This window comes from Impatiens glandulifera, chromosome 7 (assembly GCF_907164915.1).
Source record: "Impatiens glandulifera chromosome 7, dImpGla2.1, whole genome shotgun sequence".
Classification (NCBI taxonomy): Eukaryota; Viridiplantae; Streptophyta; class Magnoliopsida; order Ericales; family Balsaminaceae; genus Impatiens; species Impatiens glandulifera.
This window is the reverse complement of record NC_061868.1, coordinates 14,008,031-14,080,119: the sequence shown is the minus strand read 5'-3', so window position 1 is coordinate 14,080,119 and position 72,089 is coordinate 14,008,031. Positions and strand designations below refer to the sequence as shown.

The 72,089-nt window shown below is 31.5% G+C and overlaps 4 protein-coding genes across 4 annotated transcripts; all 4 read left to right on the top strand.

Moving 5' to 3' along the window:
* Positions 1-14,699: 14,699 nt before the first annotated feature.
* On the top strand, positions 14,700-22,549 carry LOC124909544 (glycine-rich cell wall structural protein 1.0-like). Its single transcript, XM_047450214.1, has 4 exons — positions 14,700-14,787; positions 14,886-14,986; positions 21,641-21,736; positions 21,818-22,549. The coding sequence occupies exons 1-4, from the start codon at positions 14,700-14,702 to the stop codon at positions 22,547-22,549; spliced, it is 1,017 nt and encodes a 338-aa protein (XP_047306170.1).
* Positions 22,550-36,936: 14,387 nt separating this feature from the next.
* On the top strand, positions 36,937-37,567 carry LOC124944404 (glycine-rich cell wall structural protein-like). The gene is made up of 2 exons (XM_047484652.1): positions 36,937-37,300; positions 37,380-37,567. The coding sequence occupies exons 1-2, from the start codon at positions 37,216-37,218 to the stop codon at positions 37,550-37,552; spliced, it is 258 nt and encodes an 85-aa protein (XP_047340608.1). The 5' UTR covers positions 36,937-37,215; the 3' UTR covers positions 37,553-37,567.
* Positions 37,568-45,094: 7,527 nt separating this feature from the next.
* Positions 45,095-45,913, top strand: LOC124909543 (acanthoscurrin-1-like). The gene is made up of 3 exons (XM_047450213.1): positions 45,095-45,179; positions 45,259-45,462; positions 45,603-45,913. The coding sequence occupies exons 1-3, from the start codon at positions 45,095-45,097 to the stop codon at positions 45,911-45,913; spliced, it is 600 nt and encodes a 199-aa protein (XP_047306169.1).
* A 6,328-nt stretch (positions 45,914-52,241) lies between these two features.
* LOC124909541 (glycine-rich cell wall structural protein 2-like) lies at positions 52,242-53,380 on the top strand. The gene is made up of 4 exons (XM_047450212.1): positions 52,242-52,329; positions 52,407-52,589; positions 52,722-52,946; positions 53,043-53,380. The coding sequence occupies exons 1-4, from the start codon at positions 52,242-52,244 to the stop codon at positions 53,378-53,380; spliced, it is 834 nt and encodes a 277-aa protein (XP_047306168.1).
* The last annotated feature ends 18,709 nt before the right edge of the window (positions 53,381-72,089 follow it).

Sequence of the window (72,089 nt, the reverse complement as noted above, 5' to 3'; positions counted from 1 at the left end):
AAATATCGATAAAACTTATTATTGTGAAACCTAGTGCCGATCAAATGTCATATTTAAATATTTTTCAATTCTCTAGTAAAAATCCTCTATTTGAGAGTGCAATAAGTTTTGGACTAATCCTTGTTCATCAACAAATTATTTTAATGTTTGCAATATCGATAATACGTATTATTGCGAAAACTAGTGTCGATGAAATGACATTTTTAGTAAATATTTTTCAACTCTCGAGTAGAAATCTCATATTTGATAGTGCAATGAGTTTTACACTAACCCGTTTTTATTGCTATATTGCTTTAATGTTTGCAATATCAAAAATACATATTATTGCGAAGACTAGTGCAGATCGAATGACATTTTTAGTAAATATTTTTCAACTCTTGCGTAAAAATCCCCTATTTGAGAGTGCAATAAGTTTTGCACTAATCTGTGTTCTTCGCCAAATTTCTTTAATGTTTGCAATATTGATAATATTTATTATTGAAAAACCTAGTGCATATCGAATGATATATTTATTAAATATTTTTCAACTCTCTAATAGAATTTCCCTATATGAGAGTGCAATAACCTTTGCACTAATCCGTGTTCAACGCTAAGTTGTTTTAATATTTATAATATCAATAATACATATTATTGCAAAAACTAGTGCAAATATAATAACCTTTTTAGTTAATATTTTTCAACTCTCTAGTAGAATTCCCCTATTTGAGAGTGCAATGACCTTTGCACTAATCCGTGTTCATCGCCAAATTGTTGTAATCTTTACAACATTAATAATACGTATCATTGCAAAACCTATTGCGGATCTCCATTTCACGTTAAAACTAATTACACTAGTAACAATTTTAGCGTTAACAAAGTATTTAATATTTAATACTTCTTTCACTTCATCTTCTACATTTTATACACTTTAATATCTCTATCTTTCTATTTTTTATCTTCATCATTTGATTAAGAACATCATGTTTTTCAATATATTTCATTTAACATCAAGGTAAATATATGTCTCTATCTTCTATCTTCATTATTTATATATATATATATATATATATATATATATATATATATATAAGTAGATAATATTCTTATTTTCATGTATGTCTCCATGTTGTATCATTTGTTTAGAGAATCTTCACACTTTAAATAACAAAGACCAAGATCTTGAATACATTTTATATATTTAACATATTATTCTTATATTTTCTTTGATTATATATATTATATATAATTCTTATATAAGATTTTTTATTCCCCTCTTTAGCCTAATGGTAATAAGAGGTGGATATCCCCAGCCACCTGGAGAAGTCCCGGGTTCGAGCCCGTCAAATGACAAGTTATGCTCCTAGTTAAATTGTTAAGTGTGTTTTCGACACATTTTTTTAAAAATGATTTTATATACACCATTATTTATATATTTGGATAAATATATATTATTCTTATATTTGATAATATATATATATATATATATATATATATATATATATATATATACAAAATGAGGGAGGATCAGATTTGGATGTACAATAATAAATTTGAATGCATTGAATTTTTTTTAAAAGGTTTAGAAGAGTTCATTTCATTTGTCACAACTCAACTATGGTCCCCTTTCCAAAAATGTTGTATTCAAAAGTTCATTAGGTCTGAATTATGCCATAATCATTTACTAAGAAATGAATTCATGAAAAACTATTATACGTGTGTTACTCATAGGGAACCAGTTGAAAACTCAATGGTATACAACTATCCACGCAAACAACATTTGTTAGGTTACAATGAAAAATCAAATGCATATGAGTCAATGATATATGGCATGACATCAAGTTACCAACCAAATATGAGGAATGAAGATTCTACCACTTTAAACACACAAGTTTTATCTCAAAGGTTCTGGAAAGCATTGAATGCAGCACATCAACCAATCTGACCTGGTCATCATAGCAAGAATAAACTATCAGCTACGGTAAAAAAACTTAATATGAAATCCAAGAACAATTCATCTGAGTGTACTATAAATAAAAAATCTAGACTACTTTATGTCAATATTACTAGAAAATAATTGTATACCGGATAATTTTATAGCAGGCAGAAATTGATTGAAGATTTGAGTTTGCTCGTGATTATAATTGATGTATGTAGAGATGGGTACATGTTTTATTGGGAGCTTAAATATTAATAAACAATCATGCACGTTACGTAATCTTTTCAGATTCAAAGAAAATGTAGTTAAGACGAAGCCCCAGAAATAACTATTTTATTAACATTTGTGTAAGCAATGAAAATCGATACTCAAATTTATAATATTAAAATAATTATTTTTAAATAAATAAGATCAAAATAATTAACTTCATGGCCAAAAACCTATTTAAAATAATTAATTATGATTAATTATTTTACTAATTAATTAAATTAATTAAGTGTTGAGTCCAAAATAAAAAAAATATTATATGGGATAAATTTTGTACCCATATATCTCAAAGTAATTTTAGAAAAATTAAAAGACAAAAATATATAATTTTGATGAATTGTTGTATCTATTTCATCCAAAAGAATTATTTATTTATATCCTAAAAATATAATAAACAAATTAATAAATTTGGTAAAATATTTGCCATATTTATTTTAATATTTTGTGTATTTACAAAGATCAAAATTAAAACCAAAAGGGTGAAAGAAAAATTAATTTCAAACAAAGGCTTAAGGTTTAAAAATAAAATAAATCGCAATCAGGTGTAGCGAAATCCAAGGGAAACGATATAACCTCAATCGTGCATGTTGGATCATCGCTTAATTTTCATCTAACGCTCCAGACGCTTCCACACATCCCGTTGCAGCCGAAGACGAGCGCATTTGGGACATAGATAATATTGAAATCGTTGCACTTACTTATAATGTTCTTCAGCTTCGCAACAATTTTTTAAGATGGACCAATGAGCATGCTCATGATCCTCGGGTTGGTATGTGTAGGTTGTGCCATTAGATAGCTCTTCCATAGCAAGGAATATGAACAATGTTATACTAGTTTGTATCTAGGCATCTCATGACTCTTGATCCTCCAAATATCGGCACACATGCTCATACTCTCATTCACAAGGTAACTCTCGTTAATTGAACATTTATGAAAGTTCTTGTTCCTAAGGTATTTTTTTAGTGTGCTCGTATATTGTATAACTTGTATCCCTTTTCTAGCCCAGTGGCAATAAGAGGTGGATACTAACCATAAGTTCTTGGGTTCGAGCCCGTCAGGCGGCAAGTTCTGCACCTAATTAAATGGTTAATTGTGTTTGATGGCTACATACTTAATCCGTTGTCACATTTTTATCCCACCAACGTAGCCTAGTGGTAAGAGTCAGCTTAAGAGACCAACATGTCACGGGTTTGATTCCATCTGGAAGCGCTTTGAGTTGAAGTGGGGGTCATAACTGTGGGGGTGTCATGCTAGCTCTTCTTTATTCCAAAAAAAATTATTGTTCAACTGGATACATCCATCGATATTAGACAAACCCTCCAAGGCAAGCCTCAAAAGCTAAATGAACTGGAAAGTGCACCATTACATCAAAAAAAGAAGGTGGAAAGATCTTCTTCACTTTACAAAGTGTCAAAACAATGTCGTCCTATAGTTTTTCCAATTTCTCGCGCTGTAAACTTTTTCTGGGAAAAAAACCGAAAGAACCTTGACAAATTCACTATTACACCGTGCACATCACCGGAAAGTAGGCCACGTGTGGCTAGTGGAATGAGATACTGTAATAAAATGTGACAATCGTGAATCTCCAATCCTGAAATTTTTTTCTCCTCTATGTTCACACACGCCCCATTATTTGAACAAAAATCGTATGGCATTTTAACACCTTCAAAAACTGACATAATTGTTTCTTGTGTTCCGATGATAGTGTATAGGGGGCTACTGGACATCGAAGAACACCATTAACCTCAATTGGATGTAAGGAATGCTTTATGCTCAATATAACTAAATATTTCCTCGCTTTAATCCCATCTTTGGTCTTTTCTTTAAATTCATTAAAGTTCCCAACAAGCTATCACAGTTATTCTTCTCAATATGCATGACACTCAAATTATATCTCAACATCAACGATTTCTAGTAAGGCGATTAGAAAAATATACTAAGTTTGTCCTAGTTATCACTCTGGGATTCATGAGTAATTTTCGTTTTCTTGGGACCGTACTTTGTCAATCAAATATCCTTTAGTCCATCTACTTGCATATGAATTTCGGATCCCGATAGTTGTATAGGAGGCGCACTATGCTTAGTACACTCGTCAAACATATCACTCTCTTTGTGCCAAGGATGATTAAGCGGGAGGAATCGTCGATGACTCATGTAATACTCCTTCTGGCAATTTGTTAACCTCAATGATGTAGTGTTCCGATTACAAGACGGTCATTCAAGTATTCCTTTTGTACTATATCCAGACAAATTTGAATATGCCGGGAAATCATTAACAGTCCACATAAGAGCTGCCCACAAGTTAAAATATTGTAATCTGCTTGCATCGTATGTCATCACACTAGAATACCACAATTACATCAACTCTTCAATAAGTTGCTCAAGAAACACGTCAATGCAATCTTCAGGACCAAGGTCCTAGAATTAACATGGAAAGAAGAAAATTACTTGTGTCCATACATGTAGCGGGAGAAACATTGTAAGGGATGAAAATTACTGGACAAATATTGTATGATGTTTTTCCGTTAGCAAAGGGTTAGGAACTGTTACTTTCCAAACAAAGTCACACATTTCGAGGTTATAATGCGAAATTTGGGTACAAGTTATCAAAGTTCTTCCACATCATTGAATTATTAGGATTCACTTTATGCTAAGTCATTCTTTGAGCAGTTTTGGAACACATGTACAGTCTTTACAGCCTCGGTTTTAATAGAAAATAGCGTAACACCTTATTGGGAATAATCTTGTCATTCACCTTTTTTCGAATTACACCACTAGATTGATTAATATTCTATCTAGAAAGCCCACATACTTTGAAATTATATAAATCCTTATGTTCTTTATGAAAAAGAATACAATCATTCTTATACCATCAATTTTTACGTACGATAGATCCATGATTGTAATGAATTTCCTACACTCATAATACGAATTTGGATGCTGATTATGAACATATTGTATTTCTTCCTTGAATAATCTTAGTAACAAATCAAATGACGTATTTTTCCACTATCCTATATTCTTATATGAATAAGTTTAAGTAGAGATGAGGCTTTGGAAATTCGATAATCTTCGTTCAAAGGTAGTTTCGAATCATCCAACCACTTGTAAAATACCTTAGAATCATGAATGGGATGATCATTTTCACTAAGATGTTCATTGTCATTGTTCACATTAGGGTACAAATCAGAAATAATATCTTCTATTAAGTGATCATCACAAACGTCAACAGGTTCTTCGATGGTATTACTCTCATTATTCTATTGTACATTGAACGGTTCTTCTACAAGCTCATCATCTGATTCATCTTCCCCACTCTCACTAACAGAAATTACATTCTCATGTACAATTCTCATTTCCCCATTAAAATACCAAAACCATAATTATGTCTTATGCCGAATACAATCAAATGAGTTCTAACAACAATCTTATTCTCATATACTCGATTTGCACACTTTATACAAGGACATGCAATTGAAGATCTACCCGTAGACATTTTAGTAAATTCTATGAAGTTGTCAACTCCCTCGATATATTTTGGATCAGTACAAAGTATAGTCATCCATGTTTTGTCAGGACTTCCATTGGGAATAGACAAAATATTACTATGTAAAATAAAGTATATCCTTCATAAATCATTCATATACCTAGCTAGTCCAATAATCTAACACACAATCCAAAAATTTACAATCAACAAATGTAATTAATCTAATAATCTAACATATTTAACATACAATCCAATAATCTATCATAATCTAATTAAAATACAATCCAATAATCTAACATAATTGAACATGTCTAACCTAATAAAACCTACAATTCAATAATCTATCATAATCTAATTAACATACAATTAAATAATCTAACATTTCTAACATATAATTCAATAATCTATCTTAATATAATTAACATACAATCCAATAATCTAACATAATCGAACTTGTCTAACCCAATCTAACCTACAATCCAATCATCTATCATAATCTAATTAACATACAATTCAATAATCTAACATGTCTAACCTAATCTAACCTACCATCCAATAATCTAACTTAATTTAACATACAAATTCGGATAATCCAATAATCTATCTGTCAAAATCCAATAACCTATCTATCAAAATCCAATAATTTATCTGTCATAGTTCGGATAATCCAATAATCCAAATAAACACTAACATGATGATATAGAGCTTGATCGAAGAACAAAAATAGGAAACTCTAATCTGCCAAATTTAATTGAAGAACGAAATCAGATTACAAATATATAATATATTTAAATCTATTTTTTATATTATTGGAAAGAAAGAGAGGAGTGAAGAGCTTTCCTGATGAATGGTAGCGTCAAACAACAGCGAAGCGCATGAACGGAGCTTGATAGAAGAACCAAATTTGGAAACTGCCTAAAACTTGCAAAATTTGTATATATATAAATCAGTTTCCGATCTTGTTCTAACATAGAAAGAAAGAAGGAAAGAAATAGAGCGAATTTAACTAACGTGATCTTGTTCGGACAGGAACGAAAGGGCGAGAAGGCAATAGAGGAGTAGGAACGACATCGGAGAAAAAGAAAGAAAGAAGAAAGAATAAAAGAAAAGGCGCTATCGGGTTAATTGGTCTAGTATCAGTAACGGCTATGTCGTGAACCATTATAGATGCTCATTTGATGAGAATTAGTAACATTTTTTCAAAGAACCATTAGAGATAATATATTAGTATCTGTAACGACATTCACATAGAACCGTTAAAAATACCCTTTTTTGGAAAATGAAACGACCGATATGGTATACACCACTACTCCAAAGTCGCACTTGAACACGCTTGTTGCAAATCTATTTCCCTTGTCTTTGAGTAATGTTACTTCTTTGATTTCATTCCATTCGCTCGGGAAACTGATCAGCTCCAGGATTTTATAGAATCTGTCCCAAAGCTCTGAAGCAATATAGTAGCTCCTGAATAGGTGATCTATGGTTTCTTCATTTCCTATGCATAGAAGACAACTCGCGTCCGGGATGCTCATATACTTGCTGATACGATCACGAGTGTTGAGTCTTTCCTAGAAGAGGATCCATAGGATGAACTGGTGTCGATGGATAATCTTTGTTGACCATACAAGAGGAGCCCATTCTACTTTCTGCGCTTTTTCCCAGGTTACCTCCAATATTTTTTCGATACCAGCATCACATTCTCCTCATCTTTCCATTCATGAATATCCGGTCTGTCGTGTAGTTGTATTTTACTTATATGATCAAGTATCATCTTTCCTTCTGAAATTCTTCTTAGGAGCGAGTTTCAATTCCCGTCTTTGATGTCTCTGATTTTTGCTTTTGCGTAGTCCCTTCTGATACGGATATTTTGAAACTCCTCCTTGTGGATGATAGGATGGTTTTCGAACCAGGGGTCGTTCTAGAATAGAGTGCCTTTCCCGCCCCCTAGCCGGATGTCATAAAGATCTGCAATATCGCTTCTTAGTTTAAGAATTTTTTTCAGAGACCAGCTCATACTTTCGTGAATTTTGCAGGTCCAGATACTGGTTTCGTGTTTCATAAACCTCGTACGCACCCATTTGATCCATAGTGACTCCTGATTGCGCTCCAAAGCCCATAGATTCTTGAAGGTTAGAGCCTTGTTCTACTTGATACAGTTCTTCAAGTTGATGCCTCCCTCGTCCTTCGGTTTGCAGAGAGCGGTCCATTTGACTTTCTTTCGTCCTCTTCCACTACTGCCCAGATAATTTGTAACGACATTCACATAAAGTCGTTACAGATACCCTTTACAAAACGGCAGACGTGGTATCTATAACGATTATATAAATAATCGTTACTGATATAATAAAAAAATAAAGATAATGGAATATAAATATAATATAATCAGTGTTTAGAAAACAATTAAATAAATAATTATTTATATAATAGTAAAAACTATTAATTTTATGGAATAAAATAAAAGATTGTAGTATAATTTAGTAATAATATATAAATAATTTTATACTAACATTATGAATTTTTTTTTTAAATTGTTGTATAAAATTATTAATAGTATTGTTTTGTTTGAATTAAAAAAATGAATTATATTTTATTAATAATAAACATTAACTACTCATCTCTCATTATAAAGAGAAGTATTAATTAATTGTTAAGCAATACCAAAGTTTAGGTAATTGTGAATTACTCGTGTTCAAAACGTAACACATGAAAAAAATTGTTTCATTCAATCTTATATCATATTGTATATATAAAAAATCATTACTAATCATATATAAATATTTCAAATCAAAGTATAAGAGTTTGGTTAATATTATAGATATTTCAAATCAAAATTGAAAGAGTTTTGTTGAATATTTCAAATGTTACTAGTACGTACACCTCACAATCCTCAATTTTTTTTTGAAATCATAACACTTAATGGACGACTTGAATAGACAATAGACAATAGACAATCAGCATCATCTGAGATATCTTCATTTTTAATTTTTTTAAACAACTGAAGATGATCGAAGATATCTCAAATGAGATTATGATCGTTGAGAAAATTCTTCAAGGAGAAGCGAGAGAGAAGCGTGCTAAGTGAGTTCATGATTTGATTTATCCTTGTGATCTTCAACAAATATGTTTCTAACCAATATACAATCGAGTTTTTCTTAGATATCTTCAATTTCCTTTAAAGGATTGAAGATAGAAATCTCTCAGAAGAACCTAGATTGCATATTGGTTAGAAGGACATCAGTAGTATAGGATAATCTATATCAAATTCCTTATGGAGAGAAACGAAAACGCTCTATTTATAAGCCTTGAAAATTATTTGGCAAAAATTATCAGTGACGGAATTTGTCGGTGGGTTGTTGATAGTCTAAATATAGAACTATCTATAACGACATTCAAAAAGAGCCGTTACATATACCATGTTTTTTATTCCAAAAAAAAGGTATCTATAACGGTTATACAAAGAACCATTACTAAAGTTTAGAGAAAACATTCGTTGTTCGACAGCAAATTCTCTCATCATGAATACACGAATAACACGATCGGCACGAACGACATGATCAGCAAAAACAAAACGATTGGCACGATTTGCACGGTATCAAGGTCACGGTTGGCTTATTGTGATCACGTTGTTAGTTGCTTAGTGTTGCTTGTTAAACGTGTGCACGATCGGCACAATCAGCACAATCGGCATGAACGACACGGTATCGACTCTAATTTCTATGTCATTCATTCATCTACAAAGCTTGGTTAGAAGGTTAGAGTTTCAAGTTTACCCTTTTTTGTATAGCTAGGTTTTTGGTGTACCCTATTTTGTAATTTCTCTTCTTTGCTACTTTGTTGCTTTGTTTTATTTTTCATTAAAATGGGAAGAAAGAAAAGCAATAAGTATAAGGAAGTCAAAGAATTTTTTATGGAAGGTTTAAGGGAGGTAGCTGAAATGAAAATTGATAGAATTGCTAAAAAAATTATCTAGGAAAAAAACAGGAATGCAACAAAGGTAAGAATCCAATTGCTGTTAAAAATTCTTAAGAAAATGCAGCAGAAAAACAGGGGAAGAAAGAAAGAATTTGGAAGGTTGGTTATAATGAAAGAGCCAAAACATGTTTGGTCTTAAAAACCAAATTATCAAACTCCTTATGCATGCTAAGAAGAGAAAAATCACAATTAGTAAAGAGAAAGCTCAGTAAATAACAGTCCAACTGAATATTCATTATCTTCAGAATTAAAAATTACTAAAGAAAATATAATATGAGAAAATAATTAAATGGTCAGTTGATGCAATGAAGGAGCTTATGAAGGCTCCCAAATCTAATACATACACTATCAGGAGTAATTCAACATGGAAATTCAACGAGGTATGGAAGAATAAAGCAGAAAAGAAATCTAAAGACCATGAATATAAAGGAAAAAGCTACTTGGGGGATATCCAAACAAAGGTAGAGATACTCAACTTTCCTTTTGAATTCAAACAACCTTATAAAGTAGAGAAGAAATGTATTAAAGACTGAGAATTTGTGGTAGTTGGAAACTTCATTGGGAAAAATAGAGTATCATTTCCAACTACCAAAGATGCTCTAATTAAACAGTATGAAGCAAAGGGGCTTGAAAAGGTTTCTACAAATATACATGACCCTACAGTTCAAAAAGGGCTCAATTCTGAAAGAAATCTTGGAGATTGGGCATACTTTCGTATTATCAAATTGCATGAAGCTGGAAAAGTGGTTAGAAGAGATGAATCTATAGAGCAGGTCAAAGGAAACTGCCCAGATTTGGTTCAAACTCTAGAACATTCCAGCCCACACGTACAATGCTGAAGCAATTAGTCACTTTACAGGTACAATTGGGAAACTATTATATATGGATTCAAACTGCCTTCTAATGTAGAGGAGAAATGTATTGAAAACTTGAATTCAAAATGCCTTTTAAAGTAGAGGAGAAATGTATTGAAGAGTGAGAGTTTGTGGTGGTTGGAAACTTCATTGAGAAAAACAGAGTATCATTTCTAACAATCAAAGATGCTCTAATTAAATAGTGGGGAGAAAAGGGGCTTGAAAAGGTTTCTATAAACATACATGACCCTACAGTTCAAAAAGGACTCAATTCTAAAAGAAATCTTGGATAAATAAGATACTGACATAGGAATAAAGTGTATGAAGCTAGAAAAGTGGTTAGAATAGATAAATCTATAGAGCAGACCAAAGGAAACTGCCCAGATTTTGTTCAAGCTCTAGAACATTCTAACCCACATGTAAAATGCTGAAGCAATTAGTCACTTTATAAGTTCAATTGGGAAACTATTATATATAGACCCAATATCTGAAGGAGGAGAGCACGTGTCCTTTGCTAGAATTAGCATTGAAGTGCATCATAGATGTGTCCTGCCAATGAAAATGGTAGTTGTTGACAAAGAAGGAATACACAATGCCATGGAGGTCTCTTATGAATGGAAACCAAAAAGGTGTGCTTTCTATAACAATTTTATGCATAATAAATGTGATAAAGCTAAAAAAGAATAGTAGAAAAGCCTAGAAGCAGAAAAGAAAAAAAGGAAACAAAAGAGGCTAAAATCAAAGATCAAACATTTGTAGAAGAAAGCAAGAAAAATTATGAGAAAAAGGAAAGTAGCGAAAGAAAGAAAGTAAAGGAATCAAGGTGAAGAGGAAAAGAAAATTTTCTATAATACAAAGGATTAGGATAAAAATGGAAGATTAACTCAAGTTATTGTTGAGGAAAACACCCATAATTTCAAAGAGGAAATAGAGAATTCTAAAGACGATAAAGAAGATTCCAAAACCGTTGTGGAGTCTAAAACTGAAGCTGGAGATAAAGAAGACAATAATACAAAAATTCAAGTTGAAGATAACAAAGGTAAAAGCCCTGAAATTCTCAAAAATAATTTTTTCTATGAAATTAGAACGAGCTCGTACAAAAAGAGAAATCAAAATGAGAAACAACAATACTCATCATCTTCTTCAATACAATCTCATTTTATCTTTAAAGGAAGATGAAGAGGAAGGGGAAGAAAGCCTCTCAATGAAAATAGATGGCATGCGAAAATCTCAAGATGGGATGGTTAGGTTTGAATGTAGTCTTTTCTATTTGTAATCTCTGTTTTTCTAGAATGTTATTAATCAGTTTTTTTAGGATCTTTTTATTTTTCATCCTTAATCATAGCTAATGTTTGTCTAGCTTTGATTTCTAACCCTTCCACTTTTGGGATTTTAATGAAATGATTTTACACGTTTTCTAAAAAAAAAAGAACCGTTACTAATTATTTATAAGTTTCTGTAACGATTCTTTATATAACTGTTACAAATACCATGATTTTCTCTTTGTTTTTCTAAATAAGGGTATCTAGAAAGGTTATACAAGGAACCGTTACTGATTGTTTATAAGTTTCTATAACGGTTCATTGTATAACAGTTACAAATACAGTGATTTTCTCTTTATTTTCAAAATAAGGATATATGTAACGGTTCTTTGTATAACTGTTACAGATACCATAATTTTCTCTCTCTTTTTTCGAAATTAGGGTATCTATAACGGTTATACAAAGAACCGTTATTGATTGTTTATAAGTTTCTGTAACGGTTCTTTGTATAATCGTTACAGATACCCTTATTTCGAAAAACGGAGAGAATATCTTGATATCTGTAACGACTTTCCTTATAGTTGTTACTGATATAATATTAGTAATGGTTAGCGGTTACTGATATGAGATATTAGTAACGTCGCTATAGAACCGTTGCTGATAAAAAAAATTCAGTAACGACTCTATAACGTCGTTAATAACATTTTTTTTACAGAATACCCTTTTTCTACCTGTGTAAATAGAGCAAATGTTTTCAAATCATATATCTTAATCAATCAAAAACATTCTCTTCTACATTTCATTTAACAAAACAAATAATCAAAATACAAGATAGGAAGAAAGATCACTTGAATGAGAATGACAACACTAAGAGTTTCGTATCGGCGACAACAAAAGAAATCTTGGAAACCTAAACCTAAACGAAGAAGATATTACATATTTATAAGTTGAATCTTGGAAACCTAACCTAGACGAAGAAGATCTTACCAATCGGAATCTTTGGGAGGCGTGAGAAAGGGACGGACAGTGCGCAGGCAGAGCGACGATCGGCAGAGAGAAACGGTGGGGGAAAATGAAGAGGAAAGTGAAAATGGGAGCATGGGAAGCTCTCAGTTTGTTTTTGATAATTTATAGGCAATACCGAATGATTTATCTTCCAATCAATACTATGTATTAAGGCTTCACCGATTGGTAGCTCAACTAATCAGTATTTATGGGGGCTTTCACCGATGGTTTTCAAACCAATCGGTACCAATGCTTCATAAAGGCGACAAAATATGCCGCCCTTTTTTCGTGTGGTTTTATAGGGGGTATACCAATTAGTTTTGAGACCAATCAGTGCTATAGAGGGTCTTTCACCGACTGTTTTAAACACCAATCGGTATCATGAACATAATATTGATTGGTTTTGAACTCAATCGACAATATGTTCTTAATTCCTGGTGTTTAAACCAATCGATGGAAATGGTTGTCATATACTATTTTTTACTAGTGATGCATTGTATGTATCTCTATAAAGTCAGCGTCACTTGTACAAAGAGAAAAAATTCAACAAATAAGGAGAGTGATATTTCAATTGTGTGTATGTGTGTCACCTTATGAGTGAGATACATGTACTGCCTATACCGGAAGTATCGAAATAACCCTATTATATGGACATTACATTATATTTATAAAGGAAACTACTATAATAATATAATATAATATTGTGATAATATTTTAACTATATATTATTATATAATATAAAAAATTTGTTGTTCGCTTGACAATATATCGATCCCGATAATAGTAGATTTACTCCGCTATTACATTTTTCATGTGACAATCTAATTTTTTGAAACTTTATAAAATAAGTTCCAACTCGTTTATCCCAATATCATTTTCTTCCACTTTGCTTAACAAGCTTCAAGTTTTGTTACTATACTTTTATAATATGATGTGACAATATTATTGATATAAATTATCACTGGTTAAGTTTGGTTTTTAATTCACTAGAGAAAATATCTCAATTCTAAATATTGTTTATACAATACATCTTCACAAAATATTAAGTTGCTAATATTAATACAAAACGATTTATATATCTCTTATAGGTTTTCTCCTTTAGTGTGTCAAACTCGTTTGTTTTTTTTTTTTTGGAAGGTGATAAAAACAATTTTACTAAACCCTTCTAAATATGATTTTCCAATGTCTTAGTTTCTTAATTTTAGTTGCATATAAGATAGCGTATTAATTTTAACTAGAATATATAAAATAAATGCTTGTAGAAACAATTCAATACAATAATATATTTTCATTCAATAAGAGTATAATCTTGCAATACTATTTTCTATCTTCAATTTACACATCAAGAATAAGAAATGGAGATAAAACCAAGAAGAACACTACTATTATTAAAGAACTACGACGCCTTGGAGTCAATCGAGCTAGGTACAAATTAAACAACATTCGAAAAATTGGCTTATTAAAAAAAAAATTAAAAATTATTGAAGTAATAGAAGTAGTGTTGACAAGATAAAGACAAATGTTGCCCTAAAATTGAAGTTACATGCATTTGCATAGAAGAATAAGAATAAAGGATCACGTTTCTTCTTAGCCCTCATCCTCAAACATCGGTGCCCTTGTTTTTTTCTTCCCACTCAGACACTATTATTTAAACATAAATTTAATGAAAAAAGGACAAAAGATAATTATGAACCTAGTCATAGAAATCTAGCAATTGCATGTAACAATGTCAAGTTATGTTACACGTGTCTTGTAAAGAATATGCATGGATTGTGATGATAATATGCCTGTCTGTCAATGTTCTAAGCAGATCTTTCCTTATTAAGGTGTCTGTCGGTTAATTAATATGGATTTAAGTCCGGTACTATAAATAGGTATGAAGAACAGTTTTCAATTTCATCCCATTCCAAGTAATATCCTTTTCAAGTGAAGAAAAAATGATTCATAAAAGTGTTGTCTTGGGAGTGTTTCTTCTCTTCCTCTTCTCTGCAATAGCTTGGGCAGATAATTCAAACACTCTTAAAGGTGATCACATATTTATGTCTCCATTACTAATCAATATTTTGCAATAAATGTTATATATTTATATGTTATAGTTGTTTGATTATGATTTGATTATACAGAGGAAGAAACAACGAAGCCAAACCAAGGTCCATACTACTCGATAGATGATCATCATCACAAAGGAGGCGGTAAAGGCGGTGGCAAGGGTAGAGGTGGGAAAGTAGACGATAAAGGTGGCAACTTTTATAATTATAGTTTCAATTTGTGAGATTTTTATGGAAAATTGAAGTGATTTTTGTTTGAATTAATATATGTTTTGAATTTATATGTAGTGGAAGAAGAAAACGCGGTGAAGTTGGGAGCGGAAGTGGAACCTAGTATGTTTCATACTTTCATTTAATGTTTTCTTCTTTGACGATATTAAGGAAACGAAAATGGTGATGATGATAAATATTTGTTAAAAATAATAATTATTATTTGTCATCAAGGTAGACAAGCCTACTCCACAGACCAAGTCGGTGGTGGAGTCGGCATTGGACGCCGGTGTTGCCAATAGTACTATGCACAAATTAATATCTTTGAAATTAAAAAAAATAAACAAATCATGAAAATTTATGTATGATGTTTATTTTTCAATATTATTTTACACTAATAACTTACCTAGTTTATTTACAAAACATAGATAAAATATGTTGTCAAAGGGATCCTAATTGGCGTTGCAAGCGGTGGTGTCTAAACGTGGAAGAGGTAGCAACTCTCAAGGCTAACGAAGAAGCTGGAGAAAGAGGAGAACCGTAAATATGGACCTCACTTAGTATGCATGCGGTGGTGTTGATCGAGTTAGATCTCCGGTGGGGCACATGAAACTGAGTGTGACTTAAGAAATAAAGAGTTGTATAAATATAATAAGAGCTTATAAGTCTTTTATTACATAAGTGAACAAGTTTAATGTATCTCTATCTAGCCATAAAGTTATTATGTAGTGTGTGTGGTTACTCCATCATGTATTATATATGAATAAGTATCAAGGATGGTACACAATGTTTTGATAAACTTATAAAGTTAGTTTTAAAATTTTTGGAGCCCTAAAAAAAATAAAGAATAAAAATAATTGAACATGAAAAAAAAAAAACATGACCAAATTGGTCCTTAATTGAAGAAAAAAATTTAATTCACATAAAAAAATATTACTTCCTTGCTAAATTTATTTTTTCATTTTTCATTATTATTTATTTAATCATTAATGAATATAAGATAATAAAAGAATTAAATAAAATAAACAAGAAATAACCTAATTTCTTAGTCATGGACTTTCGGTCAAATTTGTAAATTGGAGTCGGGGAGTTGAGATTCTTCTTCAACACGGTCTTCTTGAAGACATTGGCCGGGAGACTGGATCCGGTTAAAGATTTGGGTAGATCGTTGTATCAATGATTTGAGGATGATCGTGGAAGAATCGGACAAGTCACGTTTTTCCAGGCAACTACAATTTAATCGAGAAAATCGACAATTTGTGGTTGTTCTTCGCACAACTAGAGAGAACCGTGAGTTTCTCTGGCTTTTCTTGCCCGCATCTTCGACATTCTTTGTCACGCTCTCTTAGTAGACTTATTAATGAGGAATATGGCAAATGAAGGAAGAAAACCCTTGGTCTTCTTATTTAATTTTAGATGTAGAGTACGATTAATGGTAAGTAAGATTGCAAAATAATAATAATAATAATAATAATAATAATAATAATATCAATAATAAATATATTTTATTATTCCTTTTATATATATATATTATATATATTCTAAATTTATATAATTTTAAAATATCTCAAAAAAAAAATAACGATCTTTATATATTATATAATGATGCTTAATTTTGTAAGTGTCCGGATTGCCGGGTCGAGAACTGTGATTAATTTAAATATATATGTGAGAGTAAATGAATATTTTGGTTGACGGATTTTGGGTTGACCAGACCATAAACTTAAAACGGTTAAAAATAAAATAAAAAATGATATAGGTATGTTTCAAAATCGCAACCGAACAAAACATGTATAACTTTTTAACCAATTAGGCTAATAACACAATATATTTTCAATTGAACACCAAATTTGATGAACGCAAGACATTTTTAATTAACTAATATATATATATATATATATATATATATATATATATATATATATATATATATATATATATATATATATATATATAATGATGCTTAATTTTGAAAGTGTCCAGATTGCCGGGTCGAGAGTTGTAATTAATTTGAATATATATGTGAGAGTAAATGAATATTTGGGTTGGATTCTGGGTTGACCGACCCATAAACTTAAAACGGTTAAAAATAAAATTAAAAATGTTATAGGTATGTTTCAAACTCGCAACCTAATAAAAACAAGTACAACTATTTAACCAACTATGCTAATAACACTTTATATTTTAAATTGAACACAAAATTTGATAAATGTGGGGAACGTTATAACAATAAATTTTTATCTATGTGCGTAGCACGAAATCTTCTAGTAACATTAATTAATAATAATAGATATATTAAATTACCCTAATTATCAACTTATTATTTATTATTTGAGATTTTATTTTATTTTTTAATATTCAATGTATTTCTTAAATAAATATTATTCATAATAATTGATCAATTTTGTCCTAACTTAATTATTATTTTATTTATTCTATTATATATTTTTACCAGTTAATTTTTATCATTCCCAAAATACATAATTATATGATAATAATTCTTTAAATCTATTATCCACCCTAATTATTTGATTATAACTTGGATTTTATTCTTTTAAATAGTTTATAATTAATTATTTTTAAATTCAATTATACCAAATAATTCCTTAAAATAATTTTTAATTCCATGAAATTAGTCCGTAGAACAATGATATATTCTAATGCTAGTCATTTAGAAGGTGGTTGGCCTTCCTTGATAACTACGTACACCTTAATTTCTTGGTGTTCATGGCTGATCAGAGTCTTTCTCCTTTAATTGTCTTTATCTTTAATTTAATATAATTTTTTATAATATCATGTTTTATATAATTCTGTTTAAACTATTCTCGTCTTTTAATATTATATAAATCATTAAAAAAAGTTTGGTGAAATTCAATAAGTTTCAACAAGAGTCCTAAATATATTAATTTTTTAAACTAAAAAACAAATATCAAACAATGTTTCAATGATGAACAAAATTAATTGAAAATAAGAATAGAAACTTTAAATTGAAAACAATATTAATATATTCCCAAATAAATACTTAGAATGGGGCTTGGTCGATTTATATAGATTACAAAAAAGAATTCTCAAATAGCTAATAAACATCGATTTACTCGATTAAAACACTTTCCTTGCGACAATTTAATTTTTTGGACATCTATGAAACAAAAAAGGTCTTATTTTCTCATAATATAGTATTCTTCTACGTGCAATGTTGGATACAATTATTTTTATTAGTAAACAATATCTATCTACACCAACTACTTCTACAATTTTGAATAAAAACACTAATATATTTAATGTCTTAAACCATCATAAAGATAAAAGTGTTTATTATGAAATACAATTGTTCATATATAAAATAATATCTTCAATAACTATAATTGTTGTTATCTTTTTAATATGAGAACAATGATATTTTTTAATCTTAGTCATTTAGAAGGAGGTTGGCCTTCCTTGACAACTTCATTTCTTGGTGTCCATGGCTGATCAGAGTGTTTCTCCTTTAATTGTCTTGGTCTTTCATTCATTAATTATAATTTTTATAATATCATGTTTTATATAATTTTGTTTAAACTATTCTCATATTTTAATATTATATAAATAATTAAAAAAAGTTTGGTGAGATTCAATAAGTTTCAACAAGAGTCATACATATATTAATCAAACTAAAAAATAATACAACTATCAATAAATGTTCGAATGATGAACAAAAATAAGAATAGAAACTTTAAATCAAAATTAATATTAATATATTCCCAAATAAATGTTTAAAATGAGGCTTGGTCCATTTCTATAGATTACAAAAAGAATTCTCAAATAGCTAATAACCCTTTGAATCTCACTAAAACTCAATAGAAAAGTTTACAGAATTTAGGAATACAACGGGGGTGTGTTCTTCGCGCTTTCTATATTTTCAGTTTGTTTTTCTATCTCCGGTCCCTTCTCTTTGTGAATCGTCTCTTCTTTTATAGGCGTCGGAGTTGAGAATCTTCTTCAATGCGGTCTTCTTGGCAGACATTGGGGAGACTGAATCTTGTAAAAGACTTGTGTAGATCGTGGTATCATGGATCTGAGGAGGATCGTGGAAGAATCAGATAAGTTACTTTTTTTTGCGAAAACAACAATTTAATTGAGGGAATCGACGATTTGTAGTTGTTCTTCGCTCAACTTCTTAATGAGAAATATGGCAAATGAGCCAAGGAAGGGAAACCCTTGATCTTCTTGTTTAATTTTACATTAATGGTAAGTTGAAGGCTTTTTTTCTATATATAATAGATGAACGAAATCTTTTGGGTATTTTTTTATTGTTTTATGCTGTAAGATAATAATAATAATAATAATAATAATAATAATATCAATAATAAATATATTTTATTCCTTATATATATATATTCTAAATTTCTATAATTTTAAAATATCTCAAAAAAATAATAATAACATTTAATAATTATAGATATATTAAATTACCCTAATTAACAACTTATTATTTATTATTTTGGATTTTATTTTATTTTATTTTTTTAATATCCAATATATTACTTAAATAAATAATATTCATATTGATTTCTCAAAACTTAATTATTATTTTATTTATTCTATTATATATTTTGGCCAGTTAATTCTTATTTTTCCCAAAAATATATAATAAATAATGATAATAATTCCTTTAATCTATTATCCACCTTAATTATTTATTTGTAAATTGGATTTTATTATTTTTTTTAAATAGTTCGTAACTAATTATTTTCGGATTCAATTGATACGACATTATTCTTTAAAATAATTTTTAATTCCATGCAATTAGTCTGTAGATAATTTTAAATAAATATTATTATAGCCTTGAAATAATTATTAAAAATAATAAATTTTGAGGAAAAAAAATAAGTGTCTTACATTAGGAGATGATTATTCTTTTAAACTTCAGTTATACAAATACAATACAATATTACTTCTAATATGCTTTGTACCAACATATGTTTTGTACCAAGATATCCTTGGTACCAAGATATCCTTGGGTCTCTTTTGTCACTTCTATTTAAACATGACAAGGATCTTTACTTAATTATTTCCAAATATCCGAGCATAATTAATTGTAATCCCTTTATTACTTCACTTTAATTTGTCAATATTATCTATCATTAGTCAGTTGTCAAACACTGACAACTCAGTCAACGCACATATTAAACACACTAAGCTAAAACCTTAGGAAGTTATATAGCCTTAAAGGTCCGAATGATCAACTCCGCACTTAGAGATTTGATAAGATGTTCCGATAATAGTAGATTTACTCGGTTATTACACTTTCCTTGCGACAATTCGATTGGTTGGACCTCTATGAAACAAAAAGGTCTTCGTTTATCTGAATACAGTATTCTTTCACCTGTTATGTTGGATACAATTATTCTCACTTAACGAGCTTCAAGTTTTATTATTTTCAACTCTTATACTATTATGTAACAATATTATTGATGTCTATTATGAGCATATTCAGTGTTTTATGTGCACAGAAAACATGTTAAGTTTGGTGTTACTTTGCTAGAGAAAATATCTCTTTGAATTATTGTTCATACGATACATCTTCACACTGCGTGAAAACTCATATTTTTTTGGAAGATGATAAAAATAATTAATTACTAAACCCTTTTAAATATGTTTTAGTTTCTTAATTTTAGTTGCATATTCGATTGCGTATTAATTAGTTGATCAAATAATTTTAGTTAAGTGTATATAAATCAAATGCTTATAGAAACAATTCAATCCAATCATATGATCTTTTCATTCATCAAGAATATAATCTTGCAATACTATCTTCAATTTAGACATGATCAATAACAAGAATCAAAAGGGGATAAAACCAAGAAGAACATTAATTAAGAGACCGGATAACACTACGAGGTCCCGGAGTCAATCGAGCTAGGTGTAGTCGTGTAGACAAAACAAGATTGGAAAAATTGGCTTATTAAAAAATAAAAAAAGGTATGGAAGTAATGAGAAGTGTTTACAAGATAAAGATAAATGTTGCCCTTGCATGCATTTGCAGAGAAGGAGAAGAAGAAAGAATCACGTTTCTTCTTATCCCTCATCCTCAAACATCGGTGCCCTTGTTTTTTTCCTTCCCATTTAGACAAACCACCATTATTTAAACATAAATTTTAACGAAAAAAGGACAAAAGATAATTATGAACCTGGTCATAGAAATCTAGCAATTGCATGTAACAATGTCACGTTAAGTTACACGTGTCTTGTAAAGGATATACATGGATTGTGATGATAATATGCCTTTCTGTCAGTGTTCTAAGCAGATCTTTCCTTATTAAGGTGTCTGTCGGTTAATTAATATGGATTTATGTCCTGTAGTATAAATAGGTATGAAGAACACTTTTCAATTTCATCCCATTTCAATTAATATCCTTTTCAAGTAAAGAAAAAATGATTCATAAAAGTGTTGTCTTTGGAGTGTTTCTTCTCTTCATCTTCTCTGCCATAGCTTGGGCAGATAATTCAAACCCTCTTAAAGGTGATCATATATATATCTATAGTCTCAATTTGTGAGATTTTTATGGAAAATTGAAGTGATTTCTTTTGTTGGATAAATATTTGTTAAAAATAATAATTATTATTATTTGTCATCCAAGGTGGACAAGCCTACTCCACAGATCAAGTTGGTGGTGGAATCGGCATTGGACGCCGGTGTTGCCAATATAGGAATGGCCGCTGCGTTTATTGGTGCCGTACTGCTGAGGAAGAAGCCTCTGTTGCGCCCGAAGACTCAATAGGTAATAACTTCATAAATACATTATTCTTGTTATCAGGCACTTCTTCATTTTGACTATAGAATTGACTTCTTGATTGTTTCGAGTTTAGTTGATGAAGTTGATACGACCGGGTCCGGCGGGTATGGCGGTGGTGGGTCCGGTTCCGGAGGAAAGGGTGGTAGTTCCGGCAGTGGTGGGTCCGGTTCCGGTTCCGGTGGTAAGGGAGGTAGTTCCGGCAGTGGTGGGTCCGGTTCTGGGTCTGGTTCCGGTGGAAAGGGAGGTAGTTCTGGCAGCGGTGGTTCAGGCTCCGGTGGAAAGGGAGGTGGTTCCGGTAGCGGTGGTTCCGGGTCCGGATCCGGTGGAAAAGGAGGTAGTTCCGGAAGTGGTGGTTCCGGGTCCGGTTCCGGGTCTGGTGGGAAGGGAGGAAGTTCCGGCGGCGGTGGAAAGGGAGGTAATTATGGCGGCGGTGGGTCCGGTTCCGGTGGAAAGGGAGGCGGTTCTAGCGGCGGTGGATCCGGTGGAAAAGGTGGCGGTTCCAGCGGTGGTGGGTCGGGATCAGGTGGAAAGGGAGGCGGGTCCGGCGGAGGTGGATCCGGATCAGGTGGAAAGGGTGGAGGCCAGTATGGTGGAGGCGGTGGAAAGGGTGGCGGTGGAAAGGGAGGCGGTGGAAAGGGAGGAGGAGGAGGAGGAGGCGGTGGAGGTGGAGGACCGGAGTATTCAGTGGATCAGGGAGGACGTCACAAGTGTTGCCATTATGGACCTCGTGGTGTTTGCGCGCGGTGGTGTTGAAACCTCTCTAGGGCACATGAAGAAGTTGTGTCTTAGAAATAATAAAGAGAAAAACAAATGAATGAATGAATAAATAAATAAAATGTCCTCTTTTTACAAGAGAAGTGAAGAAGTGTAAGGGAGTTATCTACAAAATAATGTATTAATATAATGTTGTTATTTCATCTTTCTCTATATAAAATGTAAAAAAAAAAAAGTAACATCTTCTAATAATATGAACAACTTTTAATAATATTATATTTGTTTTCATATTCTTGTTTCACAAACTGTTAAACTTTAAATTATTTTATTTTATATTATATGTCTTCATGTTTTTTACAACTTATATCTTTTTCCCATTTAAACTCTATAACTTGTAGAGTAGTTTTCCTTTTACTTGTTTATTTCTCAACCTAGTGGCTTGAACTAGTTAGATAAATGTACCATTATGTTTTACTTGGATCAAAGGATAATACATGTGAAACAATATCTATCTATATCAATTAGTTCTACAATTTTGAATTAAAAACACTCATATATTTAATGTCTTAAACCATTATAAAGATAAACTTAAGAGTTTAATATGGAATACGATTATAATTGTTGTTATTTTTTTTTATGAGAGAGTGATAGGGGACGAAATTTGAAAGAGAGAATAATGTGTCATTATATCACTGATTAAAAAAGATAAAATGTGAGAAAAAAAAAAGAATTTAATTATTTATTTTTTGGTTAATCAGATTATCATTCCTTTTAAAATTACTTTCTCAAATTTCCTTCCCAATTATTTCTCATTTTTTAATGCTAGTAATTTAGATCTTGATAACTTAGTACACTTTGATTTCTTGGTGTCCATGGCCTAGAGTCTTTCTCCTTTGATTGTCTTTGTCTTTCATTCATTATAATTTTTATAATATCATGTTTTATATAATTGCATTTAAACTATTCTTATCTTTTAATATTATATAAATCATTACAAAAAAAAAAAAAAGGTTTGGTGAGATCTTTGATTCATTTAATTTATGGATTCATTAAAATTCAATCAAAACATATTTATATCCATTTTAAAAATTAAAAATTAATTTTAAATATAAATAAATAAATTATCTCGACAAATTATATTATTCTTAGCTATACTAAATCAAGATTCATTTTAAAAAAATCAATCTATTTCTAAAATCAATTCTATTTCTGTAACGAATACAGCATGACTTTTCTAATTACACCACAAAATTAAATATAATTAGTTTTGACCCTGAGAATATTAAATATCAATTATCCAAATATATTCCTGAAAAGCGTTCCTCCAACATGAAATCATCGTTAGCTTAAAACAAAGTCATGTCGTACGTCTTAAATGAAACACAGAATCATGAACAACAATCATGAATATACAAAACAAAAGTTGCTGATCTTTAGTTCAACGAAAACCTTGATAATGATAGAGATACATCAAACTTGTTCACTTGTCTAATAAAAGACTAAGCTCTTATTATATTTATACATCTCTTTATTTCTTAAGTCACACTCGTGTTTCATCATGTGTCCGACCGAAGATCTACCTCGATCGATCAACACCACCTCACGCATCTATTGTGAGGTCCCCAACAACACCGTCGACCAGGATACTGATCCATTGAGTATTGTGTTCCTCCTCCTTCCTCGAGAGCTGCCATCTTTTCATCTTTGATACACCATTGCATACAATTCCCAAAAGCTCCTGGTATACAACAATGAAAACCTCCCGTCTGATCCACCGAGTATCGCAGTCCTCCTCCTATCTCGGGAGGGCCACACCACCGCATACAACTCCTATTACGTCCTGGTACACAACATCGACGACCTCCCACGTTCTGTTCAACCGAGTATTGCGGTTCTCCTCTTTTTCCAGCTTCTTCGTAAGCCTTGAGAGTTGATACCTCTTCCACGTTGTAACACAAACGCAAGCAACGCCCAGCTCCCCATTGACAACAACGGGGTCGTGGTTTTTTAATCTGATCAACCGAGTACTCTTCTTCTGTGCCATATAAAAAGTTATATAATTGAAACATATATATTTAAAACGTCTAGCTAATGTATATTTATGGTTATTTCTTTTGCAAATATATAAAATCAAAATTTTTACATCTGCCAAATAATCATTATAAATTATATATGTTACATAATATATATAAATGATCATTTTTTTAAATCTATTCAACACTCTATCTATCAAGTTATATATTAGTGTAAAATAATATTGAAAAATAAACATCAAACATAAATTTTCATGATTTGTTTTTTAAATTTCAAAAATATTAGTTGGTGCATATATATCACTATTAAAAATAGTGATGATTATATATATTAATAATAGGAAAACTTAAAGAAGTTTAAGAGGGTTTGAACCTGCTTGGGTTATTGCAGAGAAGATAAAGAGAAGAACCACCGCCCAAGCCAAGACAACACCTTTATGGATCATTTTTTCTCACTAGTAAAATGATTTGGAATGGATGAAATTGAGAGATGCCTTCACACCTTTTTATAGAAAGACTCAGCAAACGGTCATATTATCTCCAACATTAATATTTTTAATTTCTTTACAATTGTGATGATAGGTGTCACATTATGTCGGTTTTCTTTGTGGTGTCTTTTTTTTTTTTTTAATAAATTGTTTAATTAAGCTAATTTGGAAAATAATGACTTATTTTTTATAAAATCAAATCATTTTAATATTGTTTGTTTACTCTCTTATTTTCTTTATTCATCTAAAAATAAATATGTAATCAAAAAACTATTATTTAAGAAAACTCAATAGCAATTAAATCATGGTCTAGAACAAACATTCACAATAACAAACAAAAACAATAACAATAATATCTCATACTTATTTTTTCATTACAATCCTTATCCTCTCTTCGTGTTAGTATATTTTAAATAACGTATGCTAACAAAAACAAGTACAACCTTTTAATTTTAAACAACTAGACTAATAATACTTTATATTTTAAATAACACCAAATTTGATAAACGCGGGACATTTTTACAATATAAGTTCAACATTTTAACTACCTAATATATATATATATATAATGATGCTTAACTTTTATATTGTCCGGATTGTAGGGTATAGAGCTGTAGTTAATTTGAATATATATGTGAGAATAAATGGAACTTGGGTTGGATTGTGGGTTGACCCGTCCATATATACTTAAAACGGTTAAAAATAAAATTTAAAATGTTATACGTGTGTTTCAAACTTACAACCTAACAAAAACAAGTACAACATTTTAATCAATTAGGCGAATAATACTTTATATTTTAAATTAAATACCAAATTTGATAAATACAGAAAATTTTAAAAATATAAGTTTAACTTTTTAACTAACTCATGTATAATATGAATCAAATATTTGATTACCAAAGTAAAAGTGTAAGTTCATGAGACGAGAGGTTCATTTAGAAAAAATATGTGAAAAAATAAGTTGTTTTACCGAAATAAATAAAATGTGGAATGAAAGCGTTCTAATTTTATTCGTAATTTATTAAGAATTTTAAACATTAAATAAATATTAGTATAATTTTTATTATTAAATTTATCTTAATCATATTTTTATATTTTCCTAGTAATGAACTAATATGAATGTAAATCAAATGAACCTTATGTAAATTTGTGGAACTTTTAATGTCTGTGTTACAGCTAAACATAGCAGCATTTGTTGACCTCTAACTTGCATATTCCACCGCTAAATTTTTTCCTTACTTGATATATATATATATATATTAACCAATTAATTTGTTGGTTCATTTTATTATAACAAATTAGTACCAATGTATAGTTGTATTTAAAATGTAACCATGTTTAATGTGTTTTTGTAGTGTCAAAGTTCTTTTCAATGGTTGAGCTGATCATTTATATTACATTACAGATGTTCCGGCCTTAAACACTAGTCATCATCGACCTCTTTCCTCTTTCCTCTTTCCTGATGGTGATGATCCAAGAACACTCCAATAATGATTTGTGATCTATTAGGATAACTGCATAAGTATCGGCATACTGTAATCACTCTAATGCAAATTCATGTATTGTAAAGGAAACAAGATTTCTTGATTTAAAAATAATGAAATAGTAAAAAAAAAGGTTAAAGATGATTTTGGGTTGTTCTATTCGAGTTCCTTATAATCATAAGAGAAGTTGAGCACTATTAGAAGTGAATTTTGTGTCCACATAAAGTAAAAAATTCTTGCGGTTTCTTGAATTTATTGGTCATTCTCTCACAATGGTATTGACATGTTACTACTCGTGTGTAGGAGTTCATCTGTTGGTTACGATTATCGGATCTTCTAAAAACAATGATGAAGAATGGAAAATAAGGAAAATTTGGGAAGAAAAATGATATATATGATGAAGATGAAAAGTTTTAATAGTTTTGAGTGTTGTGTTTCAACCTTTGCAAACAATTCTTTTAAAGGAGTAGATTATGTCAGAAACCCTAAACTACTTATATACACAAGCCCAAGCCTATTAATAATTAAATAAGTCATAATTGCATAAAAGACAATAAAGACCAATAACTTTTAAATTTTCAGACAATTAATTCTTAGACTCACAATCTCCCCCGTAAGTTTAATTTGGTTCGAGATTCTTCACGTTGAGCAGCTCTTGCATCTTCGCGAATTTGACTCTTGTTAGCGCCTTGGTGAGAATGTTCGCACATTATTCTCTAGTGCTTACGAACTCTTTGAGGATCTACCGGCTCTCGACGCATTCACGGATGAAGTGGAACCGAGTGTCGATGAAACATTGAGTTCTTCATTAATGCTATTGTGAACTTGTTGTCGACATAGAGGGTTACCGGCCTCAACTCGCATCCGAGCACATTCAACAAGTTTCTCGGCCAAAGTCCTTAACACAACGCTACAGTAGCTAACATAAACTCCGCATCATAAGAAGACAAAACAATAGTTCTCTACTTTTGAGATTGTTAGGTGATCAGATTCCCGTTGAGATAAAACATCATTCCTCTGGTTTTTTTTTTGTCATTTGTGTCACCGGCTAGGTAGCTGTAAGTAAAACCAACAAGTATTTAAACTTATCGTCCTCTTCTTAACTGAATCACATATCTCGTCGTTCCCTTCACTTAACGAAGAATTTGTTTTACTGTATTTTGGTGAAGAGTGGTAGCCTACTCTCGTATCGGCTCATTATGCCAATTGTGTAAGATATATCGAGTTAAGTATGTGTCAAGTACCTGAGACACCCGGTGATACGCCTATACTCCTTCGGATCCACTAAGCTTCCTTCTATATCCATTCTAAGTTGCAACTTTGCTTCCATCGGATACTTGCTCGGGTTGCAATCCTCCATTGCAAACTATTTCAACACCTTCTTCGCATAAGCTCCCTACTACACGTCGATACTATCTTTCTTCTAGTCCACCTCGATACCAAGGTAGTATGAGAGTAGCCCAAGATCACTTATCTTAAACTCCTTCAACAATAGCTTTTTGAAATCCTTAACGCCCTTGATTCTTGATCATGACACGATAAAGTCGTCGACATATACACCAACAATGATTACTTCTTCTCCACGATTTCTCGTGTACACAGCCTACTCTTGAGAACATTTCACGAAGCCAAGACTTATCATTCTCTTGTTGAGAAAAGTGTTACACGCCCTTGGTGCTTGACATAGTCCGTAGAGAGCCTTGTATAGCTAGTATACCTTGTGCACTTTATTCTTGATGATGAAGCCTTCAGGTTGAGTGACGTAGACTTCTTCTTTGATGTCACAATTGAGAAATGCTTATTTGATGTCCAAGTGGTGGATCTTCCATCCATTGTGAGCTGGATGGCAAGAATTAGTCTAGTCTGATTGTGTCAAGTTTCACTACTAGTGCAAAAGTCTCCTCAAGGTCAAAACCTTGCTTTTGTAGGTAGCCTTTCGCTACCAATCTCACTTTTTTCTCAAGGATGTTGCCTTCGCAGTCTTATTTCAAGTTGAAAACCCACTTTAACCTGACGGTCTTGTGATCGGGTGGTAAGTTGGTGAGCTTCAATATCTTGTTCTTCTTGATGAACTCGGTCTCTTTCTTCATGACCTCATTACATGGCTCTTCGATTGACGCCTCGTAATATAATGTTGACTTATCGGTGGTGAGCAATAACAATTCATCGTCACTTCTTTAACAAACATTAATGATGGCTCCTCTTCATGGAAGCTAGTGAGGTTTCACTCATCGTTGGGCCTTTTGTTTGGGCACTCGGTCGCGTAGCTCCTATACATTATACAAGCATAACACTTCATTGTGTTCTTGTCTTTGTGAGGCTTAGTGTTTTTTTGTCGAGGTGAGCTTTCTCTACGACCTTGACCTGGACTTTTCTCTTGTTCCCGTACTTTACCACGACCTCGATTATTTACACTGTTGACGCTACGACTCGACGATTCGGAAGAAAATTTTCCTTCTCCGTTTTTCTTCATTCGTGACATCTATTCACCATGTGTGAGAAAAATGTGTTTCTCTTATTCTTGTTATCTATAACCACAAAGTCTCTCCTCGTGGACTTTGAAATGGCCGACGATCTCCTCGACGATTATATTCTTGAGGTTACCAAATTTCTCAATCGCGGTAACGGTCTACATTTATTTTGTGGTATAACTCTAAGAAATATATTGACGACGGTGATCTACTCCACTTCCTCTCCCAACGAGCGGATACTAGTCATGATGGATGTCAAATTTATGGAAAAATCATCCACCGTCTCCCCATTCTTCATGCGAATCACATCGAAGTGTGTCTTTAAGGTTTGTACACTCCAACATGCGTCGTATTTAGCGTCTCTAACGCTTGCTTGGCGAAATCCTTCACTACCATCATGAGAAGGATATCCTCGGGGAGCGCTTGATAGATGACGGCGAGAGCCATTCTATCCTTCGATTTTGAGACATGTACTAGAAATGAGATTTTATGGTTTCTCCCTAAACAAGCTACTAGATGTTGATGATGAAGGTTTTCGATTTTCTTTGATTCCCGACCAAAAAATGGAGGAGTCCGATTGAGAAATCTATGTTGAATTATGGAGCCTACACTTATAATAAACTCTACATTGTTAATTAGAGTTTATTGGGTTTGTATTTGGTTTTGGGCTTGGGCCTGACCAACAACTATTTAGGTTTATTACCTGAATGTTTACCCTATAAATATGTGATTATTAAGGGTTTACACAAGTTAGATATAGAATTCTAGAGAGATAAAGTGTGAGGCAAAAACTCTACATTCCTTCTTCTTCTTCAAAGTGAAATCTGGTGGCGGATGAAGTGGACGTAGCTCAATTTGAGTGAACCACTATAAATATGTGTCTTCTTGTGTTATTTTTTCTTGCATTTTTTACAGATTGTTTCAAGAAGATTGAATTTTGGAAATACAAATCCTAACAACTGGTATCAGAGCAGTTAGGCTAGATCTGAGCATTAGAAACGATGACAAGTGAGAATAGTATAGAACATTTGATTGGAAGATTCGATGTGACAGATTATGATTTCTGGAGAATGCAGATTGAAGATTATCTCTACGGAAAGAAGCTTCATGTTCCTTTGAGTGAGAAACCAGAGAAGATTGATGAAACTGAATGGAAACTCCTTGATAGACAGGTTTTGGGAGTTTTTTCCGATTGACGCTAGCCAAGACGGTTGCTCATAATGTAATAAAGGAGAAGACCACCATGGATATGATGAAAGCTCTTTCTGATATATATGAGAAACCATTTTCTAACAACAAGCTACATCTAATGAAAAGACTCTTACTTAAGAATGGTTGATGGTATTTCTGTCACTACTCATTTGAACGAATTCAATACAATTGTGAATCAACTGCTATCTGTTGATATTGATTTTGGGGATGAAGTTAATGCCCTGATTTTGTTAGCATCTCTACCAAATAGCTGAGAACCTATGAATGCAGCAATTAGTAAATGCTAAAATGAAATTTGTTGAAGTTAGAGATCATATTCTTGCTAAAGAGGTTCGTAAAATTGATTCTGGTGAAATGTTTAAAGGTTTTGTTCTGAATGTGGAAAACAGGGGCAGAGGTAATGATAAAAATTTCAACCGAGGTGAGCATATCTATGTCGAGGAGCGGGAGGAGTCAGTCCAAGTCTGGGCGGATATTTGAGTGCTGGAATTGTGATAAACAATATAATTTAAAGAAGAACTGCAAAACACCGAAGAAAATCGGTGATGATAAAAATGATGCAACCAACGTTGTTACAGAATTTATCATTGATGCGTTACTTATGTCTGTTAATAGCCCGATAGATTCATGTGTTTTGGAATCGGAAGCGTCTTTCCACACCACTACTCACAAAGAATTAATGGAGAATTATGTGGCTGAAAACTGTGGGAAATTTTATCTCGCAAATGGCGAACCTCTGGATATTGTTGGCATGGGGAACATCAAATTGAAGATGGCAAATGGTTCTATTTGGAAGATTAATAAGGTGAGACACATTCTAGGTTTAATGCGCAATCTGATTTCTGTTTCATAGCTTGATGAAGAAGGTCACGATTTCAGTTGTGGAAATGGTGCATGGAAGGTGACTAATGGAGCAATAGTTGTTGCTCGAGGTCACAAAACTGGAACGTTATACACGACTTCAACTTGTAGAGAAACAGTTACTGCTGTAGTTGATGACTCGAAGAATAGTGAGTTGTGGCATTGCAGTTTGGGCCATATGAGCGAAAAATGGATGAAAATTCTTTTGAATAATTGATAGATTCCAGAACTGAAGTCTGTTGAACATCAGTTATATGAAAATTGCATTCGTGAAAAACAGAAACGGGTGAGTTTCTTAAAGATTGAGAATGAGCTCAAGAAAAAAAAGCTAGAGTTGGTACACACTGATGTGTGGGGACCTACACATATTTCTTCTATTGGCGGATCACAATACTACGTGACGTTTATAGATGATTCAACAAGAAAGGTATGAGTATATTTTATGAAGCACAAGTATGAAGTATTTCCTATTTTCAAGAAATGGGAGGCTTTGGTTGAAAATGAAACAAATAAGAAATTTAAGTGCTTGAGATCCGACAACGGAGGTGAATATATCAATTCAGATTTCAAAGAGTATTGTGTTGTGAATGGGATCAGTATGGTGAAGACTGTTCCCCAAACGCCTCAATAGAATGGAGTAGATGAACGAATGAATCAAACATTGAACGAGCGTACTAGAAGCATGAGATTGCATGCTGGGCTACCTAAAACCTTCTAGGCAGAAACTATCAATACTGCTGTCTATTTGATAAATAGGGGACCCTCTATTCCTCTTGAATTTAGAATTCCTGAAGAAGTCTAAAGCAATATAAAGGTAAAACTTTCTTATTTGAAAGTGTTTGGTTGTTTATCATATGTTCATATTAATGAATGTGATAGGAGTAAGCTAGCTTGATCCAAAGTTTAATAAATGTTTTTTCATTGGTTATGGTGATATCGAGTTTGATTATCGTTTCTGGGATAATCAAAATCAGAAGATCATTCGTAGCAGAAATGTCATCTTCAATGAACATGTTCTCTACAAAGATTGTATTGGGAAAACATAAAATGGTGATTCCAAGTTAGAAGAGACTAGTACAATCGATTTGACTGAATTTTCAGTTAAATATATACCGATTGTCGACGAAGAATAATGTGTTGTTGAAGATGAAATCGTTGAGAACGTAGCCCCATAGGTAAATCAGCAAACACCGGTTATACAGTTGAGAAGATCGTCAAGAAATCGAAAACAAGTTGAGAGATGGTCTCCATCTTTGAACTATATCTTGTTGACAGATAGAGGTGAACCTGAATGCTATAAGGAAGCAATACAATCTGATGAATCGGTTAATTTGGAGTCTGCGATAAAAGATGAGATGGACTCTTTGATGTTGAATCAGACTTAGAAGCTCACTGAGCTGACAAAGGGAAAGAAATCACTTCACAACAAATGGATCTTCAACATTAAAGAAGAACATGATAAAACCATGAGGTACAAGATAAGATTGGTTGTGAAAGGATTTCAACAGAAAGAAGGTATTGACTATAATGAGATATTCTCTCTTGTAGTTAAATTGATGACAATCAGAACTATTTTGAGTTTGGTTGGGAAAGAAGACCTCCATCTTCAACAAATGGATGTCGAAACTGCTTTTCTTCATGGTGATTTAGATGAAGAGATTTACATGCGACAACCAGAAGGATTTGAAATCAATGGAAAAGATGAGCTTGTGTGTAAGCTTCAGAAAAGTATGTATGGTTTGAAAAAGACTCCAAGGCAATGATACAAGAAGTTCGATAGCATCATGAAAAGTAACAATTTTCTGAGGTGTGAAGCTGATCATTGCTGCTATATAAAGAGGTTTAATAAATCGTACATTATTCTGATACTCTACGTTGATGACATGTTGATTGTTGTAACAAGCTTGTATGAGATTAACAAGCACAAGAAAGAGTTGTCTGAAAATTTTGCAATGAAGGATTTAAGTGCTGCAAAACAAATCCTTAGGATGAGAATTTCCAGGGATGAAGAAGTTATCAAGCTTTCACAAGAAGAATATGTGAAGAATGTTCTTAACAGGTTCAACTTGTATGATGCAAAACCAGTTACTACCCCTTAGCTAGTCACTATATAAAGATTAGTCCCTTCAATAGAGGAGGAGGAAATTTACATGGCCACTGTTCCGTATTCCTCTTTCATTGGTTGTATTATGTATGCGATGGTTTGCACAAGACCAGCCATAACACATGTAGTGGGAGTTGTTAGCAAGTTCATGAGCAACCTAGGTAGACAACATTGGGAAGTAATAAAGTGGATACTACGATATTTAAGAGGAAGTACGGGTCTTGCTTTGTGTTTTAGAAAGTCTAATATGGGTTTGGATGGCTTTGTGGATGTTGACAATGGTGGTGATGTTGATAGTAGAAAGAACACAATATGGTACATTTATACTCTAGGAGGTACTGCAATCAGTTGGGTTTCAAAATTGTAGAAGAGTGTTGCTCTTTCTAGTTGTGAGGCAGAGTATGTTGTTGTGATAGAGGCTGCTAAGGAAATGATGTGGTTACAACCGTTTTTGCGAGAATTTGGTCAAGACTACGAGGGAAGTGTGTTGCGATGCGAAAGTCAGTGTGCCATTCATTTGGCAAAAAATCTTGTTTATCATGGAAGAACGAAGCATATACTTGTTCGTTATCATCTTTAGAAGATGAAGTATTAGCTCTTGAGAAGATTCCCGGGAGTGAGAATCCAGTTGATATGTTGACGAAAGCTATGACAAATGAGAAATTGAAGTTGTGTGCAACTTCAGTTGGTCTTCTTCGTTAAGACAACGGATGGAAAACCGCTACCGATCGAGAGATGATGAAGTTAGACTCCAAGTGAGAGATTGTTGAGTTATGAAGCCTACACTTATAATAAACTCTACATTGTTAATTAGAGTTTATTGGGTTTCTTTTTGGTTTTGGGCTTGGCCTGGCCAACAGCTATTTAAGTTTATTACCTGAATATTTACCTTATAAATATGTGATTATTAAGGGTTTACACAAATTAGACAGAATTCTATAGAAATAAAGTGTGAGACAAAAACTCTGTATTCCTTCTTCTTCATAGTGAAATCTAGTGGCGGATGAAGTGGACGTAGCTCAATTTGAGTGAAGCACTATAAATCTGTGTTTTCTTGTGTTCTTCTTTTTTGCGTTTTATAGATTGTTTCAAGAAAGTCGGATTTGGGAAATACAAATCCTAACAATCTAACCATTTGAAGAACTCGACCGAAGAAATTGGAAGTCAACGAGCGAACGATCGAGAAATATAGGTATGCGCGCAGAAGTCAACAAAATAATTAAATGGGCGTTAGAATTTGAATTCAGACTCCTAGACACACCATCCTCGGCTTGTGCTTGGAACTCGAACATGTCATGATTCTCTGCAGCCCGCAGATTGCTCCCGAACCAAGTTTAAAACTTCTGATGCGGAAAACATAGTCCCGAGACCAATTCCTATAGCTCACCTGCTTCTGCCTATTATTATTTTTATCCATTTCTCAATTTAAATGTTTTAAATAATATTCTAAAAATCTAAAATAAAATAAAAAATGTATTAAAATATATTTTTTTAAACAAACAGAAAAGTTTGTCCCAACTTATAGGATAATTTGAAATTTTTTCTCTATTTTTAACCAAACGATAAAATTTGTCCCAATTTTTACTATCATATGAATTTTTTTCTCTATTTTTAAAAAAATTGAAGCTTTTATAACTTAATATTTACAACTTTAATAAATATGAGAAAACATTGTGATTGATTTATATATTTTATTTTGAATTTGGAATATTTTTAAATTTCAAACCCTTTTGCCCTCTTGCATAATATGTATGCAATCTTGGTATTAGTTTTTCTAGATATGTACCATTATCCTAGCTACCTTAGATGCATGCTTATGGACAGATTGTGCATGACCCTTAGACGTAAGCTGAAATTAGGATTGAAAACAACGTAGATTGCGCATGCTTAGACCTTAATTTAAAATTGTAATGTAATTTGTCATGCTTTAAAAAAGCCAATAGTTTCATAATAGAGACAGTCATTTTGGACGGGTGTATTGTTCATAGCGACGATACTCTTTCCCACACGTAACTAAGCACCAAACCGAAAAGAGTTTATAATATATTTCTTTCTTAATTTCTCACCGAGCAAACTTGGTGACGATCTTTTTGAGTCAAAACATTCTTAGAAATAAATTTGAACACACGAAACTTACCATTTTAGTCATAATCCCACTTGAATTCAAGAGGAAGATAAGATATGGGGCTAAAATGTGTCTCGAGTCGATTTCTCATAATGTGATATTTTTAAACACGAATAGGACTAAAATCATGAAATAAGAGATTCGGGCCGAAAAAAATAATGAAACTTGGAGCTTAGTTGAAGTTTCAAAAATAGCAAAAAAATATTTTATTAAAGTGGAGTTTTACAACCAAACTTGATGAATATAACAAAGTTGATTAATATAAGGTAAGGTTAATAGTCAAGGGTTAAGCACAAGAATTTGGAATTGACTATAATGAAGTCTTTGCTCATGTGGCTAGATTTGACACAATTCGAATGATAATAGTAATTGTAGCTCAACAAAGATGGAAAATCTAATAAATGGATGTGAAGAGTGTTTTTTTACATGAAAAACTTCTTTTAGAGGCGTTTGTGGAGCAACTAGAAGGGTTTAAAAGAAATGAAGAATAACACACAATGTACACAAGTTTTTTTTTTTAAAACGTTGTGTTCCGCTTCTTTTTTGGAGTACGACTAATCTTTGTGGATTAAGCACATAACCCACAAACACGTTTAATCATTTAACTAGGTGCATAACTTGTCGCTTGACGAGCTCGAACCCAGGACCTCAGAGAGACTAGAGATATCGACATCTTCTTGCCGCTAGGCTAGAAAAAACCTTGTATCGTATGAAACAAGTACCAAGAGCTTGGTATAGTAGGATTGATTATTACTTTGTACAACAATGATTTCATAAAAGTTTTTCGGAGCCAGATTTTGGTCAAAAAATGAGATTTTAATTGTAAGTATGTATGTGGATGACTTAATTTTGAAAGGGAATAATGAGATGATTATCTCATTCAAACAGGCTATGATATGAGTTTGAAATGACTAATTTAGGATATATGAAATTCTTTGTAATACATAAATTTTTAATTATCAGAGAGAGTATGGTAATGAGATTTAGAAAAGTCTATAAATAAATATTAGAAAATTTGAGATATCTCATAGTTAAAAGTCTATAGACTAGATCTGATGTTTGTAGTTGGAATAGAAGCAGGTTCACTTAGTCTCTTTATCTAACCACCGTGTGAGACCTCAACTATTCTTAGAGCTTGTTTGAAGTTTTTGTTGAGTTTTACCAAAAACTATGTTCGATACAAAAATTAAATTATTTAGGTTTTAATGTTTTGTCACAGCATAACCCACTATTTCCCATATGCAGTACTACTAACTAGTCCACATCAAATACATCAGTGGTATTTAATTGTTTTGTATCGCAATCCTTATAACGTTAGCTGAAGTGCGTGTTGGACTCGGTCAGGTTTAATAATTTATTTATTTTTTTTAAATATATGAATCTTTAAAAAAATAAAAAGAAGTGTTGGCCAAATAAATACATATTTTGGGCCTAGCTAATTGCATGAATTTTCAGAGAAGGAGAAAGGATCACGTTTCTACTTATCCCTCATCCAGAAACTTCGATGACCTTCTTGATTTTTTCCTTCCACCCAAACATACCACTATTATTTAAATTATCCAAGAAGAAAGAATGAAATAGAACAAAAGATCTTGATTTTTTCCTTCCACCCAAACATACCACTATTATTTAAATTATCCAAGAAGAAAGAATGAAATAAAACAAAAGATAATTAATTAGTTAGGAACCGGGTCATATATATTAGAAGGTCATCTGATGATCATGTTCAACGTGGCTTGTTGAGGATATACATGCATGGATTGTGATGAAGCTCTCGAACTGTCTGTTTGTTTATTTTAAGTAAATCTTTCCTTATTTATGTGTCTGTCGGTTATCTTACTATAAATATGTATGAATACACCTTTCAAATTTAACTCCATTCCATTTCCAATTAATTAATATCATTTCTAATAGAAAAAAAAAAAAAATGATCCATAAAGGTGTTGTTTTTGGGGCGGTTCTTCTTTTCATATTTTCAGCAATAGCTTGGGCAGATTCAAACCCTCTTAAAGGTGATCATATATTTATGATAGCATTATTAATTAATATTTAAGAGTATGTTCTATATTTTTATTATAATTGATTATGCAGGGGAAGAAATGGAAAAGAAGCTAGACAAAGTTTTACCAACTGATCATGCCACAACACATGGATTAAGAGGCAGGTTTCGTGGCAGATTTGGAGGCGGCGGAAGAGGCAGGGGTGGTGGTGGCGGCGGCTGGGGAGGTGGCCAAATAGGAGGTAAAGCTAGCAACTTTTTATAATAAAATAAGGGAATGATAATTATAATTTGTTCATTCTTTTCTTTCTTTATAACTAGCATTTTGTCCATTAATATGGCTATAATTTCCTTCCTTGATTTAATTTTCGAATGTGGTAGATGAAGTTAATCCAACAGGAAGCAGTGGGTCCGGGTCAGGCGGGTATGGAGGCGGTGGGTCCGGGTCAGGCGGGTATGGAGGCGGTGGGTCTGGTTCAGGCGGGTATGGAGGCGGTGGATCCGGGGGATCAGGTGGGTATGGAAGCGGTGGGTCCGGGTCAGGTGGGACGGGAGGCGGTGGTTCCGGCGGAGGAGGGTATGGAGGCGGTGAGAAAGGTGGTGGTTCAGGCGGAGGAGGGTATGGAGGTGGTTCCGGCGGTGGAAAGGGAGGAGGGTCCGGAGGAGGAAAGGGAGGACCGTAGTTTTGGGGTGGACTAGTCGGTGTTGCCTATGAGGAAATCGTGGGCTATGCTTGAGGAGGTGGTGTTGAGGCCTCTCTCTATGGTCATGTGTTCCTTAGAAAAATAATAAAGAAAAAAAGAGAATGAATAAATAAATGTCCTCTTTTATAAATATGTATGTAACAAGGATGGTATCTAAGAATAATATTATACAAGTCTAAGATGATGAAATTGTTAATGCCTAACTTTACTCCTTAGAAAATTAATAAAGAAAAAAAGAGAATGAATAAATAAATGTCCTCTTTTATAAATATGTATGTAACAAGGATGGTATCTAAAAATAATATTATACAAGTCTAAGATGATGAAATTGTTAATGTCTAACTTTACTCTATGAGCACTCTTAGAAACCATTTACTTTTAAAAATATCAAATTATATAAGTTGACATTTTAATATATCAAATTCGAAAAATAATTCCTTGAACCATAATATATAGACAAATATAATTGTTGTCTCAAATTGTATTTAACATAAATGGTCCGAGGAGCTTGTTCAATTTCAACCTTTAAATTCATTACAAGAATAATTTATGTACTACAAAAAAAATATATTATAAAAAATGATAAATATTGGTTCACATCATATTAATGTTAGCCTTAATTACAAGGATATTCATTTTTAATTGGTTAATATCTCATTATAATAAAAATTAAAATTTATAAAAAAATATAAATTATGGGTATTTTATGTTTTCATGTTGCCTAAATTCTTTAACTACTAATTAGGATTAAGTGAAGAAGATGATGATGGTTAACTAGATATGTATTTTACTTTGTTTAGCGGCAATTTTGGAATACACGAAAATACTACCTGAATGTTAAACGAAAAGATCGAACTAGGGTTATTTTTTTTTTTTAGTTCGGGTCGAAATTAAGTCGACCCGTTTAATGTGATTAATAAATAAGTCAAAATTGTTTGACCTGAAATGACCCAAAATAAACCCGTAAATCCGTTTATAATATTTTTTTTGAGTTTTGTGTTTTCCTTTCTTACTCTCACTCATTTTTTGTAAGGTTTTTTGTTAAGCAAATTTAATATTTAACTTCATTTTTGTTTTGTGTTAATTTTCATTTTAATCTGAAATAGAAATATGAATTAATTACACCGAGTTGAGTAAGGTAATTAAATCGGGTTCATGTCAATTATAAATAAACAAGTGAAGTTATATTTAGAGATTTTGACCCGAATTACTATATATGTCAGGTTTAGGTTAATATCGTTTAACATGAACATGAACCTCACCCGAATTGTCACCCAAACTTTGTATTACATTAATGCTTTATTTTGGTTAATCGAGTGATCTTACCTTAAATATATTTTAATTATGAATAAAGTGTTGAAAATGAATTTACAATATTATAATTATAGTACGTTAATAGTACACAATCTTAATATAAGAAAATAGTATATTAAATGAAATGAAACTATATTTTTTTTGGTCTATAATCTTGTTACAAGAAAATAATATTAACATAAAAGAAAATTAGATATTTTATTTTGGTAATACACTTAGGAAAATATGGTGACAATATTTTAGAGACTTTTGGAAAGTTTTAGATAAAATATTGATGTTGACTTAGTTATGGCTTATTCAAATGTGCAACCAAACACTTTAGAAGGTCAAGTATTTTTCTTGAGAGTATCGTTTTATTTTGAGTTGTGTGTGAGTTTTAATTGTGAGATAATCATTGTAATACTCCTATAATATTCTTGATAGTAAAAGTTATAAATTTTGTGTGCTTCAAAAATGAATGTAGGTCTGTTTTGGCTAAAACACTATAAATCTTCTTGTATTTCCGTTCTTCAGTTGCTTTCATTCATTTATGCAGTTATTTTGTGTCCTTGTTCTTACATTAAAGGAACTGTATCTTATACTACCCAATATGTGGTATTAGAGTGAGTTTATTCAATAAGAGAACAAGCTTTAGAGCTTGAAGGATCCTTGGAGGGTTCTTTACAAGTTTTATGGAGGTTTCTAAAAATTGGCAAGTTGTAGTTCTTGTTAGTATGAATCACTATCAATTATTAATTTGAATAAGTATGTGGTACTTTGTGTCCATGGAACAATCCAAAATGGTATATTGTAGACAAGAAAACATTAGGAAGACATATTTGTAAGAGGTAAATAATTTCATAAAAAAGAAGATAAAGTACTAAGAGTTATATGTCTATGTTGAAGACTAAGGAAAAGGTGAAGTGATTCCAATGTTAAGAGGAATAACATTTCCTAAGAGAATGCCTAAATTAAAGAAGAAGAATAGAAAATGTGAGGTAGCCTATGTTGAGAAGGAATGTGAATTTGCAAAGGTATTTTCTATCACAACTAATTTGTCCAATGGTGAGTGAATCATGGATTCATGGTGTTCTTTCCACATGACACATTGTAAGGAGTGGCTCAATGGGTACTAGAAGGTGAATGGTGGAACAATGTGAATAGGCAAAAAGCATAATCCAATGTTGATGAAATTGGAGTTGTCCATATCAAGATGGATGATAGTGTTACCATTGTTCTTAATGAGGTAAGATATATCCCTAAACTAAAGAATGATTTGATTTTTCTTGGCATGCTGGATAAAAAAAAGGTTATGCTTTGAAGTCAAGAGATGAAACATTACTACTAAGCAAAGTTAATTTAGTTGTTTTGGAAAGAGTAAAAAAACAATATGCATTCTCTACAATGTAACTCACAAGTATGTTTAGTTATAATCTCCGAGATTATTGAATATACATCAATGTTTTGACATATGAGTCTTGGCCTCAAAAACTTACAAGAATTGGGTAATAAAGGAGTTCTTGGTGCAAGAAATTTAACTAATTGTAATGCAATGTATTTCATTAATAACTACTTGAGGAGGTTATGGGAGATGAAGCACAAAAGTGAGACAGTTAAAAAGTTCAAAGATTTGAAGACTTTGATGGAGAATTAAGTGGGTGAGTGGATTAAGAAAGAGGGGGCTTAAAATGATTTTGAATAAGTGAACTAGGAGTTCAAAGAATTGGACAGGCTCCCGGAATTGCATGGAATTTATTGATTAAGGGGTAGCTTCAACAAAATTATGGGGAGGCATTTTCCAAACTTAGCGACTTGATCAATAGAAGCTTATCAATTTCTATTAACTTTAAGACACCAATTGACGTATGGATTGGTTTACCTAATTCATATTCTCATCCAAAAATCTTTGGTTGTGTTGATATGTGCACGTGAATGAATGGAAGCTTGAACCAATGGAAAATAAATATTTCTTTATTAGATTTTCAGACAATATCAAAGGGTATAGAATTTGGCTAGAAGAGGTGAAGATAATGTTATGCTAGATTGAGATGTAAAGTTTGTGAAAATTAGAGCACACACAATGGAAACATAAATAGTGATTTTAAGATGAATCACAATTTGAGTTGGATATATGTCATAAAAAATGCGCACTGCCAAGGGAGAATAATCATGAGGCTTGTACGGGTTTAAAACGCCCGCCTCAAAAATACGATGTTTTCGAATTTTGATAAAAAAATTTATAAAATATAAATCTCTTCAATTTTTTTTTGAAAAACAAATTAAATTAAATAAAATCGAGGAATTGGTTAAAAAAAATTTGTGACTTAAGAGTCGCCACCTAACTTTTTCTGCTAAATTAGAAAAAGAAATATGTTGTGTAAAACTATAACTCCTTCGAAAAAGAGACTTGTTAGGGGTTTGGTGTTAGGTTACACGTGAAAAAGGGTCTTGGGGTTATGTCTCAAGTTCCCATTTGAAACGGTCCCTACTCTAAATATTTCGGCCTTTTTAAAAAACTATTTTACACTTTTTTTTATCTTTTTATTTTTGTCAAGTCCTAAACCGATCTAAGTCGGTATATATAAAACAGAAAAATCTCTCAAATTGACTTTATCAGTCTCCTCCAGTTTAGAATCACCATCTGATATCTTCCCAACACAATCTTTGTAGAGAACATGTTCATTGAAAATAACGTTTCTGCTACGAATGATCTTCCAATTTTGATTATCACAGAAACGATAACCAAACTCGATATCATCATAACCAAGGAAAAAATATTTATTAGACTTTGGATCAAGCTTGCTCCTATCTCATTCATTATTATGAACATATGATAAACAACCAAACACTTTCAAATAAGAAAGCTTTACCTTTTTATTGCTCCAGACTTCTTCAGAAATTCTGAATTGAAGAGGAATAGAGGGTCCCCCTGTTTATCAAGTAGGAAACAATGTTGATAGCTTCTACCCAGAGGTTTTAGGTAGTCCTACATGAAATCTCATGCTCCTAGCATGCTCGTTTAATGTTCGATTCATTCGTTCAACTAATCCATTCAATTAAGGTGTTCAGGGAACAGTCTTCACCATACTGATCTCATTCACAGCACAATACTCTCTAAAATCCGAATTGATATATTTGCCTCTCTTGCCGGATCTCAAGCATTTAACATTCTAATTTGTTTCATTTTCAACCAAATCCTTTCACTTTTGGAAACTAACAAAAACTTCAGAATTGTGCTTCCTAAAGTAACACATACTTTTCTTGTCGAATCATCTATAAAAGTCACGTAGTAGTATAATTTGCTAATAGAAGAAACATGTGCATGTCCCTACACATCAGTGTGTATCAACTCTAACCTTTTTTTCTTGAGCTCCTACCCAATATGTAAGAAACTCATCCGTTTCTGTTTTTCAAGAATGCAATTTTCACATAACTAATGTTCAACAGACTTCTATTTTACAATTTGTTCATTCTTCAAAAGAACTTTCATCCATTTTTCGCACATATGGCCCAACCTGCAATTCCATAACTCATTATTCTTTGAGTCATCAACTACGGTAGCAACTGTTTTTCTACAAGTTGAAGTTGTGTATAACATTTCATTTTTGTGACCTCGAGCAATAACTATTGTTCATTTAGTCACCTTTCATGCACCATTTCCACAACTAAAAATGTGATCTTTTTCATCAAGTTGTGTAAGAGTAATCAGATTGTGCATTAAACATGTAAAGTTTCTCACCTTATTAATCTTCCAAACATAACCGTTTGCCATCTTCAATTTGATGTCTCCCATGCCAACAATATTTAGTGGCTCACCATCTGCGAGATAAACTTTTCCACTGTTTCCAGCCACATAATTCTCCATTAATATTTTGTGGACAGTGATTTGAAAAGATACTCCTGAATCCGAAACTCATGAATCTATCGGTCTATCAACAGATATAAGCAACACATCAATGACAGTTTCTGTAACTGTGTTGGCTGCATCGTTTTTATCATCATCGTTTCTCTTCGGTACTTTGCAGTTCCTCTTCAAGTGACCTTACTACGACAATTCCAGCAATCAAATGTCCTCCTAGACTTGGACTGACTCCTCCTCGACATAAATATTCTCTTACCTCTGTTGAAATTTCCATCATTACTTCTGCCCCTATTTTCAAAATATGGAGCAGTACCCTTGAACGTTTCACCAGAATCAATTTTATGAACCTCTTCAACAAGAATTAGATCTCTAACTTCAATAAATTTCAATTTAGAATTTCCAACGGAGTTATTAACTATTACCCTCATCTGTTCTCATTTATTTGATAGAGATGCTAAAAAAACCAGGATACTAACTTCATCCCCAAAATCAATCTCAACAGATAGCAGTTGATTCATAATTATATTAAATTCATTCAAATGAGTAGTGACAGAAGTACCATCAACCATTCTTAAATTGAAGAGTCTTTTCATTAAATGTACCTTGTTGTTAGTAGATGATTTCTCATACATATTATAGAGAGCTTTCATCCGACCAATGGTGGTCTACTCCTTTGCTACATTGTGAGCAACCATTTTGGCTAGCGTCAATTGAACAACTCCTAAAACCTGTCTATCAAGTAGTTTTCATTCAGCTTAATCCATATTCTCTGGTTTCTCAGTCAATGGAACATGAAGCTTCTTTCCATAAAGATAATCCTCAATCTGCATTCTCCAGAATGCATAATCTATTCCATCGCATCTTCCAGTGTTGTGTCCTATACTATTCTTGTTTGCTATCGTTTCCAATGCTCTAATCTAGTCTAACAGCTTTGATACCAGTTGTTAGGATTTGGATCCCCAAAATCTGAACTGCTTAAACGATCCGTAAAAATGTAAGAAAATAATAACAAAAGAAGACACAATTTATAGTGGTTCATTCAAATGAGCTACGTTCACTTCAGCCGCCACCAGATTTAACTATGAAGAAGAAGGAATATAGAGTTTTTGTCTCACACTTTATCTCTCTACAACTATGTCTTATTAATGTAAACCCTTAATAATAACATATTTATAGGGTAAATATTTATCTAATAAAACCTAAACAACTCTTGGTCATTCCCAAGCCCAAACTCAAATACAAACCAATAAACTCTAATTAACTATTGCATATTTTATCATAAGTATAGGCTCAATAACTCAATAATCTTTCACTCGGAGACTAACTTCATCATCTCTCGATCAGTAGAGTCTTTCATCTGGTGTCTTAACGGAGAAGACCAACTGAAGTTGCACACAACTTCATTTTTTAGTTTGTCACAACTTTCGTTAGCATATCACCTAAATTCTCACTCCCGGAAATATTCTCAAGAGCTAACCCTCCATCTTTTAAAAATAATCGGATAAAATGATAATCAACTTGACCAAATAAATACATATCTTGGGCCGAGCTAATTGCATGCATTTGCATAGAAGGAGAAAGGATCACGTTTCTACTTATCCATCATCCAGAAACATCGGTGACCTTCTTGATTTATTCCTTCCACTCAAACAGACCACTATTATTTAAATTATCCAATATGAAAGAATGAAATAGAACAAAAGTTAATGAAATAATTAATAGGAACCGGGTCATATATAGAAGGTCAAGTGATCATGTTCAACTTGACTTGTTGAGGATATACATGGATTGTGATGAAGCTCTCGTACTATGTGTTTATTTATTCTAAGTAAATCTTTCCTTATTTATGTGTATGTCGGTTATCTTACTATAAATATGTATGAATACACCTTTCAAATTTAACTCCATTCCATTTCCAATTAATTAATATCATTTCTAATAGAAAAAAATGATCCATAAAAGTGTTGTTTTGGGGGCGGTTCTTCTTTTCATATTTACAGCAATAGCTTGGGCAGATTCAAATCCTCTTAAAGGTGATCATATATTTATGATGGCATTATTAATTAATATATAAGCGTATGTTCTATATTTTTATTAAAATTGATTATGCAGGGGAAGAAACGGATAACAAGCTGAACAAAGTTCTACCAACTGATCATGCCACAACACAGGAAGGTCCACACTACGAGATAGATAGCCACCACAAAGGAAGAGGAGGCAGGTTTGGTGGAAGATTTGGAGGCGGCGGTAGAGGCAGTGGTGGTGGCGGTAGAGGAGGTGGTGGTGGCGGCGGCTGGGGAGGTGGCCAAGTAGGAGGTAAAGCTAGAAACCGTTTATAGTAAAATAAGGAAATGATAATTATAATTTTGTTTATAGCTTTTAATTTATTTTTAACTAGCATTTTGTCCATTAATATGGCTATAATTTTCTTCCTTGATTTTAATTTTCGATTGTAGTAGATGAAGTTGATCCAACAGGCAGCAGTGGGTCCGGTTCAGGCGGGTATGGAGGCGGTGGGTCTGGGTCAGGCTATGGAAGCGGTGGGTCTGGGTCAGGCGGTTTAGGAAGCGGTGGGTCTGGGTCAGGTGGGTATGGAGGCGGTGGATCCGGGGGATCTGGTGGGTATGGAAGCGGTGGATCTGGGTCAGGTGGGAAGGGAGGCAGTGGTTCCGGCGGAGGAGGGTATGGAGGCGGTGGGAAGGGTGGTGGTTCAGGCGGAGGAGGGTATGGAGGTGGTTCCGGCGGTGGTGGAAAGGGAGGACCGTAGTTTTTGGTGTGGACTAGTCGGTGTTGTCTATGAGGAAATCGTGGGCTATGCTTGAGGAGGTGTTGAGGCCTCTCTCTTTGGTCATGTGTTCCTTAGAAAATTAATAAATAAAAAAGAGAATGAATAAATAAATGTCTCTTTTATAAATATGTGTGTAAGAAGGATGGTATCTAAGAATAAGAATAATGGAATGATAAATTGTTAATGTCTTATTTTACTCTATGAGCACTCTTACAAACCATTTACTTTTAAAAATATCAAAATTATATGTTATATTTTAAGTTGACATTTTAATATATGAAATATGAAAAATAATTCCTTGAACCATAATAGAGACAAATATGATTGTTGTCTAAAATTGTTTTGAACATAAATGGTCGGAGGTGCTTGTTCAATTTCAAATTTTAAATTCATTATAAAAATTATTTATGTACTACAAAAAAATAATAAAAAAAAATTATAAATATTTATTCACATCACATTAGTATTAGCTTTAGTTACAAAGATACTCATTTTGAATTGGTTATGTATTTTAATATATTGGACGATGAATTAAGTGATTGAAAAAAAAAACACTAGGTGTTGAGACTAGAAGCCGTGGAAGTTAATGGTAGGTTTGTTTTCATATTGCCTTAATTTGTGAGCTACTAATTAGGGATTAAATGAAGATATTGATGGTTAACTAGATATTGATTTCACTTTGTATTACATTAATGCTTCATTATGGTTAATCAAGGTATCTTGTCCTTAAAAATAGATTAATTATGAATAAAGTTCCTATCATTTTATAAATAATTTTTTTTAATAAGTATTGGTACTTGGTGGGTCAGAATGGGCGGGAACACAGATGCTGCCAATATTTTAGACCTAGAAGGATATGAATAAAGTTGTGTTGAGACCTCTATGGGCACATGAATAAGTTGTGGTGCCTTAGATAAGCAATGAAAAAATGTTACAATAAGAAATAAACAAAAATTGTCCAAACTCTTTTATTGAAGTTAATTGTCGAGCTAATAATTGCAATCATCTTGAATCGCAATCAAACACAAACCCAAACATAATATGGGTTTCTCCTCCCCAACCTTACTCCAAAGCTAAACTCAAAAGGAAGGTATTATCAAATTCAGATCAGATCAGATTTTCTGCTACCGAATTGGGTGTTTCCCTGTTGCGGACCAATCAAAACTCAGCAACATTATTATATTAATAAGTTAAAACTGAGTTGAAAGAAAGAGAGAACACGAAACCCGTATTTCATTCCAGGTTCAGCAGAAGCGGAAAAGAGTGAAACTTCATTCGCTTCATTCCGTTTTACATGACCCATTATAGAGACTTTTACATGAGATTGTAAATGTAAAACTGATTAAACATATTCACTACTGAGTGAAACGAACTTCACTTGACTTCGATTTATAAATTATGTTTATAAATTAATTTGTGATTTATTTAAATTATTAAATAATAATTCATATAATTTTATTTCTGATATATATAAAATAATAATTATGAATTAATATAATTTTATTTCAAGATCTATTTTAAATAATAATCATAAATTATGTAATTTAAGATATTTAAATTAATTTTTATGAATGATTATAATTATATTTTATAATTGTGATATATTTAAATGAATTTGTACAAATTATTTCATAATTTATATATTCAATATGCATAAATTTGTTTGTAATGTATTGAAATATATTTTGACAATTTATTTAAAATTTTATATAATTATATAATTATATATTAAATATATACATATAAAAACATATTTTTAATTATTTTTGAAAGATATTTAAATTATTTTGTAAATATATTTAAATAAATTTGTAAAATAAAATATTTTAAAATTTATTTTTAAGATATTTAAAAAATATATATTTAAATTATTTTATATTTTATATAATTATATATTAAATATATATATATAAATGTTCATGTAAAATCACTCACACATTTATGTAAAAATATTTATACGTTAATGTAAGTCTACTTAAGAATAAAAAATAAATAAAAATAAGCACTACCTGGTGAAGACCTAGGTATTTATAGGGCTCAAATGAGTGAAACAAGCACTACGTGGTGAAGTTTGCTCCACTCAATATTTGCAGCGCTGATAGAAGTGAATCAAACTTCACTAGGTATTTACGTTTGTAAAATATTTAAATAAATTTATTTTAATTATTTTATATGATTATATATTATATATTATATATATATATATATATATATATATATATATATATATATATATATATATATATATATATATAACAACATGTTGAAAAAAATTTGTAAGATATTTTAAAAAATTATTTAAATTATTTTATATTTTATATAATTAAATATTAAATATATATAAATGTTCATGTAAAACCAATAACACATTTATGTAAAAACATTTATACGTTCATGTAAAAGCATTTATGCCTTTATGTAAGTGTACAAAAAATAAAAATTAAAATAAAACAAGCACTACCCGGTGAAGCAAGCTTCACCTGGGTATTTACAACGCTCAAATGAGTGAAACTTTCCAATGAAGCAAGCTTCACATGGATATTTACAACGCTCAAATGAGTAAAACAAACACTATCTGGTGAAACTTGTTTCACTCAATATTTGCAGCGCTAATAGAAGTGAAACAAACTTCAATATGTATTTACATTTGTAAGATATTTAAATGAATTTACTTTAATTATTTTATATGATTATATATTAAATATATATATATATATAACAAAATATTAAAAAAATTATAATATATTTAAATGAATTTGTAACACAAAATATTTTAAAATTTATTTGTGAGATATTTAAAAAATATTATTTAAATTATTTTTTATTTTATATAATTATATATTAAATATATATAAATGTTCATGTAAAACCACTATCACATTTATATAAAAACATTTATACGTTAATGTAAAAGCATTTATGCATTCATTTAAGTTTACAAAAGAATAAAAAAATAAAACAAACACTACCCGGTGAAAGCTTCACATGGGTATTTACAACACTCAAATGAGTGAAACAATCACTGTCTGGTGAAGTTTGTTTCACTCAATATTTGCAGCGCTGATAGAAATGAAGAAAACTTCACTAGGTATTTACATTTGTAAGATATTTAAATAAATTTATTTTAATTATTTTATATAATTATATATTAAATATATATATAAACCAACATGTTCAAAAAAATTTGTAATATATTTAAATATATTTTTAAAATAAAATATTTTAAAATTTATTTGTAAGATATTTAAAAAAAATTATTTAAACTAATTTATATTTTATATAATTATATATTAAATATATTAAATTTTATATAAAAACATTTATACATTAATGTAAAAATATTAATGTCTTCATGTAAATCTGAAAAAAAATAAAAAATAAATAAAACAAGTGTTGGGTATTTACAGCGCTCAAATGAGTTAAACAAACACTACCAAGTGAAGCTCAATATTTGCAACGCTGATAAAAGTGAAGCAAACTTCACTAGGTATTTACATTTCTAAGATATTTAAATGAATTTACTTTAATTATTTTATATGATTATATATTAAATATATATATATATATATAACAAATATTCAAAAATTTTATAATTTATTTAAATGAATTTGTAAAACAAAATATTTTAAAATTTATTTGTGAGATATTTAAAAAATATTATTTAAATTATTTTATATTTTATATAATTATATATTAAATATATATAAATGTTCATGTAAAACCACTACCACATTTATATAAAAACATTTATACGTTAATGTAAAAACATTTATTCATTCATGTAAGTCTGCAAAAGAATAAAAAAAAAAACAAGCACTACCCGGTGAAGCAATCTTTACATAGGTATTTACAGCACTCAAATGAGTGAAACAAGCACTACCCGGTAACGTTTGTTTCACTCAATATTTGTAGTGCTGATAGAAGTGAAACAAATTTCACTAAATATTTACATTTGTAAGATATTTAAATGAATTTATTTTAATTATTTTATATAATTATATATTAAATATATATCTAAACCAACATGTCTAAAAAAATTTGTAATATATTTAAATGAATTTTGTAAAATAAAATATTTTAAAATTTATTTGTAAGATATTTAAAAAAAATTATTTAAACTAATTTATATTTTATATAATTATATATTAAATATATATATAAATATTCATGTAAAACCACTCACACATTTATGTAAAAACATGTATACATTAATGTAAAAATATTTATGCATTCATGTATGTCTAAATAAAATATAAAAAAAAATAAAACAAGCGTTACCCGGTGAAGTAAGCTTCACCTGAGTATTTACAGCATTCAAATCAGTTAAACAAGCACTACCTAGTGAAGCTTCACTCAATATTTGCAGCGCTGATAGAAGTAAAGCAAACTTCACTAGTATTTAATTTGTAAGATATTTAAATGAATTTATTTTAATTATTTTATATAATTATATGTTAAATATATATATATATATATATATATATATATATATATATATATATATATATATATATATATATATATATATATATATATATATAAAACAAATGTTCAAAATTTTTTGAACATGTTGTTATTAAATATTGAACTCAAGCCTAAGATCTCTCAAGAAATGAACTCAAGCCTAAGATCTCTCAAGAAAGCTGAGAATGTTGATCTTTTATTGGTGATAGGTTAGAAGAGGTGATTAATTTATGTATTTATAATATTAACAGAAAAATTAACTAATATGAAAAAATTTAGGAATTATTTAATATATAGACCCTAATTAATATGAAATAAATTATTAATTTCTCTCGTTGGTTTAATATTAGATATTTTGTGTTTATATTTTATTAAACTATCACATATTTGATTTTTTTTTAAATTATGATATAAAAAATAATAATGTTGTATACTTTTAATTAACTAGAATTTAGTAAAAAAAAAAATTAAATATTATTACTAATTTCGAATACAAAATAATAGTAATAATTTGTTTTTAATATATTCAAACATTATCCATGAAAGATAATGATTACACGATCAAGGTAGGCCTAAGCAAACTTAGGGGCTAAGTCATATATTTATTAAATAAAAATAAAAGTTTTAGTCAAATTAATTAATTTTTTTAAAATGTTTATCATGGTTTAGGATGAAATCAAAAATATTTATTAAGTTATAGGTTTAGAAAAACTTAAGAAAATTCTTTTTGAAGGTACAGATTGCAAACATGTCTGTTTTAAAAAAAAAAATTTAAACTAAAATTAGGATATGAAAATATATTTTCTCATGTTTTTTTACGTGGATTAGAGTAGCCAAATTCTCGGGATTGACATTATACATGATCTTAATCAAACATGTACTACACTTTTATCAATAATACTTATTTTCATTCTTTACCTATATAATTATATTTATATTATCATTCTCTTGTTTGAGCCAAGAGCCTTTTAAGAGAATAAGAAAAATGCTCAACACTTTAATGATATCAAATTTAATGAACAGCCACCCTTTCTGAGAGATGACAATGTAAAATCTTCGATTTCTGAAATCTTATTAGTACTATATTTTATAATTGTCACTTTCACTCCCTTAAATGTGAAACGAGCTTTTAGATGTCGTTTTACTTTATATTGATGCAATAAAAATACACTATCCATTTTGGTTTTACCATGTGGGTTTTTTTTTGAACAAATTCTAATAGAATTACACTATACTAACCGAAATCATCATCACATAGATGGTTCTTTGGACAAATCATTTTGCTCATCTCGGAGCAATATCCTATAAACAATAGGGTTATATTCATGTAACTTTTAATGAAATATTATTATTATCCTATGGAATAACCTCTTCACGTGACAACCGAGAGAGGCCTGAAGTGTTGACCAAATAAATACATATATTGGGCCTAAAATGAAAGTTGCATGCATTTGCAGAGAAGACGAAAGGATCACGTTTCTTCTTTATCCCTCATCCTGAAACATCGGTAACCTTCTTGATTTATTCCTTTCACTCAGACAGAACACTATTTTTTAAATTATCCAAAAAGAATGAATGAAATAGAACAAAAGATAATTAATTAGGAACCGGGTCATATAAAAGGTCAAGTGATCATGTTCAACGTGGCTTGTTGAGGATATATATAGATTATGATGAAGCTCTCGATCTGTCTGTATGTTTGTTCTAAGTAAATCTTTCCATATTTATGTGTCTGTCGGTTAATTATTTTACTATAAATATGTATGAATACACCTTTCAAATTTCATTCCATTCCATTCCATTCCATTTCCAATTAATTAATATCATTTCTAATAGAAAAAAAATGATGATCCATAAAGGTGTTGTTTTGGGGGTGTTTCTTCTTTTCATATTTTCAGCAATAGCTTGGGCAGATTCAAACCCTCTTAAAGGTGATCATATATATATGATGGATTATTAATAAATATTTAAGAGTATGTTCTATATTTTATTATAATTGATTATGCAGGGGAAGAAACGGATAAGAAACTGGACAAAGTTTTACCAACTGATGATGCCACAACACAGGAAGGTCCACACTACGAGATAGATAGCCACCACAAAGGAAGAGGAGGCAGGTTTGGTGGCAGATTTGGAGGAGGAGCCAGAGGCAGAGGCGGTGGCGGCGGCTGGGGAGGTGGCCAAGTAGGAGGTAAAGCTAGAAACTTCTTATAATAAAATAAGGGAATGATAATTGTAGTTTGTTCATACAATTGTTTTTTAACTAGCATTTTGTGTATTAGTTTGGCTATAATTCATTCCTTGAATTAATTTTCGAATGTAGTAGTTGAAGTTGATGGGTATGGAGGCGGTGGGTCCGGATCAGGAGGGTATGGAGGCGGTGGATCCGGGTCAGGAGGGTATGGAGGCGGCGGGTCCGGGTCAGGTGGGAAGGGAGGTGGTTCCGGCGGAGGGGGATATGGAGGCGGAGGGAAGGGAGGTGGTTCAGGCGGAGGAGGGTATGAAGGTGGTTCCAGCGGAGGAGGGTCCGGAGGTGGTAAAAGAGGAGGTAATTATAAATTTTTTCATTCCATTTTTTTTTAACTAGCATTTTGTGCATTAGTTTTGGCTATAATTCCTTACTTGAATTAATTTTGAAATGTAGTAGTTGAAGTTGATGGGTATGGAGGCGGTGGATCCGGGTCAGGTGGATCCGGGTCAGGCGGTTCTGGGTCAGGCGGGTATGGAGGCGGCGGTTCCGGGTCAGGTGGGAAGGGAGGTGGTTCCGGCGGAGGAGGGTATGGAGGCGGTGGATCCGGGTCAGGCGGTTATGGGTCAGGCGGGTATGGAGGCGGCGGTTCCGGGTCAGGTGGGAAGGGAGGTGGTTCCGGCGGAGGAGGGTATGGAGGCGGTGGGAAAGGTGGTGGTTCCGGCGGAGGAGGATCTGGAGTTGGAAAGGGAGGAGGTGGAGCACCGGAGTATTTGGTGGGGAGTGGAGACTAGTCGGTGTTGCATATAGGGAAATCCTAAGAAAAATAATAAAGAAAATAAATAAAATAAATGTCCTCTTTTATTACTACGTGTATAAGAATTTGATGGTATCTAGAATATAAGTCTTAATAATAGAATCATATTTTGATGAAATTGTTATTGACTTATTTCAATTTACTTTTAAAATGATCAAATTATATGTTATATTTAGAACTAGACATCTTAGTATATGAAAATATGAAAAATAATTGCGCGAACAATAAATAGAAAAATATGATTGTTGTCTAAAATTGTATTTGACATAAACTAATGTTACAGTAGTCATAAAATATGAAAGACTTGAATTGTAAGCATGTAAAATGTCTAAAAAAATAAATAGGTAAGAAATAAGAACCACAAAATTTGTGAAAAACAAAAACTTTCAAACAATTTTTTTATAATTAAAACAAATTATATAGTGTCTTTTGTAAATAGCATTGTACTCATCATTTTGGGTTACAATGTTGTTAGTATTAACACTCATAATAACCTACAAAAGAAATAATATGAAAAATACTAAATTTTTACAAGTTTGGACATCATATAAATACTTATTCTACATAGTTGACTGAACTTGCGGTTATTTATTGTGACGTGGCATTGTGAATCGGTTATCGAAAGAAAAAAAAAAGTATGAGATTATATTCATAATTATAATATATCATTTGAAATTCTAACTATAAAGAAATAAGTATAACCTTAGGCATCATTCTTTCTGTCATTAATTGGATATGGATTAAAATCTAATTAAATATATTAATATCAAAGTCTAAAATAAAACTAATTCAAGTAAAAAGTTATTAAATGAGTGGATTTGATATATAAAATTAAATAAATAAAAAATTGAGACTATCTTTTAACAAATAAAACTAATTCACTTAAAAAGTTATATAAGTGAGGGGGTGGCTTTTTGATAGTTATACATAAATTAAAGAAAAAAATTGAGGTTATCTTCTACAATATTTTATTTCATTTAAAATTTATATTTATTTTATATACTCATTATATATAATCACCTTCTAACTTGAAATTAAAAAAAAAAAAAATTTATATAATTCGATGAAAAGTTAATTGGCATGAATATCACGTAAAGTTGTAAAACTCAAATTACAAAATGTATTATTATTTAAGAAATTACAATGCAATTAAATCAAATTATGAAACAACTCAAATTACTGAGGAATTATAAACTCAGCGAAAGGGGCATCGAAAACAAGACCACGAATTTGACGTGACCTGCCACGTTGCCCCTATATCCCGAAATGCACATTTCGGTTCCAAAAATTACACATTTCGGGACCAGTTTCTTTTTCCAGAAATGGACGTTTCGGGACATTTTTAATTTCTCTCTATTACCCACGTGCATTTCGAGATTTCGGGAGCCGAAATGTGAATTTTGGGACATTTTTAATTTTTTTCTCTCCTACCCACATTTAATGCCGCATCGATTCGTAAATTTCTTTTCTCTGCGCCTGAGTTTATCATTTTTCAAAATTAAATAGAGTATAACAAAAAAAAAAAAACAAAGAGACAATCCTTTTATTATTTAGTTATTCAAATCTTAAGACATTCAATGCCATTTATTATATTAAAAGTATTTTTGTATAGTTTTAGGTGTTTTTCCCCTTAACATAACATCAACATTATGACACAAAATATCTAATAAGCTATATATGGCCAGATAATTTGCTGCCAGGAGGAGGTCAAAAAAGAGCTTGGTTCACTTTCATGAGATCTGTCTTGAACCTCCCCAATTCATTTGCATCAATAATGTCATTGTTGGACTTAACGATGTCCACACGCATGTGACAATAATCTATCTTGAATATCTGTTGATTACCAAATGTCATTTATTTTAAATAAATGATATGAACTAATGAATTAATTGAAATGAGACTCATCGAATTCCATTAATAACCTAAATCATTTTCAATAAATAATATAGATAGAAATAAATAAATAACAAATGTTGAAAAATCTTTTAACATAACTTTGTTAAAAATATCTATAAATAAAATAAATATAAATATAAATTATTTTTATGTATAAATTGATTTATATAAAATATAGATCACTCACATATTAAGATTTTTTTTTATAGAAATTCGAAAAAGTACATCAATGAAGTCAATCGTTATTTCCTTCCAACAGAGACCTATATATATATCATCTACAAAACGAAAATAATTAGTTAACTATAAGATACAAGTCTGTTTAATCTCAAACCATTTCCAAGCTAATGTTTGTACTAGTATTCCCTGGGTTCTCCATAATTCTTCCTTTATAAGAGTTATTTCTGATATGTTACCAATACACTCATCATTATTGCATTTTCCTAGAAGTTCAATAATGCAAATTGGACAGAAGGGATCAATTGCAAGATCAAAGGCATTAGAAGAGATATTCGGAAAACAAATATCGATTGGAGCATGGTCCACTAGATTTGAACTACGAATTGAAGGCTGAATTACATCCAAGGCATCAATGCTGTTTGTTTTCAGTGTTAGTGTTGTAATATTCAAGATCTTTACTTATAGTTTCAACATAACACTTGTCCAAGGAAACAACATCCCGAGAAGCATATGAAACTCATTGACGTGTGAGAGAGTCTCTGATATATTCTTTTCAAACTTGGTGGCGGTGGGGTGTGCCTGCTTCTTCGACCTCTATCTGAAATCTGAAATCAATTTAATTTTATCCATTTGAATCGAATAAAATCAAATCGAATTGAGACCATAAATCCTAACCTTTATGTTCCACTAATTAGTAGTTGATTGTTGTTTCAATGCTCATATTGCCAGTATCTTGATCAACTGATTCATCACCAAATGAGGGAGTAGAACCAGCATCAATAACATCCTCTTCACTCAAGCGGCAAGACATTTGACCAGGCTCAGTTGGGTGTTGTAAATTGATAAGTGAATGAACATTTTTTTCAACTAGGGATTGCATTTGGTACAAGTATACCTGATAGCACAAGTAAAAAATTGTTTTTTAGGGAGGAAAAAAGCCCTCGGAGAAAGGCAATATGCCTTCGGTGAAAGTATTCATCGAGAGCGATTAATGTTCTCGCAGCATCTCGGTGATAAAGTTGTCGGTGACAAAAAATGTATTTGCGAGAGCATATTAAGTTCTCGGAGATATATTATAACCGAGAGTAATGAACGGCTCTCGGCGATGACTTTAAATTGTTACCGAGAGCGTTAGGGCTGCTCTTGGAGATGATTTTAATTTATTAACAAGAGCATTATAAAGGCTCTCAGAGCTAACTTTAATTATTTACCGAGAGCATAAGCCTATTGCTCTCGGCTATAATAAGTTTTTTTTAAATAAAACGATTATAAATCGAATATTACATATTTTAAACCAAACAATTCAGACCTAAATCATACACAAATTAGAAATACCAAATTTCATATACCAAAATCCCAATAATCCAAAAATACAATTATCCAATAATCTTAAATCTCAATTCATTCAAAAATAAAATCATCTAATAAACCAAAATCTCAATTATTCAATATACTGGTCAAAGTATTATTATAAGATAAAAGCATTTTTTACCAGATTTATCCGGAGGTGGAGGTGGAGGATATCTCGCAATAAACGCCGCCAACTGGTTCTAAAATTCTTCTCTTTGTCTTTCCATTTATATTTTCATTTGTCTTTGTGCCTCAAGAGTTTATCTTTTTGTCTCAAGTGCTTCTCTTTTTGTCTCTAGTGCTTCTGTTTGTGACTCAAGAAATACAGTCTCCAACTGTTCTCTTTTCAAAGTCTCCTCTTGTAATTCAGTACGCAACATTTCAAACTCTTGCTTCCTTTGCAAAGATTGGATTCCACCATTAAAATCTCCTTTAAACTAGGTGGGCATCACCCCGGATCCCATTCCAATGACCCTCCCGTGCTCTTGTCGTCCAAAAACGTTCTCGGTCAGCTCATAATCGAACATATCGGGATTTCTTTCGAGCGTCTAACGCATCACATCCTACAAAAAGAAACAAAAGTTGATTAGTTAATTATAACAACAATAAATAAGTGAAATAAGAAGTACACTTACAACTTTCTCCTGTATATGGGGATCCACCACACAAGTGGAGTCATTGCATATTCCTTTTTTACTGTGTGTCTTGTAGAAAAGGTCAATGTGTGATGGCGCTATACCCTTAGTCCTCTCCTATGAAGATTAAATGTTAATGTTGTTAATTATCAAAATATAGTTAACATATTATAATTTACTCTTGAATAAATACACTTACCATTTTTGTTTCCACCTAAGAGAATGACACACTCCCCGCATGATGTGTCATTCAAAGATTCTTCCTATTTTGTGAATTCCGCTCACTTCTTACTTATTTTTGAAAACATCAATTAATACTTAGTTACATTATAAACAAGGATGTTTAAAGTTTAGAATTTAATGATTCACCTGGAAATCGTCTCGGAGAAAGTGACGATCCAAAATGTAAATACATTCATCTTTTGTATATTCATTCAGTTTGTGTGCTCTAATAGTTTCTTTAACATATTTTCGGTTGATATCACATCGGTACCTATCCCAGACCACCTTAACATATTCCATTATCTGTTTTCGATAATACTCAATAGGTTTCGGCACTACCTCTAAACGATTCTGCAAAGACACGAGATTAATTATTATTATGTATTAGAGAATGAAAGTTAATAAAATAATATATTAGCACTTATCGTTACCGACTTTCAAAGATGCTCTATGTCGGTGGAGTTCAAGTCTAACCAATGTAGCAGACGATGTGATATCACAATCGAGTCCCGAACCACGATGCAAATATGTCTAAACCATGTCGTGCCGTTGTCGCAACACATTCTCCCATTTGGCGAGAATTTTATTGTTATTTTCTCAATCGGGGTCAACTTCAAGAGGGTAGTGTTCTTATTTTTGCCCCGACCCTTTCTCTTTGATGTAGATCCTACAAAAGTATTAAACAACATTAACAATTGAATTTTTATGTATTCCAATATTATAACTTATACCTGCAAGTTGCGAGAATGATGGCGTCATCATCTCAACCTCTGGTAACGTCGAATCAACATGGTTGGGTGTGTCATCTAGCTCATTAAAACAACCCGCCTCTAGGAGATTGGTTCTCCTCTAGAGATCATCAAGCTTCCTAGACACGCCTCCTTTATAAGTTGATTGCTTATGCTTAGGTGTCATCTTTCATGTTAAAAAAAATGTTACATAATTTTAACTAATTAAATTAAAATAAAATACAATGAAACTTTAATTAGATGTTCGAATAACGTGGGTTTATTGTCGTCACAATTTTCCAACCAGGCATTGATGCCATATCTAGAACGTAAAACACTTATTTCGCTTGACTTTCTAAGATAAACAGTTTATTATTCTGATTTTTTTAGTGCGGTTCACATTAACACTTATAAAACCATGTTTGTCTATTTTTAATGTCCGATCTTCCAAATGGACATCAAACCATTTGCATTTAAAAAGAATCACTCGTCTTCCACTAAAGTATTTGACTTCTATGATGTCCGTTAACACTCCGTAGTAGGACAATGTTTCGATATCAGTTCTCCGGTCTTCGTCAACATGTTACGAAGCTCCAATCTTCGGCTACCAAATACAACAACACCACTATTTTGAATTGTTAAACCTTCATCGTGTCTCTCAATGTTGAATTTGTATCCATTAATTCGACACGACACGAATTTCTTCGCATAAAAAGTAGGACCACTTTCTAATATTTCTAGATCCTCAGAAATATTTTCTCCAAGTTGAGAAACCTAATAAGAGATCATGAGTAAGATTAGCCTAATTATAATGTAATAAAAATAAAATTATATAACAATTGTAACTCACTCTTGTCTTGAAATAGGCTACGTAACGTTTATCACGCTCATAGTTTATCACGCTCATAAATTGGTATGAATTGATTATCATATTCTCGTTTGAACTCAGTGAATATCAATTTGAATGAAAAGTTTGAGTCCATGCATGTAAATTGAAAGATAAATGTACAAGTAATAATTGAGAATTTACTTGTAAATATATTCTGCCTCCGGAAAGTTCTTTAGTATGTATGAATGAGTCCTCTCTCGATCACCTGGTTTGTACGTGTAACTAATTCCTTTTGATAACTCTTCCAAACATATAAATACAGATAGGGTTGAATCTCGTATTGAATTGCAAGGAGGATCTTGATCTTCCAAATATCTCGCACATAAACTAATACTTTCATTCACTAGATAACTCTCACTGATTGAACTCTCAAGAAATTTTTTATTTCTAAGATAATTCTTTAATGTACCCATGTACTACTCAATAAGATACATCCATCGATAGTGTACGGGTCCTCTAAGAAAAGCCTCGAATGCCAGATGTACGGGCAAATGAACCATTATGTCGAAAAAAGATGGCGGAAATATTTTTCGATCTTGCATAGCGTTATAACAAAGTTGAAATTGGTCCAAGTCACGTTTATTCAATGATTTATAACATAATAACCGGAAAAACTTCGATGATTCACAACTGCATCATAACATCTTCCAGAATTAAGCCACGTGTCGCTAAAGGAAGAAGATATGCTAATATGATATGACAATCGTGACTCTTTAAACCCCGAATTTTCTTTTCATCCAAGTCAACACAGTCCGCAATGTTAAAACAGAATCATTTCGGCATTTTATTTTTTTCAAAAATTCAGCGAATTTTTTCTTTTGACTAGGAGAAAGTGCGTATAGGACAGCGGGATATTGGAGAACATCATTGACCTCTACGGGATGTAATGAGTGTTTTATGTCCATCAATTATAAATATTTCCAAGCCTTCAATCCATCTTCCGTCTTCTCTTTCACATCCAGCATTGTTCCGACAATGCTATCGTAAATATTTTCCTCAATATGCATGACATCTAGATTGTGTCTCAACAATAGAGTTTTCCAGTATGGTCGAGTAAATAATATAGATAATTTATTCAATTATCTCCTCGCACATCATGACATATTTTCGTTTTTGTACTTAAAACAACGTCTTTTAAATTCCGAGCTTGCATATAGGCTTCTGTACTTGAGAATAGTGGAGGGGTCATTTAATGTTCAGTATTACCGTTAAAGGCTTCACATTCTTTTAGGAATTTGTGGTTAGGGAGGAGGAAATGCATATGACACATATAACACTCTTTCTTCCAATTTATCAATCTCATTGAAGCGGTACCATTATTACAACACAGACACACAAATTTTCCCTTAATACTCCAACTGGATAGATTTGCATATGTAGGGAAGTCGTTAATAGTCCATAACAATGCAGCATGAATGTTAAAATAATCTAAAGTTGATACATCAAAAGTTCAAGCACATGTATGTCATAAGGCCTGCAATTCCTCAATTAACGGTTGTCGAAAAATATCAATCGCATCACCGAGACTCTTATGACCAGGAATCAACATGGATAAGATGAAGTTACTTGAGTCCATGCATATCGTCGGTGGTACATTGTAAGGTATTATAACAACCGTCCAAATATTGTACAAATTTTTCCATTAATAAATGGATGAACCCCATCACTAGCCAAACAAAGTCTTACGTTTCGGGTCTCTAAAGAGAAATCAGTGTAGTGTTCATCAAACGATTTCCAGGTCATAGAATCTGTGGGATGCCTCAAGAATTCGTCGTCTACTCGACTATCTTTGTGCTATCTCATTAGTGGAGCCGTTTTTTAAGACATGTATAACCTTTGCAGCCTTGGTATTAGTGGAACATAACGTAGCACCTTAGCTAGAATGTGTTTTCCATTCTATTTTTCTGAACTGCACCCCTTGAATTATCAATCTTCCATTTCGAGGCGCCACACACCTTACAACGTTGCAGATCATTATCCTACTTACGGTAAAGCATACAATTATTATTACGGACGTCGATCTTTTAATATGTAAGACCAATATCTGTAATAAATTTTTTACACTCATAATAAGAATTAGGTAAATGAGAATTTACTGGTAAAATCTCATATTTGAGAAAATTTAGCAATAGGTCGAATGATGTATTTGTCCATTGACCAACATTCTTAATATGAAGAAACTTCAATAATGTGCATGAAAGTCATTGAAATTCGAGAACCTTCATACAAAGGTTTTTTTGAATCATCCAACAATTTGTATAATATTTTATCATCGTCATCCGAATCTTCAGAACTAGAGTGTTGAATGTTGGGATACAAATCATTGAGAATATCTTCCATATACTGGTCATCAACATCATTATCAACATCATCAATTGTATTATATTCTTCTATGATATTCTCGTTAACATCGTCTTTGTTATTTGATTCGTCATCAACATCATCAACGCCATCATCAACAATATCATTTGTGGATCTCCTTTCACCGTGAAAACACCAAAAATCATAGTTCATTCTTATACCATGTAGATGTGTCTTCACAACGCTAACACTCTCATAATTTTGATTTACATATTTCACGCAAGGACACGCAATATTTCCCTTCCAAACATTGAACATAGTTTAGGAATTGCTCAACGTCTTTCATATATTGTGGATGATCTCGACGTAGGAGCATCTAACTTTTGTCCAGAATTTCCATTTTCCAAATTCGATCCGATATACATCTAAAAAATATACATATTAACATCTCAAATTATTTAATTCTAAAAAATATTATATTCTAAACCTTAGATATTTAGCTTGAAAGCACTAGATACATGTAGAACTCATGAACATACTGATATAATTTCTATAGCATAACTCTTCATACAACTAAAACTGAATAAACATAATAAGGCTTTCCCAAATATTTAAAAAAGAAAATAAACTTTAAAGCAAGATGCCTCAATTATATATTTAGAAACATTTTTCAGACTTCATTGAATACATATTTAGAAAGAAAGATGCCTCAATGAACTAAAGAACCAATACAAAATTAACTAGAAAAAAACTGATAGCACATTTTTCAATGCCTCAATGAACACATTTTTCAGAAAATAGCAAAAAACTTAACTAATGTTATACATTTGTTAAAAATTGTTAAGAAGAAACCACTTATATGAACTAAAGAAACCTACAAAGTTTATTTACCAAACATCGAGATATAAAGTATTGAATCAACATTGAAGACAACAATGTCATAATAACATATTCTCAATTTTCATCGTCAAAACATCAATCATCAAGGATGCCCAAATAATCAAACATCATAATGTATCAATCAATAATAACCTAATAATGAACCAACAACTTAGGAGTTATTTAGGGCTGCTCAAGATTCAAATGAAAATCAATTTGATAGAGAGGGATTTCAACACTCATTTAACAACATGAAAATCAATTGATTCAAATGAAAATCAATTTGACAGAGAGGGATTTGCAAACCTAGAGTAAGAACATACCTAGAGAAATGATCTTAGTTGGCCGGTTGTAGTCGTGACTGTGTTGAGTTGGCCGGTTGGAGATGGCTCAGGTGGCTAAGATGGGAGGTCCAAAAGAAACAAATTTAGAGAAATCCCTAAATCTATGTAAATCATATATTGATAGAAGAGAGACTTGGACCTAAGAAAAAGAGCAAGAAGTCCAACAATAACAAAATCTCTAAATCCAACAAAATCCTTAAATCCAGTAGCAACAAAATCAAATATATATAGTTTATAATCCTATAGCAAGAAAAGAATACACAAAATCAAATATACATTAACTTGCTCCTTCTTCTTTGTGGAAATCTGGGAGCTGACGAAGGGCGGTGGAAATCGTGGAGCTGACGGAGAAATCGGGGAAATCAGAGGGAGGGTGGAGGAAAATTGGAAGAAAGGGAGCGAGGGAGATCCGGTTTTTAAATATTCAAAGCAGCGGAAGAAAGGGATTTTATTTGATTGGGTTTCCTATGGGCGAAGTACGGGCGAGAGGAAGAAAGGGAGGAAGCAAGAGGAAGAATAAAGAAAAGAAGAAGGAAGCGTTCGGGAAAAAATTATAACTATTTCATCTAGGGAGTAATCGGGATCCCTCGGATATAATAATTAATGAATTTCACCTAGAGTAGAAACCAACGGCTTTCGGTGATAAAAAGTATTTAGGAGGGAGAAGGCTTTCTTAAGGTGAAACAAATATTTTCGAGAGCATTTAATCGCTCTTGGTGAGAGTCCTCAGTAATCACACATTTTTTACTAGTGTAGTCGTGGGTACCCGATAATCGGGTTCTAGTATTTTAAATTAGGTTTGGGGTCGGGGATGGGGATGGGGATGGGAAGTGAAAAAGGTTACTGGATTGGGTTTGGGAACGAGGATGGAGAGTGTACGAAACCCAAACATGATACCTAATACTCGAATATATTAATATTAATATATATATATTGTTAAAATTTAAATGACTTTCCAAATTCCACATCATAACCATCATTACAATAACTATATTATTTATTTTATCATTATCCACACATCACGCCAACATCTATATATATCTATATATATATATATATATATGATGATGCTTAATTTTTAAAGTGTCCGGATTGTCGGGTCGAGAGTTATGGTTAATTTGGATATTTATGTGAGTGTAAATGGATACTTGGGTCGGATTGGGGTTGACCCACCCATAAACTTAAATCGGTTAAAAATAAAATTGAAAATGCTATTTGTATGTTTCGAACTTGCAACCTAACAAAACAAGTATAACCCTTTAACCAACTAGGCTAACAACACTTTATATTTAAGATTCAACACCAAATTTGATGAACGTGAGACATTTTAACAATAAAAGTTCAAAGTTTTAACTAACTAATTTATATATATATATATAATGATGCTTAATTTTTAAAGTGTCCGGATTACCGGGTCGAGAGCTGTGGTTAATTTGGATATTTATGTGAGAGTAAATAGATACTTGGGTCAAATTGTGGGTTGACCCGCCCATAAACTTAAAACGGTTAAAAATAAAATTAAAAATGTTGTTTGTATGTTTTAAACTTGCAACCTAACAAAACAAGTACAACCTTTAACCAAGTATGATTGAGATGTGGTTTGCCGATGGATAATAGACCGGTATCATTTGAAAATGGTTAAAGAAATATGAATCAAATATTTGATTAACCAAAGTGTGAGTTAACGATGCTAATTATTAAAAAATATGAATCAAGTATTTGATTGACAAAGTGAAAGTGTAAAGTCACGAGATGAGAGATTCATTCGGAAAAAATATGTGATGAAACATGTGAGAAAATAAGTTGTTTTATCGAAGTGAATAAAATGTGGAATGATAGCGTTATATTTTTATTTTAATAATTTTAAACATTGAATAAATATTATTATAATTTTTTATTTTATTTTGTTTTTATTCTTATCGGTGTGCATCGCACGGAAATTTTCCTAGTTATTTGTAATAAGTGTTTCCCTCTTATGACTAATTACTCTTAATCTTCACTCTTCAATTTTCATCTTTTTCAACCTCATTTTAACTTTTATTTTCAAAATTCTCTCTAGTTTTTATTCAACTCCGAGTCTTTAATAAAAAAAGTTGTTATATTTTTCAACTTATACAACATAACTATGCAAATAAGCAATGTTTTCATTTGTGTTTTCAAAATTTTGATATTACTTGTTTAATTGTTATTTCTTATTTAATAAAGTTATGTTTGTTCTTCAACTTTTAAAATCTTATACTTATTTATTAACTTAATCACCAATCTTTATTTTGTAGTTACTTCTTCCGTTTTAACAAACAACAACAAGGTTTACATTTTTTGTAACTTCTACGAGACCACAACATACGTATGTAGGTAAGTAAGTAAGTATTCGTTTATAAAAAATGTTTTTAACGCCATCAAACATGAAAACTATTCAAGTTTCAACTGATAACATTAATGTTCAAGTATCTCCTACCATTGAGAATGTTGAATCAAATTTAATTCCTATTGTAATTACAACAACAAGTGTTGATGATACTATTATTGGGAAGAAAATAAAGTTATTTTCAAACATTTTAAATAATTTTCACACAAAAATTATAAATGGAAAAGTTAAGGCAATATGCAACCATGGTAAAAAGCAACTATGAGGTGATTCAAAAAGTGACACAAACCATTTGTGGAATCATCTTCGGACTTGTCCAAAATTGAAGATGAAAGATATCAATCAGATAAATCCAGAATATCGAAAGGTTGAAAATGGCGAGGATGAAATAACAAAGATTGTTAATATGACTTTTGACCAAGAAGTGTCACGAAAAACATTAGCAAGAATGATTATTAGACATTATTATCCTCTTTTGATAGTTAATCACGAAGGTTTAAAAAGTTTTGTGAATAACATACATTTGTTGTTCACTATGATTTCTAGAAATACCCTTTGAGTCGACATTTTGAGTGAACATCATACTTTAAAAGTCAAAGTAATGAAATAAATTGAGTCGAGTAAAAGTAGAATACCTATCACCATTGATATGTGGACTTCCCTAAATCAAATATAAGTGTATATGGTTATTACTGCTCATTGGATTGACAAATCATGGAACTTGAGATTATCAGCTTTATATATGTACTTACCCCACATATATGAGATGTTCTTTCTGATATTTTAAGAGACACTTTGATGAGTTGGATTATTATTATGAAGTTCACTACTTTAACAGTTGATAATTATAGTACAAATGATGAAAAGTTTAAAGATTTTGTCTAAAAAAACTTATTGTATCTACATTATTATTTAGTGGAAAATATTTTCAGATGCGATGTTGTTCTCACATTCTTAATCTAATTGTCAAAGATGGGTTAAATGTTATTGGAGACGGTATTGAAAAAATTTGGGATAGTGTTGCTTTTTGGAGAGAATGTGTAAAAAGAGGGAAAAAGTTTATTGAAATTGTGGTAATCTACAAATTTATTTTTCAAGAAAGTTAGCCATTGATTGTAAAACTTCATGGAACTCTAATTTTCTTATACTTTAAACAACTCTAATTTATAAATATGTTTTTGAGCGGTTGATGTTTAGTAAGACCACGTATACCTTTCTTCCTACACAAATGGATTGAGAATTTGCGAGCATCGTTTGCTCAAAGTTTGAATTGTTCTATAATATTATAAACTTATTCTCGGGAAGTAAATATCCTATTACTAACATATATTTCCAAAAACTTTGTGAGATTAATCTTGTTTTATCAAATTGACAATATGATTCTACTCCATTAATTAGGGATATGGTAGAATAAATGAAGGTCAAATTTGATAAATATTGGTATGAGATTCATGAGCTTATGGGAGTTGCTACACTTTTAGATCCTAGATTTCAGTTGACTTTGTTACGTTATTATTTCTTAAAAATCTATGGGATTAATGAAGTTTCGGAAGTAAATAAGATTCGAAGCATTTGTGATGATTTACTTGTTGAATATCAAATTTTGATTAAAAGTAAGAGTGTTTTTCAAAATCGTAACAATGATTGTGGTTCTACTTCTAATACCATGACAATGAATAGTTGTGAAACATCAAGTGATTGGAATGTTTTGGCTCATATAATGAGTTTGTTGTTCAATTTAATATGTGAACGGGTACTTCTAAATCAGAGTCGGATTTTTATTTAAAGGAAGTGATTATCATAGATAACGATAATTTTGATATCTTATATTGGTGGAGTACTTTTGGAACAAAATATCCTACTTTATAAATAATTTTCTGAGACATCTTTGTAATATCTATATCTATTGTTGCATCAGTATCTACATTTAGTACGAGTGGAAGGATCGTAAGTCCTCATCGCAATTGACTTCTTCCCGGGATGTTGGAAGCATTTATGTGCACTAGAGATTGGATTCGTGATGATAATTCAGGTTTATAACAAATATTTATATGTTATACTTAATATATATCTATTCTTATTACTAATGTATATATATTTATGTAAATTTATTTTTTAGCCACATCTTCATCTAAAGATTGCACATCCACTATATATGATCCTAACAAAGAATTTACTTTTTGAGTAATTAATTATTTATCGAAAATTTGAGGTATATTATTAGTTAAATACTTTAATCTTAATTCTATTTTTTGTGTTGTTAATGTTTTTTTTTTTTTGATTTTGTAGGTTATAATTTACATGTTTTACAGAAGTGTATTCAAGAAGAATATTATTTTTAGAAAAAAACTGACTTGATGATTTTTTAATAATTTGAAGTTTTTGTTTTAATTAACTATTATGTATTATTAGTTTTAAGTTTATTTTTATTTTTGTAGTATAGATGAATTTGTATTATGTAGTATAGATGATTAACTATTGTAAGTACTAAAAATTTAAATACTCAATTTATAAATTTTAAAATAATTATTTCAATTATTTTCGAATAAAAAAATCAAAATAATTAACCTAAGGCCAAAGATTAATTAAATAATTAATTAGATTAATTATTTTGATAATTAAAACCTAATTAATTAAAGATAATGACCAAATAAAAAAATAAAATTATTTGTAATAAATGTTAGTACTCATTTTTTCTCAAAAGAATTTTAGAAAAATCAAAGAGATTAAAATGTGGTACCCATTTTATTTTCAAAAATTATTTATTTAACCCTAAAAATATAAAATTAATTATAATAATAAAAAGAAATTGGCAAAATATTTTTATATTTATTTTATATATTAAAGATTTAAAAATAAAGTCAAAAGAGTGAAAGAAAAATCAATTTGAAATAAACCTTAAGGTTATAAATAAAAATAATAAAATATGTAATCATGTGTAGCTGAAATACAGAAAAATCACTACAGCCGAAGTCGCGACCCTTGGATGGACGCTGGATTTTCATTCAATGCCCGGGAGTTGCCCGTTGCAATGAAAGGAACATGTGCCCGCGCCACACCAAATCGTCTAACGTGCGCCTCAGCATCGTTAGCCAAAACTCGATGGAACACTCGAAACACAGTGGAATCCCGACTGGACACGGACGGATCGCTCCACATCCGCATTTTCCCTCAAAACGACGTTGTTTCGTTCCCCAGTCATCGTCTTTATCGTGACGCCAAATGGATAACCATTCACAACCATCTTTGATTTTTCAAAGATGGAATTTCGTTGTTTCTAGACGGATTGACTCCATTCAAAAGGTGAAATGACGAGTCTACCACGATGATCATTTCCCCTGAATCTATATGCATCAATGATGGCATCAATGATGGCTATTCTGACAACTGGCCGAAAGAAAAAAGGCAAAACACCATAAATGATGTTTGACTAATTCAAGCCACTTGGCTACTTCAACCAACTTCGGGAGGCTTTCTTAAGGTCTAATAATTATTCTTCAATACTTGGTAACTTTCAATCATCCTTTAATTCATACTTGTAGTATAAAATTGAAATTTTTATATTTAAATTTTTATAAGATTGTATGTTGTCTTGTTCTTAAATTTGATTATTGGAAATCGATCATAGGATCATTTATAAGCTTTATGTGAAAACAAGAACCGATTAATCGGTCTCAAACAAAAAAACAAATTTGATTTTGGAAAAGTTAAAAAACGGGTTCTTCATCTAGCGCCGAGATGTCCGACCGAAGAATTTTACATCCGACCGAGAAATCAAACCTAAGACCAATGAGTCTTGCACCCGACCGAGAACTCTTAAACTCAGGACCGATGATCTCCACATAGGACTAAGGCTTCCGACCGAGAAGTCAAGCCTATAACTGAGGAAACTCCCACCCAATCGAGCACACTTGAACCTAGGACCGGTGATCTCCACCCATGACCGAGGTGTCCCACCGAGAATTCTGGCAACCGACCGAGAATTATAGCCTAGGATCAAGAGGCCCTAACACCTCGACCGAGGGACTTTCGCACTCCGACGGAGGATCCTAAACCCTAACTGAGGGGTTCTTGACCAGGACCGAGGGCTTTTAAGCCTCGAACGATAAAACGAATCCAAGACCTAGGACACTGGTCTAAGGTTCTATTTGGTTCCAATTTTAAAATTTCAATATTATTTTTGTAATTTTGGAACCTCAAACTATTTTTCTAAAAATCCTGAAAAATTAGAAAATGATTTCAAAATATTTTTGGATATTTTTACAAAAAAATATTTTGATAAAGGCTCATTTGGGATTTATTTTTGAACCATAATGACTTTTAAATTAATGTTCTTCAGGTATTTTCCTCCCTAGTCATCATCAGCAATAAGTACGAGCATTTAAATAATTGTTGTTACAATTCTTTAATTACGCAAAAACTACGCATATTTAGGACCGTAAGAATAATCGGTTAAAAGAAAATGTTATACAACCAATTTTCAAAAGTCAAATTTATAAGTAGAGTCCGTTTTTAAAACGGGTACGGAGGATGAAGCGCGAAAGTCATTTTCTGAGTATCACCAAACTACGGACTTAAACAAACTCTAGTTAAATATGTTTCTATACATATGTCAGTTTATTGATTTTAAAAAATCAATTGACGACAATATTTTCAATTGAATAATCTTTTAAATTAATTTAAACAACGACTTTCTAAAAAATCAAATTATAATTGTAGGATATAGTGTCTCGAATGTAGTGAGATATAGAAAGATTATATTTTATCATAGAAAAACTTGGTTATTTTATATAGAATTAAATTACATAATATGGAAGTCTCTATTGTAGTTATGCCACTTATGTGAGTAAAGCCAACATAACATTATTTATATCATTTTGTGATGGGTGCTAACTCCCTATGTCATGTTAAGAAACTCTTAAAATGAAATTTTTGTTATTATATGATATTAAATTGTAGGATATTAAAGAACCTATAATGTAGAGAGAAGTATTATATTTTATTGGGCACGTTCGGCACAGTTGTTCGGTTGCGCGATTCAGTTGATTTGATAGTTCTTTACGGAAAACGTGGTTAGAGGAAAAATCATCGACACGTCTGGCACATTTGGCACGACAGGTACGTTTGACACATTTTGCACGATCAGCACGACAGGTACGTCTAGCACGTTCTGCACATTGGGGAAAATCGTCTAGGGTTTGAATAAAGCCGTTTCAAGATTATTGTTCTGACTTTAATCCCTTGTTTTGAAGTCCTATTGGAATATGGGTAAAAGGAAAAACAACAAGGCCAGAGAAATGTAGAACTTTGTTTTTAAAGAAGTCAAAAAAACTCCAAAGAAGGAAATAAACAAAATAGTCGAATAAGTTATTAACAAAAAAGTGCAGGAAATCAGCAAAGTCTCAATTGCTGCCCAAAAGCCTTTAGAAAATAATGCAGGGATCAAGGAGAAGAAAAAAGGAGTTTGGATGATAGGATATAATTAAAGGGAAAATTTATTTGGACTAAACCCAAATCACCAAACTCTTGATGCATGCTAAGAAAGGAGAAATTGTACTTAGTAAGGAGAAAATATAAAGAACAACAGTCCAACTTAACATTCACTATATCCAAGACTGGATTTACTCAAGAAAGATTAATATGAAGTGATAATAAAATGATCTGTTGTAATAATGAGGGAGTTAATGAATGCTACTAAATGAAGACCTATACTATCATAAGTAATTCTAAATGGAAAATCAATGAAGTTTGGAAAAAGACTGAAGATCATGCATACAAAGAACAAATCTACTTAGACAATGTACAGACAAAAGTGGAGGTATTGAATTCTCTTTTTGAATTTAAATTAACTGATATAGTAGAAGAAAATTGTGTTAGGGAATGGGAAAATGTAGTGGTGAGAAACTACATAGGAAATAATAGAGTTTCCTTCATATTCACTAAAGAGACACTTATGAAGCAATGAGAGGAAAAGGAATTGGAGAAAATTTCAGCAAATGTACATGATCTCTACTTTCTGAAATTTAATAAGGGATCAAATCTGGATGAAATTCTAAAAATTGAGCATACATATATTGGATTCAACTGTATTAAGTTGGAAAGATGATCTGAAGATTTGAACATATTAAGCAAGCCTAAGGACACAGCTCAGGTATGGTTCAAACTTTGGAATATCCCTACACACATGTATAATGTAGAAGCTCTTAGTCATTTTATAGGTTAATTGGGTACACCATTATACATGGACCCAATTACCGAAGGAGGAGAACCTAACATTTTCTAAAATTAGCATTGAGGTGCATCCTAGAAGCACACTAGCGAATAGTATGACAGTAGTAGACAGAAAAAGAAAACCTACTGTAATGGAAATTACTTATGAGTGGAGGTCATATAGATGCACTTTCTGCAATATCTTCCAACATGCAAGCCCAAATTGTGATTTGGCTAAGGAAGAAGATCAGAAAATTCAAAAAGACCCGAAAGTAAAGATGCAGGAAAATGAAACAGATGTGCCTATTATCAAGGAGAAATGTGGTTAAAGATCAGGAAGCAGAAGATAAAGAAAATTATGTACAATAAGAAATTAGTACGAAGAACGAGGTTGAACTTCAACCGGATCATGTTGAAGAGATAGTTGAGGATTCTCAATCAAATCAAATTAAAGTGGTTGCTGATGAAAACAGAGAGAAAGATACTCAGGTTAATTAAAAAGATAAAGAGAATTTCAAGGTTGATATAGAGGAATCTAAAGTTATTGAGGATTCTAAAGCTGAAGCTCAAGAAAATAAAGACAATGATCTCGAAATTCAAGTTGAGAACCAAAAAAGGTGAAGAACTCAGAAATCATGAAGAATAATTTTTTCTATCAAATCAGAACAGTTCATATAAATGAAA

Bases quoted from the DNA above. Each gene is read 5' to 3' on its own strand.
- LOC124909544 (XM_047450214.1), top strand. From the start codon at position 14,700: ATGATTCATAAAAGTGTTGTCTTGGGAGTGTTTCTTCTCTTCCTCTTC. The intron at 14,788-14,885 runs GTGATCACATAT...TTGATTATACAG, and splicing joins TAATTCAAACACTCTTAAAG to AGGAAGAAACAACGAAGCCA. The intron at 21,737-21,817 runs GTACTGCTGAGG...TCTTGTTATCAG, and splicing joins CCGCTGCGTTTATTGGTGCC to GCACTTCTTCATTTTGACTA.
- LOC124944404 (XM_047484652.1), top strand. From the start codon at position 37,216: ATGATCCATAAAGGTGTTGTTTTTGGGGCGGTTCTTCTTTTCATATTT. The intron at 37,301-37,379 runs GTGATCATATAT...TTGATTATGCAG, and splicing joins AGATTCAAACCCTCTTAAAG to GGGAAGAAATGGAAAAGAAG.
- LOC124909543 (XM_047450213.1), top strand. From the start codon at position 45,095: ATGATCCATAAAAGTGTTGTTTTGGGGGCGGTTCTTCTTTTCATATTT. The intron at 45,180-45,258 runs GTGATCATATAT...TTGATTATGCAG, and splicing joins AGATTCAAATCCTCTTAAAG to GGGAAGAAACGGATAACAAG. The intron at 45,463-45,602 runs GTAAAGCTAGAA...TTTCGATTGTAG, and splicing joins GGGAGGTGGCCAAGTAGGAG to TAGATGAAGTTGATCCAACA.
- LOC124909541 (XM_047450212.1), top strand. From the start codon at position 52,242: ATGATGATCCATAAAGGTGTTGTTTTGGGGGTGTTTCTTCTTTTCATA. The intron at 52,330-52,406 runs GTGATCATATAT...TTGATTATGCAG, and splicing joins AGATTCAAACCCTCTTAAAG to GGGAAGAAACGGATAAGAAA. The intron at 52,590-52,721 runs GTAAAGCTAGAA...TTTCGAATGTAG, and splicing joins GGGAGGTGGCCAAGTAGGAG to TAGTTGAAGTTGATGGGTAT.